The sequence below is a fragment of the Quercus robur genome, chromosome 1 (genome assembly GCF_932294415.1).
Source record: "Quercus robur chromosome 1, dhQueRobu3.1, whole genome shotgun sequence".
Classification (NCBI taxonomy): domain Eukaryota; kingdom Viridiplantae; phylum Streptophyta; class Magnoliopsida; order Fagales; family Fagaceae; genus Quercus; species Quercus robur.
In genome coordinates, this window is record NC_065534.1 from 21369171 (window position 1) to 21425384 (window position 56214).

At 34.3% G+C, this 56214-nt stretch overlaps 4 protein-coding genes across 6 annotated transcripts; 3 read left to right on the forward strand and 1 right to left on the reverse strand.

The window, feature by feature from the left end:
• Nucleotides 1-639: 639 nt before the first annotated feature.
• Nucleotides 640-9351, forward strand: LOC126725276 (protein FAR1-RELATED SEQUENCE 3). Of its 3 annotated transcripts, none has more exons than XM_050429849.1 (6): nucleotides 640-839; nucleotides 1930-4281; nucleotides 4442-4531; nucleotides 4772-4921; nucleotides 7058-7174; nucleotides 9060-9351. In XM_050429849.1, the coding sequence occupies exons 2-6, from the start codon at nucleotides 2041-2043 to the stop codon at nucleotides 9102-9104; spliced, it is 2643 nt and encodes an 880-aa protein (XP_050285806.1). In that variant the 5' UTR covers nucleotides 640-839; nucleotides 1930-2040; the 3' UTR covers nucleotides 9105-9351. The 3 variants fall into 3 exon arrangements, with proteins under 3 accessions (XP_050285806.1, XP_050285812.1, XP_050285797.1); XM_050429855.1 differs by having other exon boundaries at nucleotides 2035-4281; XM_050429840.1 differs by having other exon boundaries at nucleotides 641-839; nucleotides 1941-4281.
• A 3183-nt stretch (nucleotides 9352-12534) lies between these two features.
• On the reverse strand, nucleotides 12535-23790 carry LOC126725294 (serrate RNA effector molecule). Its single transcript, XM_050429861.1, has 12 exons — nucleotides 23168-23790; nucleotides 22431-22558; nucleotides 21487-21544; nucleotides 19562-19636; nucleotides 19389-19463; nucleotides 19264-19311; nucleotides 19020-19088; nucleotides 18124-18924; nucleotides 17996-18044; nucleotides 16038-16318; nucleotides 15744-15926; nucleotides 12535-12977 (listed from the first exon to the last, which is right to left on the reverse strand). The coding sequence occupies exons 1-12, from the start codon at nucleotides 23530-23532 to the stop codon at nucleotides 12890-12892; spliced, it is 2220 nt and encodes a 739-aa protein (XP_050285818.1). The 5' UTR covers nucleotides 23533-23790; the 3' UTR covers nucleotides 12535-12889.
• Nucleotides 23791-39739: 15949 nt separating this feature from the next.
• LOC126725305 (60S ribosomal protein L30) lies at nucleotides 39740-42571 on the forward strand. Its single transcript, XM_050429885.1, has 5 exons — nucleotides 39740-39901; nucleotides 40010-40115; nucleotides 40725-40826; nucleotides 42150-42218; nucleotides 42300-42571. The coding sequence occupies exons 1-5, from the start codon at nucleotides 39881-39883 to the stop codon at nucleotides 42338-42340; spliced, it is 339 nt and encodes a 112-aa protein (XP_050285842.1). The 5' UTR covers nucleotides 39740-39880; the 3' UTR covers nucleotides 42341-42571.
• A 939-nt stretch (nucleotides 42572-43510) lies between these two features.
• On the forward strand, nucleotides 43511-49503 carry LOC126725304 (uncharacterized). Its single transcript, XM_050429869.1, has 3 exons — nucleotides 43511-44002; nucleotides 48352-48679; nucleotides 49117-49503. Exons 1-3 carry the CDS (start codon nucleotides 43849-43851, stop codon nucleotides 49340-49342), a joined length of 708 nt encoding a protein of 235 aa, XP_050285826.1. The 5' UTR covers nucleotides 43511-43848; the 3' UTR covers nucleotides 49343-49503.
• Nucleotides 49504-56214: the final 6711 nt, after the last annotated feature.

The following is a 56214-nucleotide window of genomic DNA, read 5'->3' on the forward strand; positions in this document are numbered from 1 at the left end:
ACAAAGTAACTCAAACTCACATTTATAATATTTGGATTGGGAATTTGTGAGAGGATAATAGACAGTAATGGGATTGAGGATTCTATTCTATATTATTTAGATTTTTTTGAAAGATAAGGGAAAAAATCCCTCCAATCCCCCTTTTTAGAACCAAACCCTATGAATTTTTATGAGCCCTTTAGTTCAATCTTCTAATTTCCTCTCATTTTTAGTTCAATGTGTGGTACCCTTAATATGTAATAGTTTGGAATAGAGGTTAGGAGAATAAAATGATTATCTATTTTCATAAAATTCCTACCTATCAAACAGGTCCTTAATATAAAAATGATTCCCTAAAAAAATTCTAAAAATGAGAACAAAGGAAAAAAAAAAAAAAAAAATTCCTGAGATTTATCTAACATAGAAATGAAGAGGAAGTTGCTTCAAAAAAAAATAATAATAATAATAAAAAGAAGAAGAAGAAAATGGAGGATGAAAAAAAGTTTCCCTAACAAAACAAAAACCAAGAATTCTTCTTTTTTTTTTTTTTTTTTTTTTATAATTTGGCCTTGTCATCAAAACACTTACAATTGTAAAAGGGGCCCACAGCTGAGACCGATTTCACAGTAGTGTGATAAAAGTGGAAAGTGTTTGTTCCGAAGGAACACAAGCCGTCTGATCAAAATCGAACGATGGATAACACGCGTGTGTAGTAATGTCCTCTGGAATCTATGCGACACGCACTCCCTTTCTCTCTCTCTTTCTCCGTCTCTCTCCGACTCTGCTATCGCCCGGTGCTGCTTCCCAAACCCTAATTAAAACCCTCTACAAAACGCTGTCGTTTTTCACTTCCTCTTCAGGTACCACTTCTTTATTCGCTATTATTTTTTAAAATTTTTTTAATTTTTTTTGCCTTAAGCTGAAAATTGAAAACCCTAGAAATTCATATTCTATAACGTGTCTGTGTAGTATATAAATTTTAGGGTTTTTTTTTACTCTCTTTCTGTTTCTTGTTGCTCTGTATGTAATATGCTAATATATGTGTGTGTATGGAATGTGTGATCACAGTTCATTTTTACATGCCAATATTGATTTTCAATGTTTCATTGGTACTGAGTGATGAAGTTTGTTTATATTGAACGTTATACGTGCAATTCAGAGTTTAATGGTATCTATCAGCTTTTTCAAATATGAGTGGTTGGCTTTTTGTGTTGAATTTATGGTGCTTGGAGGTGACAAAAGTGGTTTGGCAATATGTGTGTGTGCACGTGCACTAGGAAGCAAGGACACTTCATTTGGGGTGCCATACTGGTGTTGTAGCCGCCGTGTCATGTTATAATACCAGTAGCCGTGTCCGTGTAGTGTCATATATTTTGTTCACAACTGGTCCCAAGCTTGGAAAAAGGAGAGTCGTGGTGGTTTAATGGCTAGTGTAAAATTTAGTCACTGCATAGAACGGCCCTGGCTAGTCTGTTAAGGATTCATAGCCGACTCCAAAATATTGACACCAAGGCTTTGTTATTGTTGTATGTGTGTGTGTGTGTGTGTATTTATGCATATGTATACTTGTCTGAGTTCATATTTATGGATAGAGCTGCTTAGGAAAATTGAGAGTTATTCTATTTTGGTTTCTTAGTTCATAATATTTATATTTTTGAATAAGATTTCTTTGTTGGTTGAGAATGATGCAATGAATAAATATTGATATGGATTCTTTCAAGGAATTGATTATGGAAATTCTATAATAGGTTAAGGTTTGTGTGGCATAAAAATATTTGTGATTATCAGTTATTAATTGTGCCTTTTGTTTTGTTTTTTTTTTTTCCCCCTCCTTTTAAAGTACAATTTCTTGGCAATCAAATGGAGGCTGCTATTTTTTTTTTTTTTGCCGGGGGTGGGGGGGGGAATCCTTTCAATTATTATATAGTGAATCAATTTGTATGGTTGGAGACTTGGTGCAGATTGCGTCTCCTTTTGGCTTTAAAAGCATTTGTTGCATTGCTATGTAATCAGTCTGTAAATTGGACACTCAACAACTAAGCATTGTTACGGTAGATTAGCATGGATGTTCAAGTGATAGATGTGGAAGAAGGGATGGGTCATCGGGGTGTAGCAAATGATGGAGATGCTGAACTCAACGAAGGTGAATTAAATATTGCTGAAAATTCCGCAGCTCATGACGAGGATGGGTTTGCTGAGCCTTATGTGGGTATGGAATTTGATTCTGAAGATGTTGCTAAGACTTTGTACGATGAGTATGCCAGACGTTTGGGTTTTAGTTCCAAAGTTGGTCAGTGTAGTCGTTCTAAATCTGATGGGACAATCATATCTCGGGAATTTGTTTGTGGTAGAGAGGGTCTGAAAAGAAGGCATGCTGATAGCTGTGACGCAGTGCTTAGGATAGAGTTAAAGGGTCAAGAAAAATGGGTTGTAACAAAATTTGTAAAGGAGCATAGCCATTCCTTGGTGAGTCCAAGCAAGGTGCATTACCTTCGGCCTCGTAGACATTTTGCTGGTTCTGCAAAGACCATGGCTGAAACTTACCAAGGGGTGGGAATTGTTCCGAGTGGTGTTATGTATGTCTCCATGGATGGAAACCATGTCCCTGTGGAGGCAAATCGGGGAGTTAGGAAAACCCCTCCTGCAGAATCAAATCGCCCTGTTAAAAACACAGCAGTAATGAATTATGTTGTTAGGCCTTGTAATCGAAAGAGGACACTTGGGAGGGATGCTCAGAATTTACTGGAATATTTCAAGAAAATGCAAGCTGAGAACCCTGGATTCTTTTATGCAATACAACTTGATGAAGACAACCGCATGGCTAATGTATTCTGGGCAGATGCAAGGTCAAGGACAGCTTACAGTCATTTTGGTGATGCAGTCACACTGGACACAATGTACAGAGTAAATCAGTATAGAGTGCCGTTTGCTCCCTTTACTGGGGTGAATCATCATGGTCAGATAATTTTGTTTGGTTGTGCATTACTCCTAGATGATTCGGAGGCTTCTTTTATTTGGTTGTTTAAAACATTTCTTACGGCAATGAATGATCACCCTCCTGTCTCTATAATCACCGATCAAGACAGAGCGATACAGACTGCTGTCTCTCAGGTGTTTCCAGAAGCCCGCCACTGTATTAGTAAGTGGCACGTTTTAAGAGAAGGCCAGGAAAAGTTGGCTCATGTATGTCATGTGCATCCTACTTTTCAGGGGGAATTGTATAATTGTATTAACTTGACTGAAACTATTGAGGAGTTTGAGTCATCTTGGAGTACAGTCCTTGATAAATATGATCTCAGGAGAAATGATTGGCTTCAATCATTATATAATGCTCGTGCTCAATGGGTCCCTGTATATTTTCGGGATTCCTTTTTTGCTGTTCTATCTCCAAATCAAGGATTTGAGGGTTCATTTTTTGATGGTTATGTGAATCAACAAACCACATTACCTATGTTCTTTAGGCAGTATGAAAGAGCTTTAGATAGCTGGTTTGAAAAAGAAATAGACTCAGATTTTGATACAATTTGTACCATGCCAGTACTAAGGACACCATCGCCAATGGAAAAACAGGCAGCAAATCTCTATACAAGGAAAATTTTTGCGAAATTTCAGGAGGAGCTAGTTGAAACATTTGTGTATACTGCAAATAGAATTGAAGGTGATGGAGCTATTAGCACATTCAGGGTTGCAAAGTTTGAGGATGATCAAAAAGCATACATTGTGACATTAAACTATCCAGATATGAGAGCTAACTGCAGTTGTCAAATGTTTGAGTATTCTGGCATTCTTTGTAGACATGTTTTGACTGTCTTCACTGTGACAAATGTGCTTACGTTGCCACCCCATTACATCTTGAAACGATGGACTAGAAACGCAAAAAGTGGAGCTGGATCAGATGAACGTGGTGGTGAATTACATGGCCAAGAGTCTCTGACATTACGTTACAACAATCTATGTCGGGAAGCCATCAAATATGCTGAAGATGGAGCTATAGCTGTAGAAACCTATAATGCAGCAATGGTTGCTCTCAAAGAAGGTGGGAAGAAGGTTGCTGTTTTGAAGAAAAATGTTGCCAAAGTAGCACCTCCTAGCTCTCAGGTTAGTGGGATTGGCTATGATGACAAGAAGAACTCTACATCAGCTTCAGATATGACCCCACTGTTGTGGCCACGCCAAGATGAGATGACACGGAGATTTAATCTAAATGATACTGGTCCTCCTGCTCAATCAGTTGCTGATTTGAATTTGCCTCGCATGGCCCCTGTGTCTCTTCACCGAGATGATGGTCCTACTGAAAACACGGTATGAAGGAAAATTAATTTTTGCTATGTTTTCGTAGTTTCATATATATTTTATTTATTATTTATTTTGGCTCACTTACAAATTCTATTGCTTCACATCCTTTTGCTTCAAGTATGAGAGCATGAGACTGATCTGGCCCTTCTTTGGACCTTTTTCATAGGTTGTTCTTCCTTGTTTGAAGTCAATGACTTGGGTCATGGAGAATAAGAATTCACCACCGGGGAATAGAGTAGCTGTAATTAATCTGAAGGTATGTATTATATGAAGTGGAAGCACACAAAAAAACCAGGAACTTTTATGTCATTAAAATGCTCAAGTTGGGAAGTGTTCTATCAAATATTTGATCTCTTAAGGATCACTGCTTATTGAAATAACTGATTTTGACCAGAAGCGTTGAGTTAGTTGAACAGTTTCTCTTATTCTTCCTAAACTTAATTTAATACTGTTCTGGAGGTTTATATTACATATATGTTATTCTTAACCACTGCAGTTGCAAGATTATAGCAGAAACCCTTCCGCAGAATCGGAGGTTAAGTTTCAGCTGTCAAGGGTATCACTTGAACCAATGTTGAGGTCTATGGCCTACATCAGTGAACAGCTATCAACACCGGCTAATAAGGTTGCTGTCATAAATTTGAAGGTATGTGAATTCAAATTCTTGACCTTTGTCTAAAATCTGTTGATGAATCACTTCGCTGTATCATAATGTTGGAAGTTAATTCTTAAAGGTTTATTTCAGATAAGGTTTACACATGGAGACACCAACCCATGTGCCTATGCAAATATTAGTAATACATGCAAGTTTGAGTGCTATGCTAGACCACCAATATGAAAGATTGGGTTGTGTTTAACTTATCTCTTTCTCTGGCTAGCTCAATATATGTACACATTTCTGCAGTGCAAGCACCTGACCCTAAAAGGTTATTGTGGATTTTAAACTTCGAAGATAAGAGTGGGTTTTAACCTTAAAACTGGGTTTCACCTCTCTCTCTCTCTCTCTCTCCTTATGACAAAATACAGACATAGGCTGGTGTTTGGGGAGGAAATGAAGGAGCCACCTTTCAGGTTGTGACGTGCAAGTATGAAGTTCCTAAGGGGTCTGCAATGTCTATTGTCAATTACATATAGATCATGTTTAGGAAAATCCTTGACAACAAATCTATGGATGGCATTACTTCTGAAATTGGAGGTGCCTAGTATTTGTTGAGGCTCAGGCATAAGCACTCCATCTGGCATCCATCTCCATCTTTGCTAATTTCAGGCATTAAGTACTTTGCATCTACACGTGCTATGCTAACAAATTATGGTTCCTGTATTCATTTTTTATTGGTTAAACTGGAGGATCTCATGATTATCCTCCAACCTTGTTGTTTAGGTTGAATAGGTATCTGAGCTTCTTTTTTCTGTCTGTGGAACAAAGGAGATAGTTTATTTCCTTAAACGAAAACTCCTTGGGCTGTGGTGCTCTCTAGAGTTTCCTTCCTAAAAAAGCAGTTTCAAATTAGATTTTGAGTTTGGAAAACATTTTGGAGAGGCCCCAAGCAGGGGGCATGCTTTGTAAAGTGGATTCCGTAAATCATGTGTGCACTGCCCCTTTTTGTCTTAGATTTGAGATTGTTATTAGAAATACTTTTAAAGCTTTGAGTAGTGCCTGCCTGGTAAGTGGTTTGGTTGTGGACTGTCACTGAGATGAGTGAGTTATTTGGCAGACATGCTTGTTGTATTGAGTTCCATTTGGAAAGAAGGGGTGTATTTCTAATTGAGAAAGGTGGTTCAAGATGTGGAGTTTAACAATGTTACACAAGTTGTTTTTATCTTGTATTACTTATAGGAACTAGGATGCTCTTTGTGTGAATGATGATTAGTTCTAGTGAAGTTCTCATATTACTTATAGGGGTAGTATATTTCTTTTTCCTTTTCCCTCCAAGAGATTATAATGATATTTTCACTAGGATGATTACTGATCCAAAAAAAAAAAAAAAAATCACTAGGATGATCAAAATTATGCAATGCATATGATTATTAAAACTTTCCCTGGCCTTCTCTTTTAGGGTAGGTGGGGTTTGTTCTGGCTCTTTGCATTTTTTCCATGTGATTCAATTTCATACTGTAGTTTGGTTTGATCTTTTATAATATTTATGATCTCCTTTCTCTTTCATTGTGAAGAGTATAACCTTATCCTTTATATTTTCTCATCTTTCTTTATCATGATTTAAGAGAATTTATATTGGGGGGGTGGGGGGGAATCGTGTGAAAAAAAGTTGGGCAATCCTCTAATTCATTGATTTCTGATTTTATTTTATATTCTGTAATTTTAGAAGACCATTTTAAGACCAGTGATACTCTACGATACGGAATGTTGGGATGTTAAGAAGTAATGTTGTGTAAATTAAGCATAGTTGAAATGAGAATATTAAGATGGGTGAATAAGAATACTAGAAAAGATACTCTCTCTCTCTCTCTCTCTCTCTCTCTCTCTCTCTAGCATGAGCGCACGCACTAAATTAAGTGATACACAACTGTTTCTATGTCCTTCCTCTTCCTCTCTCCCTAGAGTCCCTACACCAGCCCACCTTCCTACCCCCAAAAGCTCACAGAAATATAAAATGAAATAATAATGTAAAGAACTTTTTGTGTATCATCCATATTTGTTCAGTTATGATTGGAGTGGCAATCCATTAGCCTACAATAGTTTTGTTGCTTGATTTTGTTACATAACTGTACTTGTTAAGTCATTCGAAATGATGTATATGTTTTCTTCTTCCTGTCATTCCAGCTTCAAGATACTGAGACAACTTCAGGAGAGTCGGAGGTTAAATTTCAGGTGTCCAGGGATACATTAGGTGCCATGCTGAGATCAATGGCTTATATACGTGAGCAGCTTTCAATTGCGGTAAGCATTCTCTATGTACCCTTGTAATGAAATATATTCCTTTTGGTGCATGGGTTACAAAGTTTTTGTTTTAATGGAAAGCATGAGATACCTTCTATTTCAAGTTTATACTTTTCTTTGGGGCCTTTAACAAATCATTGAAATTTACGATCATCACATTAGTGAATGAAACCATTTGAAATGTAGAAAGACTAATAGTGTTTGAATTGATAGCAAAGCACTAAAATTAATATATCAATAAAGTTTAACTTATGGTAACGATTCAGACATGTTACAAGGACTTGATTTCAATTACATATACTTGCAGCATATTCAACAAAATCTTAACACAATCAAAGATTTAAAATAAATATGTGAAGTAAATGAAGCAAAGGAGATTTAATTTCAAATGCAAAGTGAAACTTGGAATTATTTTTTGATGAGTATGGAAGACTTGGAATTATTTATGCATTCTTATAACTACAAGAATATAATGTACTTAGACCAGGATCTATTCTGTTTCAAACATTTTTTATTCAGCTTAAATGAACCCCCCTTGAATATATAAAAACATTTTGGTTATTGTTGATAAATTACCACTTGTCTTTGGTAGAAATAATATATATCACAGTTCAATGGATTTTCAGTTACTAATTTGATAGGAAATACCGATGCGGAATTACTGATATGGGATATGTATACAAGATGGTATGGACATGACGATATGTCAACACCTAAAAATATAGGATAATGCAGGATGGATACTTTTATTGATTAATATGTGAAAAAAGAATATTTAAGTATGGACTGCCTATCAACCACCTTTCCCCAACCTACACAAGTTGAAGGTGTATCATGCAGTCTCCGAGAGTATGTGTATTGATACATGTCTGATTCAAATATGATTGCTAGTTCAAAGATTCTATACTTTCTAACTAGTTTGTCTTTTATTAGTATAACAATAAAACACTTATTGGTGGATTGTTAGTTTGACGGACCTGCCCAAAAAATAATTATTCTTAATAAATAAATAAAAATTTATTTATTTGCTCTCTCCATCATCGTCATTCATCACATTTTCCACTTTGATCTTTGAATTTAAGATTTGTTGTCATTTTTTTTTTTAAATCCCTGTTTAGCTTCTATAGATTATAAAAATTTCCTTTCAATCTCTCAGACCAGCACAGGCTATATGCAGACAATAACAAATAGGCAGTTTCCTGATTTGTGCCTCCATAGTACATCCCCAATGTACTCAATTTGGCAATCTTTCTATTATTAATAATATTCTTACGTTATTTATCAAAAAATAATAATAATAACAAATAGGCAGTTGTATTAATAGGACAGACGTTTGCTGAGGATTTGTCCTTCATCTCCCTTTATGGAAATATAGTACACTAGGGATTCCCTTAAAGTGGAGTAAATGTTACGGGAGGCATGATATGTTGAGTCTACTAAGTACCAACACCTGGTGCATTCCCACTTATTAAAAAAAAAAAAAAAATCCTTTTCTTTTTTATTTTCTGTAATAAGATGTTGCAGCTGCGTAGAGTGGCTGTAACTTAGATGAACCAACGTATGTAGCCACTGTTTTGGAAGTCAGGCAGTGTTCTGAGCAACTGACACTAAATGGCCAAATCAGCTTCAATTGGTTGATTCATCTGTGGATCCTCTGTAATTCCGTCATGTACATTTGTTCCTTTTGTCATTTGACTATTTTGATAGTAGTATCCTATACATCTGGGATTAGCCTGGCATCTATGTAAAAGGTTGTGTGCACTTGAATTTTTTTATCAATCAAACTAGACATTCGCATAATTTCTTTTTAATGCTTATATGTTATGTTGAATGACTACATTAGGATCTTATTTTGTCTATTTAATCACGAGTTTTAATTTGGCAGGCTGAGACCCAGTCGGAACCTTTACCAAAAAAGCCAAGGAAGTAAAGCATTGTAATTGTGTGCTTCCAGTTTCATACCCAGAGGGGGGTGAAGAGATCCCTATGGATGGAAAAGTGGGTCTCTGCTCAATGTGCTGGGATTTCTGTAGTTATTTGGTTTATGTTGGATAGCTTCTCTTTCCCTTTCTCTGTGAGCTTGTTGTCCAACATATTTGTACATGTAATGTACCAAATTCAAAAATTCAAGGCATCGAAAAGTTTTTCCTAGGTATGATATTGTCCATATTGTCTCACCCTTTTCATTGATAGATTACACCATTTTAATAAGCTTGTTCAAGTTTTTCTTCCATGAAAATTGGTAAGGATCAATTTTCAATTTTGGTTGCTGTGAATTGTTGTGATTTAATTTCTAGCTGCACCATGGAATGACCCAAGGGAATTTGGATTTTGCTTAAAAATTGAAAATAAGATTGATTTGTTTCCATTGCACTCACAGTGGTAATTGTGTAATCGTTAGGTGTGTTGCAATATTGTGTTGTAATATCTGCTTGATGTGCGAAGCATGAAGAAAATTTTATTTTAATTCAATTTTGTTTAATTTTAGAAATCAAGTGTATTTTTATTGATGGATTGGATTTAATTATAGGTATTTTTAGTTAATTAGGTTACTAATATAAATTAATCGAAATTTATAATCCAAAATTACCAAGAAGTGGTTAATATGATGAGAATTATAAATCTTAACACATAGCGAGGAATTGCAAAAGCCATGAGGCAAATCTGTCACTCCTTGCAAGAACTGTGAACTAAAGAGTATCTCAAGAGCATCTTCATTTTCTCACCCAAATTTGAGGGAGAAAAATCATCTTTACTATTTTACTTAATCATCTTTACTTCATTTAAATAATATTTTCTTTATTATTATTATTATCATCTCGGCCCAATTCTCAAACCCATGAACACACTTTAGCTTTTGCTTAAAAAAAAAAAAAATTTAAAGGGTAAGATATGGTTAACATTCCTGAGATTTGGGCTAATGTCAGTTAGATCAAAGACTTTTCAAAACTGACCAACTTAGTACCTAAATTCAACTTGAACCCTAAATCTTTACTCATTTCATTCCTCTCTCTCATGGTAATTAAGGATTAAGTTGACTAGTTTTGAAAAGTTTTGTATTAGATTGGCATTAGACCAAATCTTAGGGGTGCTAATTATATTTTACCCAAAAAAATATATATATATTTCCCACTAGAGAAAGAATACCCAGGTTCCAAAATTTGCTCTTGAGCTCAAATGGTTAAGATCTGATCCAATCATCCAAACCATAGCTTGAAGCCAGGCCTATCTTTGAACTTTTAAAAAATTTAAAGCACTTGAAATTCGGAGTTTTGTGATTTGAGTTTAATATTAGAATTATTGTTTTTATTTGTTAGTGGTGTTGTTGGTGCAATTTAATTATATTGAGCGGGGAGAGGAGAGAGAGAGAGAATATTAAAATTGATTTATTCAATATTTTTGAAAGATGCAATAGAATTTCAATGTATAGTGTCCACTCTATGGTAATTACTTTTATCATCAAGCTAAGACACCAATTAGTTTTTAATATAAACTGAGTTCAAACCCCATATTTCTTATTTGATTACAAAAGATTCTACCGATTGAGACACTGTAACTCTTTAAAAAAAAAATTTACAAATATAGAAAATCGGTTGGAAATTAGCTTTATAGATTCACTCTCCAAAAGTGAAAACACCATCTATAATCCATTCTTGGATTCGTTGTGATAATATGGTGGCTTCTTGGATCTTGAATGCAGTTTCTCCACAGATTGTATCAGGCATAATCTACAAGAATACAGCCGTGAAGATTTAGAATGATCTTAGAGAAATGTTTTCTCAAAGAAACAATCCTAAAGTCTTTCAACTGCAAAAGGACATTGCTGCGATCTCATAAGGTGAATCCTCAATCCAGTCTATTTCACTCAATTGAAAGCATATTGGGATCAATTGCAGAATTATTGTCCTTTTCCAACTTGTTCTTGCGAGAAATGTACCTGCAATTTGACTCAGAAGCTCACTAATCTTCAACTCCAAGATTCAATGATGCAATTTCTCATGGGGCTTAATGAGTCTTTTGCTCAAATCAAGGGGAAAATCTTGTTGATGGAGTCAATTCCATAGATCAATAAGGTTTATTCACTATTGATTCAAGAAGAAGCACAGAGAGAGTAGGTCATCATTCACCAATTCATGTTGAATCAACAGCTTTGGCTACCAAAGTTTTCACCAAGGGAAAAGAGAAATCAATTTGTAGCCATAAAGTAGTAAAATGGGCCATACAGTGGAGACATGCTACAAGATTCATGGCTTCCCTCCTGGTTTCAAGTTCAATGGAAAGAATTCTCTGCTGTGAACCAAGTGAGTGTTTAAGATGAGTCTACTAAATACATATTTAGAACAATAACCAAAAAAAAAAAAAAAAAAGACCCGATTTTGAAAGCTGAAAAAGATAATAGATTTAATCTCAAACCTGGAACCTCATTGTTCCTAAAACTTTTCAATATCATATATAATACAGGCACAAGGTAAAGAGGTGTCATCTTGTGAATTGTAAGGTCAAATCCCTCTACCAAGTTGATATCTTCCCTCTTAATCCCATTTGACACTTCCCAATCAAAACAGTACAAAAGGTTTGCAATGTAACCATGACCGTAGTGGCTCTCATTATCATGCCAAGACACATTCTAGATCCTACCGGACCCAAATGGTATGAGTTCAAAATTGTGACCCTTAAAATCAATGGCATTGTCCTCAAACCTCTCATGATAAAACTCATTCAGATTCTTCCAAGTGTTTAGGTTTATCCCAATAGCTCAAGCATTAATCAAGATTCTTAATTTTGCGTTAATATCATAACCACCTATCTTACAATGCAACATTGTCTCATGAAGACGTAAAAGGGTAAAGGGTAGTTAGAGGGTGGAACCTTTTAGAATCTCCTTCACCACCATTTCTAAGTATTGAAGCTTTTCTAACTTGTTTTCATACACATTCGGTTTCCTTCCAACACAACTTCTAATTTATGCTCAGACTTGCGGCTGAATGGTTGTATTTCCCATGAGAATTGCAATGGTTTGATCACCTAACGGTGATACTACCGATGATTGAAAAGATATTGTCAAGATGCTATTTAACTAGCATACAGCTATATTTTTGTATTTCTAACGAGAATTGCAATGCTTGGATTGCCAATTGGTTATATTTCGGATGGCTGTGATTGGAAATGCAAATGGATCGGAAGTTCTATGTGGAGGGGTGATAGATAGACAAAAGTTCCAAGCGATGGAATTTAGAGAGAAAATCGAGGCCAATGTTTCTTTTAAAAACAAAAAAACAAAACAAAACCCTACAACAGTAAAAATTGCTGGTCCTAGGTGTAATTTTACTTTTCAATGAAATCAATCTTCGAAATGGGACTTTAAAAAAGTGCAATTTTCTCACATTTTATTTCAACAAACTGATGGTACGCTACTATATTAAAATTACAATTTCCATCCAAACCCTTCCAAAAGTCTGTAATGTTAGGGAAGTCCATGTACAAGGATTTTCCAGTGCACAATCTGCACAAGAATGGTTCATTTTCAGAAAATCAATTTTCATAACTGGATCCAAACCACAAACTTCAGAAAAATTAAGGGAAACAAACGGAAACCATTTCCAAATCTAATATTGAGTCAAATTTACAATACATTTTGTTAACTTTTGAATATTCCCACCCCAAATTTAAAGAGACGTCTCCTTCCAAAATAAAGCTAGTGGGAGAAAGAATACATCAAAAGTTCAGGTCGTCAACACTTCTTGTGGAGCTTCTATAGTCTATCACAGTGACCTCATCCTCTGGTGCATCTAGGTCTTGATAACTGCACAAAATTAAATGCAATCAGCATATCCTCTTTATATCATCAGGAAGGCAGAAGGACACACACAGGGAAATTTCTTAAGCTCTAAAAGAAAGCACCAGAAACAGCAATGTCAAATATCAGCCAGAGAAATTGTATCACCATTCATATCCCAAAATTTTAAATACACAAACAAGAACTTGTTTCACAATGGCAATTTGATGGCATTGGCAAAACAATTTTCAGCATCATCAAAAGATCAATAGAGATGAGTTGATGTTCGTGTGTATGTGTGTATAAACATATATAATAAATGCATGTATGTTCATGAGATATATGTATGTGTACACACACACACACAAAACTCTTTGTAAATGTCACATCACTTAATAACTTCTTCATATATATATATATCACTCAATAAATTTTCTTTGAATCAACGTGTGTGAGTGTGTGTGTGTGTGAGTGAATATCCACACACACATCATATATGTATAAGTATATTCAAGAGATATATGTGTTTACACACATTTTCACCTATATTGGTTTAATCTTCTAATAATTCAAAATATTCAATAAACGCTTTGATTTATTTTGAAATGTAATCATCAATGGCTCTTATAAAAGAAATAAGAAAATGAATCATGTGACTAATATGTTTTTTTATTGGAAAACATAGATGCTTTTTTTTACTAATATATGCATTATTATCTACTACTCAAAACTCTAGTAAAAATATATATATAATTTGACTTCACTAGTTCAAACTTCAAACCAAGTCAGAGGAAAAAAATAAAAGTCTACCTTTATCGTTTTTAAATTTATATGAATGGGCTTGATCAGTAAGTGATCTAACCTATTTATGTAAAGTCATCAATATCAACAGATTCAACAGGCCAAAACCTCATATCATAGTTTATCCATTTATATACATAAGCACACGTTTAAAAAAGAAAAATGGCAGAATAGGATGTCTGGCCTATAGTTTGAATAAAATTACATGATTGACTTTGAAGAATACCATTATTATCTCCTCTTTGATTTAATAAAACAAATAACCATTCTTGTCCTTTAGCTTCTTTAAATGAATACCACTCACCACTGTTCCTTCTCACATTTTGGTCTTCATTTAAAATGACAAGACAATTATAGTTAGGGGTGTACAGGCCACTGATTTCACTGACCTGTACCAACATTGCCAAGCCATACCAACCGCTTCAAGCCGCAGCCAATGTGCTTGGCAGTGGTGCAAAGTGACCTGTGCCCACAAACTGATGTTAACCAATCTCAATAAGGTGTTTTAAAAACTACCCTAAACCAAATTGTCCTTCCCCCCCCCCCCCCCCCCCTCTCCCCTCCCCTCTCCTCTTCCAAAAACCAATTTTCCCCCTTCTTCCTATCACCCACAAAAGGCTAAACACCTCACATTCTCACTACCCATATCATAACCTTCAATTCTCCACCAATTGTTGATTTACAAAGTGTATTATTTTCACAAATCTAAATGACTTCTACTCCCTCCAACAACGATGAAGAAACATTTGCCATCACAAATGACCTCAATAGCCCTCTCAGTTCTCCCCTTCTCCACCCCTCCGATTGGGCTCCTTCGCTGACAAACTTCCCATCTCACAGCGACTTCTTTGTTGCTTGTGTTCAATCGATTTGCTGGGGTGCCTCTTGTGGTTGATGTGTTAATGAATGGGACCAACAAAACCAACCATGTCAAAACAAAAAACCACCCCAATAAAGCTTAGCTTCCCCTTTCCACCGGTGTGGCTCGAATCCCATTTTTGAAAAGCCAATAAGGACAGAGCGGTGCAAATATCCCTGCAAAATCCAAAAGCCAACCACACCATCCAATGAACAGCCCTAATTAGCGCACCATCTCAAGTTCAATCCTCTCATATCTCCCACTCTCTTGTCTTCGCTCTTGTTACACACATTTTACAGAATATTGCCTCACAAAACATGGTTGCATGGTAGACCTACAACCATGTTTCAACAATGCACCCTTGCTCTTTTATATAAATTATAGCCTTAAGGGGAGCGGGAAGAGAAGATTTCAATTAGTGACCTCCACTCCAAGAGCTGTGCCTTTAACCGATTATGCCACCCCTTGAGGTTTACAACAATGTGCTCTCATATTAACAGTTATCTCCATTTTCAAAGTATCTACCAATAATCAAGGTTCTCTATCCCTTAAATCCCATCCCATTTACACTCGACTAGTATCCTAAAGATTTTGCAATAATTCTTCCCATTATAAAACCTATAAAAAAAATAATAATAAATAAATCTTAACCTCAGTATTTGAAACCAGCATCGGCTTCAACAACCTAAATTTGGACAAAAATATAAATAATAGCACACAATCCCAAACAAGCCTAGCAAGTTACATTGATTGCATACCTCAGCATTTAGTAAACATGCTTATGCTCAGCTTATGTGATTGACATTACAAGTACTTGTTTCATCCATAACATTTTCCAAATTATGCCTTACTTTCAGGTCATGGATTTTGTATTCCTACCAAAACCAGTGAATTTTCCCCCTTTGATTTGTAATAAAGGAAATTATATGCACCTTCATAGTTGTAGCTCTCCAAAGTCACTCTTGTATTGTATTTTTTCACCCTAATGGAATGACAACCCACACAAAGCATGCATGCACATGTACAAAAAAGGTCTTGAAGTTTATGAATCGACTAAATACAAAACAACACTAAAAGAGGAGAAAGAACACCATGAAGTTGGAGGTTAGGCAAAATCTTTTATTGCAAATTACCTGCGTAGACGTCGAGGATCCTGTCTAAAACCTGGAGAAAAAGCAAGAATTGGGGCTGGCCCAGTTAACTGCGGCCCTGGCCGCCCAACTCTACCGCCTCCTTCAAAAGGGGGAGGACCACCCTGCTCTCGCAACATCCGCATTGCAACTTCAGGCGGAGCAGGAACAAAAGGCCCTAATGGACTGCAGTCACAACAATATACAAGCTCTCATTGAAATGAAAAATAATAATAATAATAAATACCAATTTCCATCTTGATTTACACAATATTGCCACAAGCACTATTAACATACCCAGCACCAGGAACAGGCATCAATACCGGCGGAGGAGCTATATCTGAGGGGAATGGAGGAGCACCGTGCATTCCTTGTCCACCAAAAGTGTTGAACATTGGTTCATCAAGATTTCCTCCATCTGGACCATCTTTGTTGGAGAGGTAATCACTTGGATGCAGGTTTTCAGACCTATCATATTTTTCACCACCATTAGCTCGAATATCACGTTCTCTACGGCTGCCACGCTCATCTTTCAATCGATTATCAGATCCTAGCCTACGCCTAATTGGCTTGTCCTTCTGCAAAGAAAATTCTTTCTTTTTAACAATGAGACATGAGACAATGATACTACTACTCTGTCCTGCTTTGAAATCGCAGATGTTTAGAAGAGAACAAATACAATGACCTTATCAAAATGTCCAAAGGTAAGCATCACTTTAACAAGTGCCTTAGTTGCTTTTTTCTTTATAGGTAAGAGAAATACAGGAACATGTCGACAAAAAAGTTGACTATTTTAAAGTAGACATTTATTCTGAGGCATCCCAAACAAGAAAACAAGATGCTCATTAGGGAAAAGTTGGTAATAATAACCAAAAACATCATCAACAACGTTAATGGTGACACTGGAACAAACAGTGGGATTACCAGTAACAAGAGGGGGGATGCGGTTACATATCTTTTCATGTAAGCTTCTCTACATAATCAAAGATTCAAAATTAGAGAGCAACTAACAATTACTTCCAAACCAGATTGTAGTAAGTTGGAGCAGATGAAAACATAAATCTAAAATTCAAAATACACATATTTTGGTATCAAAATTAGAGGGCAACCAACAATTACTTCCAAACCAGATTGTAGTACGTTGGAACAGATGAAAACAGAGATCTAAAAATCAAAAGACATAATTTTTGGTATTGATTACCTAAATTTGACATTTAAAATAAGTAGGCTTTACATGTTGCAAAACTTAATGAGCTCAGACCCAGGGTGTAAAGTTTATCCTATCTGAAATACAACTAAATTTTAAATTCATAAAATTTAGTCACAAATCAGAGACTGACCATGGGGAGGCAACATGAAATTGAATCATAGTGGTTAAAAGAATGGGTCTAGTAACAAGTAATAACAAACTGATATCAAGTTATATGTTTACCACTAGCGCTGCCCATGGATTGGGCAGGCTCAGGCTTACCCTCAACCTGCCACTCGACCCGATCACATCAGGTTGGGAAGGAAACGAACCACTACCAAACAATCATCCCAGGTTATCAACCAAGCAAATCAACAGGTTTGGAGGTTGTATCCATTGGATTCTCAGTTGGCAAGTTGGAAGGCGAGGGAGACGAAGTCGAAGAAATGTGAGGGAGATCTCGATCTCCAGGGTTGCCACTGCCAGATCTCAACCTCAACGGTCAGATCTCAGACATAATTAATACGATTTTTTTTATCCATAAGAAAAGATATTTATTGATGTACCAAAAAAACAGGCGCCAAAGCCCAAGTACATAGGAAGTATACCATGGACACTCTAAGCAAGAAAATTTTAACCAAGATATAAACTGTCCATTATCACTAACAGGTCTGAATCTAGACCAGGAGATGATGACCCCATAATTCTCTAGCTACATCAAAATGCAAAAAAAGTGGTCTATAGCCTCCCCATCGGACTTAAACATACCCCACCAATCTGGAATTATAATTTCCCTTTTCCTTAGATTGTCAGTAGTTAAAATCTTCCCTTCCACAGTGGAGACCAAATAAAAAAACCAATATGAGTGACTAACCCGCCAAACTACCCACTAGGGGAATTATAAATCCCAGCCAGTCAAAAGTTTGTAATAGGAATTTTATTTACTCATCAGGGAAAAAAAATAAGATTTCTAAGAGATATACCATAATTAATGGGAGTTTTATAAATAGACATGTTAAGGTACTATGTAAGCCAAGACAATCCACAGAACACTGATAAGCCATACCTGTACAGGTTGCTGCATAATTGGTGTTCCACCAGGTGAATCAGCATCACTGTGAATGATGTAAAGTATTTGTCACTGCATCTTGAAATCAACACATAAAGAAAAAGCAAGATGCTAAAAGTACATACTTCATGTAATTTTGGAAATACAGCTCTTCACGCACTTTGGAGGTCAACTCCGTTAAAAGTTCAGGGTGTTTCAGTTTAAGATGCTTGTGCACAAACTCAGAAGCATGAAACAGCTTTGTGCAACCCTTGGCTCCACAACCATACTTCCAGCCATACTTCTCGTCCCTAATCTTACGGACATAAGGATCTAAAAATTCAACAGCAGCAGTGTCTATCTTTTCCTTAGCTGTCATCACTTCCAAAGGGTCTTGACCCCTCAGCCTCTCCTGCCAACGTGAGTCAAGTTTATTTTCCCACTCAGCCCCATCAGTATTTGTAACAGAGGTCTTCCCCTCCACTCTCACATGCCGGAGACCCTTAGCTTCACTTGTCTCAATCATTCCATAATAATCTAATCCATGGATTCGCCATAAATAAGTAATGAGTGTATCTAGTAGCTCAACGCCCTCCAGGCCCTTGACAGAGGTTAAGCCCCGTATAATAATTACTGGACCAGTGGAGCCACCATGAGACTTCTCTCTATTTGTTATGTCATTATCAGAGCAACATAAAATATTTTCCTCGATCCCTTTTTCAGAATCAAGTTTACGTACAAGTGCCTGTGCTTGTTCAATGTCAACATGGATTCGTCTGGGATCAGAACTGATGAGGTGAGCCTTAGGAGCTGCTGAAAGATCAGTTTCTTTAGCTGGCCCCCGACCATGCCGTCTTCTTTTGCCACCTACGTCTACTTCATCCTCAGAATTTGGATCACTATTCTGTCCTGATTTATTTGATGATGAAGCATTGACACCAGGGCCTCTGCATGATAGAATGTAAATTACTTGTCTGCTATCATAGATAATAATATTTGATGGCAAGATTAAAATATGCCAAAAAGATGCGGCAAATCTTACAAGTCCAATGTTCCACTTTGTAAATCAAGTAAAAAATCCTTCGCAACCTTTCTTGCAAGTTCATTCCTCCTAAAAGGAAACACCAATAAAAATAAATCAGTACCTTCGGGGAGAAAAAAAAAGCAAGAGAATGTGCAGTTAACATTAGTTAACCAAACTAGAAACAAATATTGTAAATTTTCAGGCCCACAAAATTTCTTCAGCTAGATTACAACTGTATGAATCACATTCTTTCATCATATACCTTTCTATGACAGCAATTAGATTTGTTGGGTGATATTTGTCCTTCAACCTACATAGGAAAGAAAGTTCAATTAGAATGATGTAAGTAAAAAGAAAGCAATTAAGAACACGGCAGATAAGAAATACCATTCCTCGTCTTTATGAGCATCAAAAAAAGCTCGTTTCTGAGTTGAAATATACTCAGACTTGTATTCTTGATATCTGCATGAAACGCCAAGATCACTCACTTATTTTAGAATGATAACAAGATGGGCTCAAGATTGAACTCTAAAGTAATTAGGATACTCCCCAATATGTACCTGCGCTCAGCTTCAGCTGGTAGTACATCATCCTCTAGCTCCTGAATGAATTGCTTATATGACATCAAACCCTCTCTGAAAACATTTATTTATTATGTCACGTTGCTGGGTAAAGAGAATTATAGCTCCAATATGAAGATGTTATTGATTTTCAAAAGCTTCACCATATATATATATATATTGGATAGGTAAGAAAATTTGTATTAATAGAATACTACTCCATTAAAGAAATGAAGTAGGTAAAGAGTATATGTAGAAGCAACAAAAAGAAAACAGAAAATTATGTACAAATTATAGTTAAAACTTTGATAGTCAACCTAGCAATCATAAATATCCTTAGAAAATTAAACTAATCTAAGCATTAATGTGTCAACAACTCTTAATTGCTGTTTTATGAGCCCATAACCAGAGTGAACAAACTTTGGCAAAGGTATTAGATTTCAGTGTCCATATTAAACCCGGATTTTAATTTCATGAAATTGCTGCAATGGACATTTTGAATTAAAGGAAATAGAAAAACCCTGGATTTTGGATAAATCAATTAATGAGCACTTGCAACTGGAAGAACTCAACTCAAGGAAGTGTTTAATTAATTGATTTGGTTGGTTACACCATTCTTGACACCACACTAATTTCATGGCTATATAAATATATATATATATATATTCCATGACTTCTTTTCCTACATCAGTCATATCTCTTCTAGCCTTTTGCTTGTCAAGTAGAACTTTACAACTCCACCTTATATAAGTTCAAACCAAATTTCTCTAATTTTCCCATTGATACCACTATGTTATACCCTCAACTTGAACTCTATCCACTCTTGTGTAACAAGCATTTATACCCATTCCAACTACACTTAAATCACAATGATTTTCAAAACTCTAACACAATGTACGACATGTAAAGCTGGTTTCGTATCCATCTAATCGCTTTTTCCTCTGGAAAAATTTGGGCTACATTGCCACATGTCCATTAACATAATTATAAAAAGTAATAAGGAAAATAGAGTAAGTATACAAAAATAATAGCTTAGATGGTTTAAACCTTCAGCTATACATGATTCCCTACTACCACACTGTTTTGAGTGTTCCAGTACAACTCAAACTCAAAACCTAAAAAGAAATTGAAGTCCATTCTAGAGGTTAAGAAAAAAATTTAGAGAGAGAGCAACAATAATAATGAAACTAATATTGTTATCCACATGATACAGATCCATGTCAACGGTGATGATTTCAAGCATGGAGTCATGGAGAATGCTCTGGTCTTTACACTTTCACTCCATTATAATCTACATGCATCAAAGATATTAAATGAAAACCTCATTGGAAAATCTTCTCTTCTATTAACTTCTAGAAACAGTAGACGAACTAAAACAATAAAATACCCAATAATTATTCCTAGACAAAGCCCTATGCAATAGTAGCAGTAAAAATTACAATTCCACCATTCTCTGCCTGATTATCATTAATCTTAAACTAATGACTCAAATTACAAAATTACTTAATCCTATATTTCTACTTACATAACCTTTGTAACCTATCAACTCCTGTGACCTGTCCCAACACATGTTGCAGATAGGCCCCAAATGTGAAAAGCTCTAGGTCACCAAACTGAAAATTATTATAAAAACAGCATCAGTATTAGAAAAAGATGCTGCTCAATCAAATGCAGATGACCAAGTGGATTATCTTTGGAACTAATTACTTTTTCTGTCTCTCCAATCATTGTTATTGTTACTTTCCATATGGACTCGCCTAAAATAACCAGATAGATATTTAGACTCTTTTTCTGACAATAAAGTAATAAAGACATTAGCATTAAGGCATAGATCATGCAAACAAAACAGGAATGACATCATGAAGATAAATGAAACCTCAACCAAAAGTGAAGTAGTGAAGTACACAACATGATCAAATGCAAACCTTTGAGTAGTCCCTATATTGGAAGCATCACTATATCCACCACGGCCTGAATCCCAATCTGCAAAAAGAATAGAAGACAATAGGCTCTAAGTAAGCAAAAAACATGACAGTAAGAAGAAACTGTAGCCATGCAATAACAAGTGTCACCTAAATAAGACTACTGGAACTGGATACATGCTACACTGTCTGCATAAAACTATGCCTACACCACCAAAGACTTGGATACATCAGTGTAACTATGCTTTATGTGGCCAATATGACTAGAAACAAACAATAGTGTTTCTACTCCAAGTTCCAGTCTTTAGAGTCCTGGCTTCAGCTACTCCAACTTCTTTACTGTAGCTTACTACTGATCTTTTAGAAAATATTCTGTATCTTTTTGTTACGCTATTATCATAATTTTTCCATTATGGAGATTCCTTCTATATAAGGTGCCTAGAAAACATACAAGTTCATGCTTCTTTGACACCATGTTTTTTTGAATGGTTAAATTTTCTATGAAATATATAAGAAGCCTTCAAAATCAAACAATCTACAAAAGTATCATTAAAGGGTTTTTGGAACTAAATCTCCTATCTAGCATGCAGCAACTTAATGCTTACTTCATATTGGAGTCTCTTATGCAAGTTGTTCCTTTCAATCTATGGCTGACAATTTTGCAATTTACTGGTTGAATTTGACCCTAAACATTCATGGTATTCAAAAACTACATATATATACAAGTGCACACAAATATAAAATCTCCCATCTACTAGTGCTACACCCTTTTATCATTTTTTTAAGGTTTTTTTTTTTTTAGAGATAAAAATAACTTAATTAAAAAAGCACAAAAGCAGTGCAATACACAAGGAGTATACAAAGTAACATCCAACTTCTATCATGTTTTTAAAAGAACATAACTTATGAAAAAAATGTATAATTAAGAAAAAAAGTTGAGCAGTTACCACTGGAAGGACCACTCTGAAAGCCACCAGATGAACGACCCATGTACCGGCCATGAGGCCTTTCATCAGCATACCCATGCCTACCTCCCATCTCACGTTCATATCCACCAGCATAATCATAACCCAACCTGTGCCAAAGGTCAATGAAATGATAGTAGTTAAGCAAATTGAGCCCAAAAAAAAAATTATGAATCATATTTATAACCAAAAAAAATTGATACTAAAAGTACATACATACATACATATATAGGAAATCCAATCCATAAACATAAGCATATAGTAATTAAATAACAATCACTTTCGAGGCATAACAGGTGGAATAGAAGGAAATTGAGTAGAGCACTTGAGCCAAAAATGCAAGTAGCAATACTGATGGTGCTCTTTTTTCATCTATGTTTCCATTCAATCTACAATTTCGATAGTTTCAATGGGAGAGGGGAGATTTGAACCTAAGCGTCTCTGTTGGAAACTTCAAAAGGTGTCAATTGAGATACAAGGCTCTCGCCGCAAACTTCCTAGTCCATATTCTCTCCAATAAAGAAGTTTATGAAGACTCTGTCCAAAGTTTATTTCCTATAAATACTCTTCCATTGAGCATGGTATATATGTATATATGCATTTGCATACAAATTTTCACCATTTTCAGTAACAAACTCATAAGATGGTAATAAATCTATGAAATTGGCATCGAATTGAATTATTGAATTTGAGAGAGAGAGAGAGAGAGAGAGAGTGACCTTCTATCGCCGGGTCCTCCTCCTCTAGGGCTTCCTCTCCGGCCATCATCGTCCCTCCTCGACCGCTTATAGGGAGGCGGCGGCGAGCGTCGAGGGGGAGAGTGCCTTCGATCCCTATACGGCAGTGGAGGTGGCGGGCTCATGCTGCTCCGCCTCTTGTAGTCCCTCGGTGGGGGCGGAGGGGACCTGTTCCGCTCGTAGAAATCGGCTCGGCGCTCTCGCTCTCGCTCGCGTCGTCTCGGAGGAGCTGCTGCTGCTGGTGGCGGCGGCGAGGATTGCTGGAGGGGTGGTTTTTCGGCGGATTTCTCCTTGCGGTCACGGCGGCGGTCGAGGGACTCGACCGGCATGTTCATGACCTCGGCCATGGGAGCTGAGCTGAGCTGGTGGGCGAAACCCTAGGAAGGAAGGAAGGACGCAGAAAGTTGAAAGAGCGTGGAGATGAAAAGAAACGAGTGAGGATCAGAGAGTTGTGAATCGTAGCGTAGCGTGTGCGTAGCTGTGGCTCTCTGACTCTGACTCGGACTCGGACTCGGACTTTAGAGACTCACTTCGACGCTGAGGAGGCTACTATTGCATTTCCTGCCAGCTGGACCTGGTCACTGCTGGTGGTATTCGGGACTCGGGAGACGTGTGCGTAAAATTAATACGCAAATTTCGTATGGTTTTTTTTATTTTATTTATTTTTCCCTGAATCCTGTATAACGACTTTCTTGTTTCCCACACTATTTTCCTTTTCGTATATAATTTTTGAGTACTCGTTCTATCACAATTTTTTTGTTATAACTCTGACATGGCAGATGATGAGTAGTGGTTACTAAAAACTTAAATTATATAAAATTTAATTTAAAAAAATAGCTTGAATATATCTGTGGCGGGCAAAAATAAGTCAAACTTACTTTTTTTTTCTCACACAATTAATTTGTAGAGCTGGGATGCCAATCAACCTTTGAAATCCTTGTTCAAATGGAATGAACTAACAAGAAATGAATAGATTAACGTTAATTTTGAGTATGAGACATGAGGGTTGATTAAAGATAACCTCGGAAGGCATATATTATGTTCCTCGAGTTTGGTTTGAGATTCCCATTACACTTGTTTTAGGATTACAATCACAATTTTCTATCTCTCCCTGTTCACAGATGATCTTCTCCGTCTCATAGAGGTTTCTTTGTCTTATATAGTCTCCTAGGTTGTATCTTAGCCTTCCACTTGGAGGGTTAAAGTTCATTTCCCTTAATACTTATCCCATCAGGACTTTAGTAGAAGGTTTTTGCCTTAGGCTATGAGCTATGATGACACTATTCAGGGGTTATTTCCTCATTAATGCGGTCAGTTAAGTGGGTTCAGAGTATTGAATGCGGAGGTGATGGATGCTTTATCTACATTCCTCCCATTCTTGCTTGACGACAAATCTTCCTTCTCTTTCACGGTTTGTGCCTTTTAGTCTTCAGAACTAGTTCTCGGCCCTTCCAATGACACGTTAGTAGCCTCGAGGTCCTCGGGCATTGTAGTCTCCTTATGCTTGTGATGAGTTGTTTATATTTTCCGAAGGACTTGCTGTTGGTGCTTCCTGAGGTCTGCTCTTTTGATTTTGGACTTCTCCCACTTGCCCCTGCTCTCGGATTCTCGTCCTCCCACAAAATCCATATTGCAAAAAAAAAATAATAATAATAATAAAATACATAAGTGTTACCATTTTTTTCTACTAAAAAGGAGAAGAAAAAAAAGGATTGATTAGACATAAAGTGGGAATTGAGAATGATGAGATGAAAATAATAAAGTAAGAAAATTGAAATGATAATAAAGAATAGAAAGAAAAATGAATGATGATGTCTGTTACAAATGTGAGCTGGGTTGCTAAGGAAAGCAAAATTATTGTCATTGCAAAACCAAAAAGAGTATAACTGATGACACTATCAAGGAGAACTCATGACTACAATATTTTTTCTTGAGGGGGCCATAATTATTTCTGGAGTAATGCACATCAACAACATTTTAAAACAAATCTTATACAGCAATTGGTTATTAGTGTTTTAAAAAGCGACGTCAATGTTGTCCCAAATTAGAATTAGTAACTGATTTCCGCTTATCACATAAGAGTTGTTATAGAATTATTGTAAAAATGTTGTGAATATAGCATTATTTTTACTTTTATTGAATCAAAATTCTTATAATTCTAAAATCAAAGTGGTCAATATATTTATTAAGATGATCAAAATAAGTTAGTTTAGTGTGTGTGTGTGTGTGTATTTGCAAGTATATATATACATTTTTTGGGAAGATACACGTAGAGCCACCCTTGTCACTTACACACGAACTCACTTTTTTTTCTTCACCAATCATATTCTATCATGTAACGCAGTTGTGGCAAGAAGTTGTAAAAAAATGTAGTCCTAGATTTTTTCATAATTTTTTGCAAAGTATATATGGTGAAATACTAAAATTGTCAAAATAGTCATATAAATTACTCTCTTTCTCTCTCCCTTATCCCTATAATTGTTTTTATTTTTTACCATAACCCCTTGAATTAAGAGTACATAATCATTCCATCAACTTACTTAAAAAAAAAATAGTAATTGTCTCACATTGCTTAAGAAAATGTGTTGTTAACTTACCCCACACTTTCTTAAAAGTTATCATGGTTTTTTAGTAGAGTTTGTGGTGTGCTTTTATGTTAGAACTTATTTCTCTCTCCCTTGTGTGTATGTGTTTGTTTCTAAAAACAAAATATAAAAAAACTAAAAAATGGTAAATCTTAAAGCTTTAACAATTTAATGATTTTTTTTTAGAGTTTCAATTTATAACGTCCACTTCTAATAATTGTGCTTTTTATTATCAAATAAAAACACAAATTGATTTTTGGTATAAGCGAGAATTGAATTCTAGATCTTTTATTCAACCATCATAAATTTTACTAGTTGAACTAACTGGAACTCACAACAATTTATAAACTTGTTGTAGTGAATCCTTCTTTTAATCCTAAAATAAAAATACTTATTTTTATTAGTTCTTTTCCATGGACTTACTACTTAAAATATATATATATATATATTTATATATAATGATTTCACTCCTCCAATTATTGCCAAAAAGACTAAGAGATAGATTCATCATTCTATTACAATCAATTCCATAACTAGAAAAAAGAGCTAATGCCATTGGAAGGTACAATACCTTATGTAAGGACTCATTTTGTAGCCTAAGCCCAAGGTTTATGATCTTGGCCCAGAGAGCTCAGTACAATGAATTTGTAGAGAATGGGTTAAAGAACTAGGCCTTAATGAGTTGAATGATGGCTAGTACTGAATTAAATGACAATCAAACACAAATAAGAGATTCTGATATCAATGGACTTACAGTCCGAGAAGGTCTCACTTTTATAAATTGATCACAATTGGGTACAAGTACAATTTAGATTGCTACAGTGCTCTCTCTATTTTTCTGATCCCTTCTCATGGGGGGCCTCTCACATTATATAGCTTCCTTTGAATCATCTTAGTCCTACACTTATTGTTCATTTGAGTCCTTACTTGAGTGTCTGTCCCATCAGACACCCTCTTTGGCTTTCTGTGAGTTGTGGTAGCCAAGACAGTACTGTTCAGGGGTCTTTTCCACATAAATGTGGTTAGAAAAGTAGCTGCAATGCATTTAATGCGGTGGTAGCAGCTTTTCCTTAGATATTTTTGGGTTTCCTTCCTTCTTGTATATTCATGAGGCACGTCCCTATCACTAGAGCTTCTTTGAGGGTCACTCTAATTGCTGTAATACATACTTGAGCTGCATTCATCATATCCGAGGAGGAGTTCCTCCTCGGACCACCTTCCATTTATTCCTTACTCATGAGACTTTAAATTGGAACCCCTAATAACTACTTGTCTCTCCTCAGACCATTCAACGTCCTCAAACAAACTCCAGGGCCCAATATATGATTTTGGGCCTTTAGCCCTACACCTTATATGAAGTACATTAAGTCATTCAATTAAATTAAAAACTCGAGTGGATTTAACTTAATTATCCTTTAATAATACATCATTGTTTGTGTTTTATTGGTTAATGCAACCAAACATTCAAATTTGATTGGAAAACCTAATATACTGCACCTAAGATACTATATATCTAAGTTTTAGCCCAACTTCAAACCAATCATGTGTTACTGTTATGGGTGTTCACCAATCTACACGACCATGCCTAAATCAACCAAAATAGCACACAAAATGGAGTAACCACACCACATTGCACCCATATATATATGAGAAATGTTAACCAATGCCCTAAGCACATTGAGTTATGAACTATTTTTAGAAATGTTCTATTGAGAGGATTATAAAATAATAAATGTTGTTGATGACTTTTTATATTTCTCATAAAAGTGCTATCAAAACTTTCCTATTATGGTTTAATAAAAAATTATTAATTATTAATAAATATATATTAATAATTTAATATTATATGAAGTAAATGGTTAGCCTAGTGTTAGTGTGTTACAATCTATATATATATATATATATATATATATATATATATATATATATTACTAAAAGCTAAAGCGTAGCATTTAATGTTGCTACGCTCATATTAAGCCACGTTAGCCGCCATGTCATTCCTATCCTATTTTCTGAATTTTAAATTCAATTTTAAAATAGTTTTTACCAATTAATAAAATACTAATAAAACTAAAATTATATCCAGCCCTATCTCTACTTTAAAGTCCACTTCTTATACATTTAAATCCACTATAAAACCCAAGCCCACAACCAAAGCCTTTTCAAGTAACTCCCCTTGCCAAACCTAATTGCTTTTCACAGTTACAACTTATGCTATTCCCTTGCCTTCCGTTACAACTTATACAACTTATGATTTTCACGGTTACAACTTATTCATCGTTTCAGGTTTAGAATCTTCCCCTTCCCCACCTTTTGATTCTCATAGTTTTAGCTTCTGTTTTGGATTCTAACAGCAGCCTCTCTGTCTTCCTTCCTTTCCTCACATCTATATAAATACGTACTAATGTAAGTTGGGTGGTTCAGTTGAGGTATCCCTACATCCCAATTTCTTGCTTTATTATTTTGCTTGATCGTTTCTTTTTTCCTTTCTACGTTTGTTTTTGCCTATTTCATCTGTGGTGTGGATGGTTTCAATTTTGTTAGGCTGTTGAATTTGTTACTACTGGGTTACTGCTAAACATGGTTCTTATAGATGAACAGGTTAGATTTGAATTGAGAATCTATTTTTTCATATATTCTTTACTCGACTCACACCTTAAAACTAAAATTGTGACTAACAAATTACTTATTTAACTAGCAGTATGATACTATACACGCTACAATTCAAAAAAACAATGTTAAGAAGTTTCAGGCACAACTATGAGAAGGACAATTATATTCACTGTCCAATTTTCGAGTAGATACTTACAAGGAAAAAAATAGCTATCGGCCTATAAGTAGAGAGAAGAAAATAAACTTTCTACGTACAACAGTTATTGAGATGCTAAAAGAGGCTGAAGTTACAATCTCTCAACATAAATTTGAATTTGTTGATTACCAAACAATTGTGGATCGCTTTGACAATAACAAACAATTGACAGGTAGCCTAAAAAGTATTTATTTTAAAATAATTATGTTTCAAATTACTTAATCAACTTTATTTGTTGCAAACATCATTGGAAAGATAGTTGGTGTTGGACCACTAGAAATTGTTCATGTTCAAGGATCTACTGTCCCAATGAGAAATATAGATATCATGAATCCAGAGTAAGCTTTAGAATGTACATATGGATTCATTGCATAATTCTACTTCAAGCTCTTTATCACTTACATATTTGTTTGCCACAGAGAAATCAAAATAAGAATTACTCTCTGGGGACCAACATCAAATGAAATTGAGGACAATTTTTACACCAACAATCGAGGACCCTTTGTCATAATAGTGACATCTACTATTGTGAAAACATTTAGAGGTAATAACTTCTTTTAAACATATCTTTTCTTTTACATAATTAACATATTTTTATTAAATACAGGGGAACACTATTTGTCATCTACAAGTGCAACAAAAGTGTACATCAATTTAGAAATACCTGAAACTGCAACATTGATTGATAGGTATTTAGATTTTCCATACCATACTTTTATTCTAATTTATTATTTTAAAAATAATCTTGATACTTTTATATAGTACAATAACAATCTTCATATCAAATAATTATTCACTATGTTTTGATTTAAATCTTCTACCATCAAACAAATGTGGAAAAGACTGAAATTGAAGGAATTCCTCTACAATTCAAGCAAGAAATATCAGTTGAAAAAAGAATCACACAAAATAGAAGAACAATCAAGCAAATAACATCTTTGGAATGGACATAAGATGATTAGGCACTCTAACATTTTTTCCCAATAACGTTATACCAATAATATATATAGTTTTCAATAAGCTTAACACTAAATACGTTTCTTTTTTTCTTTTATATTGTAGGAAAATGTCTTCACGTGCCTTGCAACAATTGAAAATATTGAAAAAAACTTTGGATGGTACTATATCGGATGTGCAAAGAGCAACAAAAAAGTTAAATCTGAAAATGATTTTTGGTGCAGCCATTGCAAAAGTAACTCTAATTTTCCAATTCCAAGGTAAAATATAAATTACCAATTTTAGAATCGTTCAATATATGTAAACATAAAACAAAAAAGAAAAAAATTATCAAACAAAAATGAAACAAATTATATATTTAAACATGCATGTATAGAATTCAACTCAACGTTGATGATGAAACAGAGTGTGCCATATTTATTTTGTTTGACAAGGAAGTTGAAAAATTACTTCACACAACAACAAGAGAACTATTAAACAAATATGCAACTGAAGACCATACAATTAGCATGTATAATCTTTCATTTAATTTGAAAAGAATATACAAAATTATATTTAATATTTTATCAGATGAATGCAAATTCCACCATACCAAATGAAATAGAGAAGCTCATTGGAAAAACATTTGTGTTCCAACTAAAGCTTAATGACTATAATTGGAAGGAAGGATGGGAATTATATACAATTGAAAAGGTGTTTGACAACATTTCAAATGACGAAACGACAATGAAACTTGATCATATTACAACAGTAAGCTGTCAACTTTTACAAACTTAGATTATTTGCAAATCCAAATATTATGTTTTAATCCACATACCGTGTTTTAGGAACCACTGCAAAATGATGAAATCAAGGAAAGTCCAGATCAGACTTCTGACAAAAACACATTTGAAGTTTTTGATACAAAACCATCCACAAGCACAAATAATTATCCAAGTGACCCACCCAAAAAAAAAAAAAAAACAAATGGTGATATCATAACAGTAAGCTTCCTACTTCTACATTTATTTGCAAATTCATTCAAAAATAAATAAAAATCTACTATGTACTTTAATAAACATTCTTTGGTGTAGGAAGCATTGGAGAATTATGAAGTCAAGAAAAACGCAGACCAAACTTCTGAGAAAACAAATTTGAAGTTCTGGATACAAAACCATTAACAAGCACAAATAATGATGAAAGTAGATCAAAACAAGAACACAATAATGGTGCCATCCCATCAATGAGTTCTGCTTCTAATGTTGAAGATGCGGAACCCAGTGACGATAACATGTTCCTTCAAGATCTAATCAATCGTCGAAAAGCTACAAAACACAAGTCATCAAAGAAGAAGAAGCTTCAAAGACGCAAATGATATTGGACTTCTATATTTTCTTCCCTTTATGAACTTATTTCAAGTTTCTATTATATCTTCATATTGTCTCAAAAAAGTCAAATAAAAGACTTTGCTTCATTAATAATAAAAGTTTTTTGGAAAATCAAATTGGTGTCCAATTAAGCACTAGCACTAATAAAATCAATACCAGCCACCAACTATAGCTACTCCTATTACATGAAATTAACTCATTTAAGTTTAGGCTGTGTTTGGTTCGCGTAAAATCATTTCCGGAAAATATTCTATTTTCCGGAAATGCTATTTTCCGGAAAGGAAAACGTTTTCATGTGTTTGGCTGTCACAAAATTCATTTTACGGAAAATTAATTTTGGTGTTTGGTACATTTAATCATTTTACCAGAAAATGCATCAAATTCGGCGAAAGGCTCGTCCGACGAGCGTCCGACGAGCGGCGCTCGTCGATCGCTCGGACGAACGCGCTCGTCGATCGCGATCGTCGATCGACGAGAGACGAGCGCGCTCGTCGATCGCGCCGCTCGATCGACGATCGCGATCGTGCACCGCGCCGCTCGTCCGCGCGGTGCGATCGTCCCTCTCTCTCTCTGATCTGGGCTCTCTCTTCTCTCTCTCTCTCTCTCTCTCTCTCTCTCTCTCTCTCTCTCTCTCTCTCTCTCTCTCTCTCTCTCTCTTTTTCCGGAAGTGAATTGAAGTGAAAATGAAGGCAGAAATGGATTTCCGTGGTCAAAGGGAAAATTCGTGGTCAACCGGAAATCATTTTCCGGAAAATAATGTTTTCTGTGACAGCCAAACGCATGCATTTTCCGGAAAATCATTTCCGGAATCACTTTGAAGTCGATTCAAACGCAGCCTTAATTACAAAGTGACCCACTTTTGCACATGGGAACCTTACACTAACAAAGAAGATGCAATCAACTTTATCAATACCAAAGTTATTCCACACCCATAGTTCAGGGCAATTTGCCTTAATAGTCAGCCCATTGGTGCCATTTCAAGGACCAAAAATTTTGACAATGATAAGTGTAGAGGTAAACTTGGCTATGTTTTGGGCTCCAAGTACTGACGCAGAGGAATTGCAACTAAAGCAGTTAACCAAGTGGCTAATACTATATTTGCTGAAAAACCACACTCGGAAAGGTTTGAAGCTATAGTTGATGCAGAAAATGTGAGCTCCCAAAGCTCAGTAACTGAAAGTTTAGTAGTTTGATGGTTATGCTGGTATGATATTTTGAGTGTTGTGTGGAACTTCGTGGAGCTTAGAAACCCTATATTTACGTAAGATTTTAGGTGCAAAAGTTTTATGCTCTGTTTATATTAATTTGTTTGTTTGTGTTTGTGTTTATATTAGACGAGCATCCTTGGTATGCCATTGATGTGTTTGTGAGATTGCTTGAATGTCGTTTCAAAAATAAAAGGAGTTGTTTATGTTGCTTAATAGTGCTATAACTTAACAGCCAAAAACACTATTTTATTTTACCTTAGTTTATTTGGAAATATCTCAGGTCTCATTTTTTTAATGTGTTGTGGCTTATTGGAAGAATGTTTTGAAGTAGTGAAGTATAAAGTGTTGGTGGCACGTCTAAAATCACCTTCCAACGTATTTCAACATGTAAGACTCCATTTCTTGAATTGATCAGATTGTACTTCTCATTAATGCGTCCATTGTATACTACATCATTTAGATTGGTATCCACGTATCCTAAAATTTTTATTAATTTTATTATAATATTGACAATGATAAGGTTATGCATTATGCCCGTAATTAATAAAAGTAACAGACAAAAGCGTTATAATATGTATTTTCAGATGAAAGCTAACTTTTAACTCTTTTATCAGTTACGGAGTAAATTGGCTCCTATTTTAAATGATGCCAAAGCCCCACTTCAGGTAATTTACTTCGCTGCGCTCTCTAAGGGTTTAATATTGTGCGTTCCTGCAATGAAGAGGTTTCTCATGCAATTATATTTGCATTAATGGATCAAAGTGCGTCAGAGTTGGGGGAGCCCCTAATTCAGCTTCTACCTTTACACTTTCATCTTCTATACGCACACACAATATATATATATATATATATATATATATGCCAAAAAAAAAAAAAAACCAAATGAACACTGAACAGTCAAACATAATTTACAATTTATATATTTATATTCAAAACTATAAGATTTAAGATTAATAGAGAAGGGTATATGAAAGGCTTCTATTCAAAAAAAAAAAAAACAATTAAAAATAATTGCAAATAAATTCAACAATCATTCATCCATACAACAATCAAAACACTATAAATTAAAAAACAAAACAACAAAAAATATCATAAAAATACCCTCTCCACTTCACAAAAATGAGCATGCAACATGAATTACCAACATAATTATTGCTCGAAATATTTTCCAATGTTGGAAGAAAATCGCCAAAATTTTTAGGCAACATCAAAATCAAGTACACAAATTTAAATTCAAATCTCATGTTTGTTACTTTCACATGAACTCCCCACTTTTTCTCTACTAATCACAATTTACCACGTCCAAAATTGTGGCACAAAATATTGAAATCCTATATTTTCTCTTTTTATTGATTTTTTCCACGTAGTAGTGTGCAATTCTAGAGTCATTGTTATATTTCTAAAAGAAAAAAAAAATAGCTTCATTAATCCAATATTGCAATTGTGATGATAATAATGTTCATGTGTAATTCTTAGTATATGATTATTGTCATGTTTTGTCACCAGTTGATTTTTTTTAACACATTAGTTTCTTAATATGTGTTTTTGTTTTTCAAAAACAGTTGCAAGCGATTCAATCGGCTAACCAAAAGGAAAAAAGTTCTTCACCACATCAATCTAACTGGACTGCTCCAAAATAATTTATTCCTTTGAAACGATGAAGAAAAACTCATTCATCAATGCTTTAGGGCTGGAAACAAACAAGCACTATTTTGGGTTGGAGCTCACAAATATTTTGTACAAGATCAAACTAAAGCGGGAAAAGAAATCCTTCTTCAAGCAAACATAGAAGGAGACAAAAATGCAAAGTATGGATTGGCAATTGCATTGTTATGCGAATCAATTGATGAAGGAATACAATTACTATTATCAATTCTAAACCAATCAGATGGAAAACAATTGCTGCAAAACTATTGACAAATCCTTTGACATACAATTTTTTGGAACAAACACATTTCGCATCCCAAAAAACCACGCATGCAAGAAAAAAGGAGTGGGTCATTGGGATCGTGAATGCCCTTACCCATATGAAACGAAGAATTATATGTAACATGCAAAATGTGCTCAATTGACTTGGAAATATACCAATTAGCCAACCGAGTTTGGTAGAAATTATGTTTCCAAAAAACATAATACAATAAAATTTCTTCATCCTATTTATAATACTAATCTCTATCTTCAAAGGAATAGATCTTTTTAAATTATTAATATTTATTTAAAAAGACTTGCAAGGACTTAATTATAGTCCTCTAAAGTTTTCACCTAGCATAACTCTAACTTGAAATTTATAAAATCCCTTCTATCTAATTTTAAGTTAATTAAATTTTACCAACTTGGGAAGACGGTTGATCAGCTCTGGAGTGACTACAAGGCCAAGTATGGCAACTAAGTAAGGGCTATGGTTAAGAGCCTGCCGAATTGAAATGAATAAATTATAGTTGTATCCTTTCCACATCTAATTCCAAGACCAATACCTCCTATCATCATGAATCCTACAATATATTGGTCATACATGTATAATGCAGCTTAAGTAGTAATACATTCAAAAATATTCAAAATAATAACACGATCATAAAAAAAATCAATCACACGCAACGCGCAGGTCCGCAACTAGTTTCACATTAAAAATTGTTTCGTTTTGGTTAAATAAAAAATCAAAAGCTCAAAACTTTATCCACTCTTCCATCTCACTATCACAAAATCAAAGTTAAAAATTTTAATATACATACATACATACATACATATATACATATATATCCACAATAAATTAACAGTAAACTAAAATAAATGAAAAGTATATATAAAACTGTAAGAACTGGATTTGGAAGCCCAAACCCACTTAGATTAATGGTGCCTTGCACTTCAACCCAAGCCCAAATAATAGAATTGTTTTAATGTTAAGATGGGAAGGTAATCACAATACAGTTGTACATTAAGTTTCAGACTAATGATGCAGATCATAGTTAAGGAAAAACAAGAGTCAAATAAGTAAAAAAAGCTATCCTTGATCCTTCTCGAGGATGTGTTCTTATATAAGTCTTTCTTAGGTTTTCTTAGTTTGTACACTGTTCTTTCTCTTTTTTTCTTCTTTCATTCAAAAAGTCCCCTCATTTCAGGACTTCTTTCTTCTTATATATCCTACTTCTTTGCATCATGGCCTTCCACATGTATGTCCCAAAACTCTCCCTCTAATACTTGTCCCATTAAGGTACTGCTGAAAGTGGTAAAAGGGGTTGCTAGTTGTGAAAACATTGTTCAAATGTCACTTCTTTATTAATGCAACAAATAAGTTTGCTACAGAGCATTCAATGTGGGGGTGGTAGGTATACCCTTTCAGGTAACTTCCTACAACTCCACTGTTCCTCCCTTAGAGTGTTACCTCTCCTCCCTGGGCGCTCATAAGACTTCATGCCTCTTTCCTAGGGGTGTCCATGGAAACCGGTAACCCGCCCAACCCCTCCGACCCACCACCACCTGATCCGACGATTCCGGCAATCAGACGCAGGTTCCGACCTCACTAACCCGACCCTAGCAAGTCGGTTAACAGTTTTTAATTTCAAAACCCGTGAAACTTAACCCGAACCGAAGTCCATTCAAACTTCGGCCATTTTTTCCAGATTCCGGCCATTTTTTTTACCCAAATTTAAACCATTTTTTTCACTTAAATTCATTGATTTCTGGCACAATAAACATCGAATCTAGCCGAATCAATGATTTATCATCACGATTTGGTAGAAATCTTGCCAGATCCGACAGGATCTCACTTGATATTGGATGGATAGATCTCACCGCGTTTTGAAGGACTCTGGTGATAATCTGGTTCACCTGAAACCGACCACCACCCGCCGGCAACCCAAACCGACAAATCTGTTACTGTTACAGGCCGATTATGGGTTGAAAAACCACCCACCCGATCTTGTACGGGTCAATTGCAGGTTGGGTAAAAACCTGACCTGCTCGACCCATGGACAACCCCTACTCTTTCCCATCCTCTACTCGAGTAGACCACCTTCTCGGATCTGAAGCACTTTACAAATGGTTTGGTGAGGAACGTCATGCTTCTTGTCATTCTCAGTACTCGAACACCCCACAAAAACAATATATATATATATATATATATATTTTTTTTTTTTCTTATATTTTTGTATATATTTGTGTTACTTTTTTTGTTATACATGTTATATTTTTGTTGAAACTCACTCTCATATTGTCATGGTTATTAATAGTAAACTAGTATATAACCCATGCAAACGCATGGAAGTATTTAAAATTAAATACAATTTTTATCATAAAAATATAAATAATTAGTCAAATTATTAATAATAATAAAAAGCATGTAACACATGCATTAATGCATATAGATAAATTTAAAATTAAAGACAATTTTTATCATAAAAATATAAACTGTAAGGGTGAAATTTGGTCCCTAGGCCCAAAAGGTAACAGGATCTAAGCCCAAAGAGCCCAATACAATGAATTTGTAGAGAGTGGGTTAAAAAACTAGGCTCTAATGAGTTTGATAACAATTATAGTGGGTTCAGATGATAAGAAAGCAAAGATAAACAAGTTTTATCCAAAGAAAATCGTCCTCGGCACAATCCGAGGAGATCAGTTCTTATATATATATATATATATCTTAAATTTGATTACAAGTCTAGTTCCTTTGGTTATAGTGTTTTTCTCTTAATTTCTCCATCCTTATCCCTCAGGGTCTCCTTTTTATTTTATACTATCTTCTTTCTTTCATCTCCACCCTCCATGTGTAGATTAGGTCACTGGTGTTGATCTTTATCCCATCAGCACCTTCTTGAAATCTTTAGAAGTAGCTATAAAGTTGAAAATTACTATTCAGGTATCACTTCCACATTAATGCGACCAGAAAGTTAGTTGCAGAGCATTTAATGCAATGGTGGCAGCTTTCTCTTAAATATTTCATAGCTTCCTTTTGTCCTGTGCTTTCATGATGTGTCCTCTTATCAATAGGATATCCCGAAACATTACTTTGGATGGCAGACTATACCTTCTGACCTCTGCTTTACTTAGCCGAGGAGGCATTCCTTCTCGGCCCACCTTCCCCAACCTTCTCAATCATATCTTACTCATGGAGTTCTGATTCTTACGTCTTCACCATCGTTTATCTGTCCTCGGACTACTAAACGTCCTCAGACAAGGCCCACGGCCCAATATATACTCTTGGGCCCTTTATCCCTATATAAATAATTAGTCAAACTATTTTTAAAAAAAGTAAACATAATTAGTCACATATTAAAATTCTTAGCTAAATTTAATACTATTTATGATATATATATTTTTTAATTTTTAATAAAATCGAATGTGTGATAATTTTATTGAGTATATGTAATTGGTTTTTATTTATTTATTTTATAGTTTGTTAATATTAGATTTTTAATACTTTGCACTCATTAACTCACTTGGCATAAAGATTAAAAAATTTAAGTGGACACATGGCACAAACTTAAATGGATAATTATGGTGTGGTCCCCATATAAATTTAGATACATGGTGCAAAATTGAATTCTAATTTCAAATTTTAATTGAATTTTCTCTAAGTTTTGCCTTTTAATATATATATATATATATATATAGAGAGAGAGAGAGAGAGAGAGAGAGAGAGAGAGAGAGAGAGAGAGTAGTAATTGGCCATGACATCTTGGAAAATATATTTGCCAAAAATCGACCAAACCGCACATTGTATACCGCATCAAACTGCACCACACATGTGACCACAAAACTAAGGTGTGGTGCGGTGTTGGTTTTGGTCAAATTGCACCGCAAAGTGTGGTACTAAAAATGGCCCAAAATCACACCGAATTGCACCGTGAATACCCCTAGCTACCGTTATATATAACATCCCTCTTGCATAGAGATAAATCCACACTTGTGAGATGCACCTTCAAGTGAAAATGATTGTTACATGTGTCCGGTTAACTGGTGCCCTTAGGATATTTGTTAATGGATCATTTTATGAAAGTTATGATACCACTTTAAAGAAAGATGTATGAAATTGTAAAAAAATCAATTACTTCTTTTTTTTGCCATAAAATGTTTATAGAAATATTTTATAAAACAATACTCTTAGGACAACCATTAACTTTTCCCTAGTTACATATTATGATTAGAGAAAATAAAGATTTCAACCAACATAGTTTTTTTTTTTTGTTTGCATATATATATATATATATATATATTTATTTATTTTTTTTTTTTATAACAAATGAGGGTATACAAACCTTTTTGAGTATTTGATTATTCCACTGGGTGTATATAGTCTTCTCGTCTACACACACCACGTTATTATAGGGAGGAATCCCTTGAGGTGGCCCCAAGATACTTACAAAAGGTTTCGAACCCAATATCTCATAGATATCATGAGAACTAATGAACCACTTAGCCAACCCCCTAGGGTTCAACCAACACAATTAAGAATAGATAAAAACTGCCATTTTAAAATCATCGCTCGAGAGATAGCAAGTGTCCCCACTCCATATTAATACCATGTTTAAAGATTAGGAAACGGTCGTAATAATCATATATATATATATATATATATATATAAATATATATAAAGCAAAAGTTGAGGGAAAATTAATTTTATATGTATCAAATCAAATTCTTATGTGTTGTGCAAGTATTTATCACTCATTGCAACAATAAAGGGTGTTGGTTGATTGACCCAAATTTTGCATGAACTACTACAATTATAGAAGTGCTTTTATATACTTTGTCTCGTATGATACAACAATACCAGACACACACAAAATGAACTGTCATTTATACAAATTTTAAAATAATAATGAATTGTCAAACACAATGTTTAATCTTTTGGTGCCTCCACATTTATATTAGATTTATGTTAAAGGTAATAAAATTGTTGGTTCCATTCAACTATTTAAGTTTATTATTCAATAATTTACTTCAACTTACACAAATAGGCTCAACACTCCAATTTCGACAAAATTAAGTCTTTAAATTAAAAAATAAATCAAAAGAATTTAAACTACATTACAAAATTAAAAATAAATTAACTAACAAACGTAAAATATATATTTCTACAACTTTTAATAACAGAGGTAACCCTACAACACAATCCAACACAACCTAAGAATGTTAGATTGGGTTGGATTTTAGAGCTTAGATTGGAGATTTCTCAATGTAATCGTACTAGACTAAATAATACCCCTCAACTCAACCCAGCCTAACATGACTCATGTACACCTCCATTCAAAACAAAAATTTTCTTACCATCATTATCCTAATGGTAATTTATTTCCACCATGATTGTATTTTATTAAACCTAAAACTTAGTTACAATTTTGTAGATGTTGGTAATTAGGTTTCTCAATTGAATTCAATAACATTGTTATTATATATAAACCAATACAACAAAAAAAGAGTTATTTTTTTCCAAGAAAAATTATTATTTTTTTTTTTTTTGAGAAAGTAAATTCATTGGTCATCGGACGATGCAACCAAATAGAACAAGGCCCAAAGATTTGAATAGAAAGAGTGTAGTAAAAGTAGGATAGAATTATCAGGAGTTAGGTTATCCAGACCCGTGGCGGAGTGTAACATAAACCTGAATCCAAACAGATCCCATATGATGCCCCTTGAAACCCTAGTTGAGCTCTCCGTATAAACGAGGTCCTTCACTCTATCTCAGAGTTCCCTCGCCGTATTGGAAGCAAAGCTCTCTCTCTGCGCTCTGCAGCAGCAACTCTCTCATCCTCAAACCAACCCAAACCCCAACCATGGTGGCCGCCAAGAAGACTGTAAATATCTCTCTCTCTTTCATTTTCCCTTTCGTATTCTAATGGTGTGTAGGGATTAGATTTGACATTTGTTATTCATGTAATACTTTCTTCTTCTTCTTCTTGCAGAAGAAGACCCATGAGAGTATTAACAACAGGCTTGCCCTCGTGATGAAGAGTGGCAAGTACACCTTGGGTTACAAGACCGTCCTCAAATCCCTCAGGAATTCCAAAGGTATTTTTTTTTTCTTTCTATTTTTCCTTCCAGATCTCTATTTCCTTGAGTTTTTTTTTTTTTTTTTTAATCATCAAACTCACAGTTTATAACAACAATTACATTGAATTAAATAGTAATGATTTATACCATGTTGTCGTTTTTGAGCTGAGTCGTTTCATTTCTGGGCTCAAACGATTATGGATCAGTTCATTACTAGTCGCAAAATAGGACTGAATGATTCAATTTTTATGTATAATAACTTAAATCTAGTGGTTCTGATATTGTGTGGACCTTTGTTTATGTTGTTGATTGTAGTTTAAAAGTTTCACCATGGTTGTACTATTATTATGAATATTAGGAAAAATATACAAAAACCCACTGTTTTCCTGTAATGGGGTTTTTTGTATTACTTGTCATCCCATGAACAACTCGCCGAGTATTTTCATGGATCAGGGGGTCCAGTGTTGCATTCAAAACTTCAGGGTTTCTGTGTTTTATGGCGTACTTTTCGCGTAAAGTTATTTTTATCTGCTAGCTTTTAGTTTAGCTCTATTGTAGTTTATAAACTGCTTGAATTTTGATTTGGGTTTGTGTTTGTAAAATAATTTATATGTTTGTTTATTGCAGGGAAGCTGATCATCATTGCCAACAACTGCCCTCCTCTGCGTAAGTCTGAGATTGAGTACTATGCTATGTTGGCGAAGGTTGGAGTTCACCACTACAACGGAAGTGAGCATCTAAATTCTAACCTTAAAATATCATGTTTACCTTCAATCTTAAAGCGCACATCTCGATTTTAGTGTCCTTGTTTTTACCTGTATGTTGGACTGAATGTTTCAGAAAGCTTATGTTTTTTCTTCTGGTATGTAATGTTTCTTGTTTACTTTCTATTTGTTCTATTGAGAATGGACTGTCGCTTCCATTTATGTTAATTACAGTGTTTGCACTGTTTTTATTTGTTGCCCAATTGAGAATTACCTGGTTTAATGGTGAATATGTGGCCAAGTTGTTTCACTAAGCTGTCAAATAACATGTGCCATTCCTAAAAGGAACGTTTAAACTTTGGCATATTTGTTGTTGCCTTTTTTATGATTACTATGATTTTGATTTTCGGTTCACCTTTTTGATATTTTTTACCGTATTCCATAAACATGATTAACCAAACTAATACTCCTTAAAATCCTTCTAAGTCTCATTTTGTCTTATTCTGATACTTTATGTTGAGCTGGAGTTCTCAGGATTCCTCAAGAGGTATTAAGGAAAAAGCAAAGTCATAAGAGAAATTTTTCTGAGTGAAATAAGTAAATATTATGAATGGACTCTTTATACCTTTTTTCTGCAAAACTAATGTCCACATGTGTGCAACTAGGCATGTATGTATACACACAACATATTGCTGTTGATATATGTAGGTGGAAAGGATCAAGATTAATGAACAACACATGGGGGCAAACCCTAAACCTTCATTCTTGCAGACCTATTGTAATTTTTTTTTAATAGATTTGGTTATTTTATCCTTGGTCCCATTACTTTTCTTTATTTAATTTCTATCCCTAAGAAAAATGGGGAAAAGTGTACAGTTGGTAGGTATCCCATTGCTATTTGCAGGGGTGGTTTATATCTGATAGGAAATTGAAATGGATTTTAGGGTAGACTTGGTTTGATTTCCAAGCAAATGATATTGCAGTTAATTATTAACACAAAATTTATCATATGTTTAAGGTTTTGTGTTTTATATGGAGATATAGTGTTTACCTAGTGGTTTATTATCTATTCTTTCTGCAATTTAAATCTCGACGATGTTTCTATAATGTTTGCAAGTGTGCTGATTGTGCTATAATATTAGCACGGGTGTTTTCTTTTATGTTTGCAGTTTTTTTTTATATGAAACAGTTTTGTTTGTCTTGTATTGTGTTCTTGCGGTCTTTTTCTCTTGAAATGCTTTAATTGGAATAACATACTATTGAAGTAAAAAGTTGTAAGTGAATATGATCTGTTCCTTGAGCTCCTTTATAGTAAAGTTGCCCTAAAACGGTTATCTTCATTTTTCAGACAATGTTGATTTGGGGACTGCCTGTGGAAAATATTACAGAGTGTGCTGCCTCAGTATAATTGATCCTGGTATGTGTTGAGCCACTGATCTTTTCTTAGTTTTAAACTATATATTTTGTACTGATTTTTTGTTATATTTTATGCTTTCAGGTGATTCTGATATCATCAAGAGCATGCCCGGCGACCATTAAGCAATGCATTTTAGAAGTTTTAGATTTTGGTGGCATTTATCTTGTTCTTTGGATTGAGAGGCTGAATGTTTTGCTTCAAGGCAAGCTTTTATGTTGTTTAACTGGAATGATTTCGTTAGAACTAAGCTGCTTTGATGGTATTTTTGGTAGTATTGTGTTGAGACCTAATATTTTATATTCTAGGCTGTATTGGAACCAAATTATATCACAAAGACGTGGGTCTTTAATTTATTTCCTGGCGTATATTTTTCTCATGCATTTCTCATTAAAGCTTCCAAATAAAGGTTAACAACTTGTTGCAAGTCCTCAATTTGTTGCGACGATGTGGTTGTTTGGATTACCTCTGTCTGTAGATTCAATAGATATGAGCAACTTTGACGTTGCACAAAAAAAATTGAATGGTATTGGTCTAGATCCGCCAAGTAGATTTATATTCAGTCTGCATCTTGAGCTCTAATTTCATATGCCAGGAAAAGATCCTTAAAGGGAACATAATTTTACTGTTCTCCATGCTGGGGGCATCAACTATCAGTAGAATTATGGAATGCAGTTACTGGACGATATGCAATTTCTAACGAAATGGATCGGCAAACTGAAAAAGGATGCACCTCAAAAACGTGTTTACAAAACAAAAACACTAAAACATGTTCGATAATGAACAACTAAAAACAGTATTTAAATCAAGAAAACTCTCACAAGTTTTTGAAAGAGTGCCTTTCGTTTTCAAAACGTTTCTCTTACTTCATTTACCTTCTTGGCCACTTTCATATTCTTTTGGAAGAAAACTGTCCCTCAAAAAAAAAAAAAAAAAAAAAAAACGAAAACGTTCGTGTTTATTTTCAGATAATCTGAAATTTGTAGAGTAGTTAGCTTAAAGGACAAAATTTAGCTCCAAGGTCCAAGCCGTATGGAGCTAAACTTTTTCATTGTTTATAACATGCATTGACATGGTACTCATCTTGCATCATTTGGTGTATAATAAAAAATAGACAGTTTATGAGGAATCATTTCATGTGTGTATTGCGGTTGCTTTCAGATTTAACAAAGAAAAAAAGATATATATGTCAATGATTACTTGAGGCTATTAAATTTCTTTTTAAGAATTATTAGATTTCTAATAAATAAAAAAAAAGATGAAACTTGATAACCGAACCGAACCGAAGCCCACCCAAGTCTAGCCAAAAGGCCCAAAACCAAAAACTGGTAAACGTGATAACCGATATAATAAATCATCCAATCATCCAATTTCTTCTCAGCTCTAATAAAAATAGAAGAAGCAGTAAAAGTAAAACAAGTACAAATTACCAACACCGAATCAATTCTCAGATCTCAAAATATAAAAAGATACATTTATTTTTAGAACCATATGTTGTTGTTGATGCAGATGGTTCAGTTGTGAGGAGGTGTTGCTAAAAACAGAAATTAGAGAAGTCGAAAATCATTGATAGAAAGAATTGAAAGAAGAAGAAAAGAAAAGAGTGAAAGAAAGAAAGAAAGAAAGAAGGGTAATGGCAATGGGAAGTATAAGCGCGGAAGATCTGTCAACAATCGGAGGAATCGCGACGGTATCGCTTCTTCATTCCTTCATTCCCACCCACTGGCTCCCTTTCTCCATCGTCGGCCGCGCCCAGAAATGGACCCTTTCCCGCACTCTCCTCGTCAGTACGTTCCCCTCTCTCTATATTTTTTTTTCTTCCCCAAATCAAAAAGCTAGCTTCCTATGCATTTTTTATGTTATATGCATTTCATTGATTGCATGCTTGTAAGAGATCTAGTTTGAACATGACAAGTGGAAGCATTGCAAAGGAATTTACTATCAAGTCCATTTTTCTCTTTACTTTAGTCATGTCATGTATGAGCTCGCCAAATTAATTCAAGATGAAATTACTTGGTGTGTTCTTCTTTTCCCAATGATGTAGTTTTAGTTGGGTGAAACTTGATGTGGAGTTGAATGTCAAGTTAGGAATTTTTGGGAGATGCTTTAGAATTTAAAGGCTTTTGGCTAAGTAGAACTAAAATAAACTGGATGGAATACAAGGGGGCTGTAAGACTTGGTGGTTTAGAGATACCAAAGAGCTAGAGTTTTCAGTTTTCAAATATCTTGGATCAATAATTCATAAAGATGGAGAGTTTGAGGATGATGTGAAGAAGCTCGTCATGAGTATTGTGCTGTTTTGCTTGATCATTGTAACTCGGTTTCTTGATGTTTTTGCCCCTTTAGTACATGTCCTATGTACTGGGCTGTGTTATTTTTTTTAATAAAATCTTTATGTTAAAAAGAGAGTATTTTGTGACCATAGAATACCTATTAAGTTAAAGAGAAAATTTTATAAAATTGCTAGAAGATTACCTATGCTCTATGGTGTTGAATGTTTTATCTATGGGAGGGAGAAGGGGGATTCGAACACTAGTTCTCCTCATGCAAGAGGCCAACAATGCCTTTGTGTTTCAAGGCTTTTGTAAAATAAACTGATAAAATGTTTTTTTTTTTTTTTTTTTTGGGTAAGTTACACATGCACTTAATGGGTCTTGAATTCATGACCATACTCTCCACCTAGCATTTGCAAGGGGAGGAGGTGCCAATAGAGCTGGAGCTCATTGAGCTCTATGGTATTGAATGTTGGTATATAATGAAGCAACATGTTCATAAAATGAGTCTATATATTTCCATAAAACAAGTGTAGATAGATAGGTGGAAATATAGGATTTGAAATGAGGAAATGAAAAAAGGGTAGAAGACCTAAAATAACATTAGTAGAAGTTGTAGAAAAGGAAGTGCAAATTAAGGAGTTAACAAAGGGCATGACTTTAAATATAATAGAATGGTGGAAAATAATACATGAAGCCAATCTCGACTTAGTTTGTTGAAGATCCATGACTATCTCCAAACTTTGGGGCTAAGGCTTGATTTTTGTTGATTGATGGTAGTGGTATGAGAGAACTTATTTCTTTATATTTGATTGCCTTCCACACCCCCTGGAGAGTACTGCATATAATCCTACTATTTTTTGATTTTGAAGGATATATCACACTTAGGTACTGTGGTTTTTCCACCAACATGATCGATATTTGGTGTAAAATCTGTTGTCTTTCCTTTGTTGGTTGTTATATGCCTTATTCAATTTGAAGAGCATGTAACTCAGTAACTGGCAAAATTTAAATGTAGTTGCATGACCCAACCCCCCAATGAAGGAAAACATTGAAGTGTTTTGGAAGAGAAGATGGAAGTTTAGATGATGGTTTGATAGAGGGGCGTATATTCTTTATTCAGGTAGTTTCTCGTGGCTTATTTTGATGCTGTCTAGATGATTTGTGGTCAGAGTTCATAGTCTTCACGATTGGGAGATGTTGTCCTTCAAAGTTACTGGCCAAGTTTTCAATTTTTAAGAGTGGCCATATTTTACCAATGAGCTCTATCTTGATGGCACCTCGTCCCTCCCCTTGTAAGAGCAAGGTGGAAGGCGAGGTCATGGGTTCAAGACCCACCAATTGAACCCACCGAGTGCATGTGTAATTACCAATAGAAAATAACATAAGATGTCCCTCCATTATGTGGTTCTGATGTCCCTGTTGTAAGAGTTGAGCTACTTCACTAGGAGAATTATAACTAAATATGTATCTTCTGTCTCTCAGTTATAAGAATATTATACAAGCTTACCAATTTAAAAAATAAGAAAAAAGAGAGAGAATATTATTCAAGCTTGGCCTATCAAGGGTGGGTTGGATAGGGGATTCCCTGCCCTGGAGAGGGGGGTGGGGTTATAGTTTATCAAAAGTGAAGAAAAGAAGTGGAGTGAATCTTTGGCAAGCTTGCCCATCCATCAAATTGTGTGTTCAATACACGAATCCTTTTTATACTTGGATATTTAAGCCTTCTATACATTTTTTGTGCTGCTTTGATACCTTGTCCTATTGGCCAACACATATGAGTATATAACTTACACTGTTTAGGTTGGCTACCCTAATGATAATCATAGTTTTTCCTGTACTGCATTACTTATATAAAAAAAGTATATGCTTTGTCGTAGAAAGTTCGTGTGGTGGGATGGTCTGAATCAATTTTGTTCGCATGGTGTGAAGAAACTCTTTACTCTTGAATCTTAATAGGAACCAATTGCCTTGGCTTGGATAGATTTGCATTTCTGACATTGATCAAATAAATATATATCGGTCAAAGTTACTTAAAGTGTGTGTGTATATATACATATATTGGTTAGTGTTGGATTAATGAAGGCATATCCTACAATTTATTGCCTTTAGCTAGTATTGTACCTATTAATTTGTATAGACCAGATATCTATCTGATCTTTTAAGATAAAAAGAAAAAATTATCTGGGGGGTAATTGTTGAGATTGATTTATTTATTTGTTGGGTGTCAGGCAATTGTCTGCTGAGGATGACATGTCAATTTCAAGTGAGAAAATATCTTTAGAGAAGAAAAAAAAGGGGGGGGGGGGGGACCATGATGGGTTAAATTGATGAATTTTATTTTTATTTTTAACTTCTTTTAATGGCTCAAATTGATAATAATGTAAATTAATACTCAACATCAGATCTTTGTCAGATAGATCTTGATACTGTAGGGTTGAGCTCTTATTCTAATTGTGTTATTTTTGCCTTTGGGTTATGCTCATTTTACTTTCTAAGGACAGGAGTCTTTGCTAAGTTCTTAAGAAATGTGGGTCTGTAGACATATGCAATCAATAAGCTTTGTATTGTTCTCAACCACCTTAGCCATTTCATCCTTCTTTGGCTCGTAGGTTGAGCTTCTTATTCTAATTGTGTCATAATTGCCTTTTTGGGTTATGCTATTTGCTGAAGGACATGAGTCTTTTGCCAAGTTTTTAAGAAATGGGGGGTCTGTAGATTTATGCAATTTATAAGCTTTTTATTGTTCTCAACCACCCTTAGTCTTTTCATCCTTCTTTGGCTAAGCTTTGTATTGTTCTCAACCACCTTAGCTTTTTCATCCTTCTTTGACTTGTAGATAAATTTGGGGAAGCCATGGCTCATGGCTTGGCTTAAATTGATCGGGTGGAGGTAGCAAAAGATGACCCAGATGCTTGGATCTATCCAACATTTTTTTTTTGATAAGTAAAAGAATTTGGTAAGATAAAAGCCCACTTAGCTGATGGGCTTGTATATACACACACACATAAATATCCAACATAGACCAGCCCAGTTCTACCATGTGTTTGGTTCTACCAGTTGCCAGGTAATTAAGGTCTAGTAAATATCAATCCAGCCTTAGAGTACATGGATTTGACTTGGGCTAGGCCTTCCAAACTCCACCTTTTGCACCTTTATCTGGGGAATGATTTCACAATTTGGATGGGTTTGGCTCCCACAGTTCCAACTCTTGATCTGGATAATCCTTGCACAAAGTATAAGGAAGAATGGAAAAAACTTTCTGAATTTGGGTCATAATCAAACTAGTGTCATGTTCTTTAATTTGAGGGAAGTTAGTTTCAAGAAGTGCTCAAATTGATCCTTCTGTCTAATATCTGTCTTATTTTTAATAAAAGATTCATTTTAGAGTAAATTTAATAAAAATTTCATCTTAAAAAATTCATTTATGTTTTTCACTCATTGTGGGTTACTGGGTTAATGCTAGCATTGTATGGTGGTCTTGGTAAGAAGAAGAAGAAAACAGAAAATAAAAATTATTTTTAATTAAAAATTCACTAAAAAAATGAATTTTCAACTAAAAATAAGACAATTTAGAATGATCAATTTGGCATTCTCGAATATCAAAGAATTCTAATTTTAAATTAGAAGAATTGGGTCACTTTGATTTTGACCCAAAGTTTGTGGGTGTTTTTGCATTTTTTTCCCAAAATTATAACCAAGCCTGATCAATGTAGAAGGTTTTTTTTTTTTTTTTGGTATTTTCTTTATTAACAGATTGAAATTACTGGTACAAGTAGAAATGGCAATCTTTTACATGTATTGATAAATCATTGTATCAATGGTTTTGATAAATCATCTTTGCTTTTATTCTCTTCATGCAGCTGCATTTGGAGCAGTTTTGCATGTGGTATCCACGTCACTTCTTGGTATAACAGCAATCACCATGGCAAATACTATTGCTGGTGAAGAAACAGTGCATAAGCTAGCTTCACTTTTGCTTGTAATTCTTGGTGGTAGTTATGTCTTGCTGTTTCTGTCTGGAAAGGGTGGTCACAGTCATTCTCATAACCAACCCATGGAGAAAATGGCTGTTGCTGGTCTTGTACTTGTTCCTGCATTGTCACCCTGTGCAACCACACTTCCTGTATTTCTTGCTGTTGGAAATTCATCTTCAATGATGGTGCTTGCTATCATTGTGCTGCTATTCAGGTATCACTTAAAGTTATATTATGGGTTTTTGTTACTTTGTTTTGATCTATTTGATTATCTCATGACTTGGTTGTTGAAATTTTTTTAAAGCAATTCAAGAAAGTAATAAGTTAGTCAGATTATACCATCATTGTTTTGAAGCAAAGAAGCTTTGCAAACCCCTAAAAGGGTTCATTCTGGCAGGGGTACATATACAATCTATATTGAAATGCCCTCTTTTTTTTTTTTTTTTTTTTTTTTTTTCTACTATTATTATTACAGTTACTACTATTACAACAGATACTCTCAATCAATATTTAATCCTCTAATATGCAACATGTTTCTAATTGACCTGGATGTCAGCCATCATTTCCTGGTGCTGAATTGTGTGAAATTAAAATTATGGGAAACTTTGCTGCCATTACCAAGCCTGACACAGTTTGATATTGGATTTGCAGCACCATAACTGTGATGACCTCGCTTGTGGCTCTATCATTTTATGGTGCCAGTCAGCTCAAATTTCACTGGGTGGAGCGGTATGACAAACTTCTTGTGGGTTCTGTGCTATGTTTGGTAGGAATTTTGACACTTATATTTCATGATCATGATCATGGACATGGACATGGACATGGAGTTGAAGGTATTACTGGAGAGAAGCTGCATAGGAAACTCATTGTTCTATGAAGATTTTGATTCCTCCTGTGTACTCTGGGAAAAGTTCACGGAATGTCTTCATCTGGATCAAGTAGAAATGGATGTAAACTATGTTCCATACTGACATATATAAGTATTGTAATTGTTTTGCTCAATTTGATTGTTCTAATCATATGATAATCCTTGTGTAAGTACGTGCATGTGCGTGTTACATTCTTCGAAATCCTGTGACGCCTGAAATTCACGTGCGTTCGTGTCTATGGTTGCTGCTTGCTATGGTTAACTTCTACATAATTTGCATACAACACACAATACTTAAATCACTTTCTTTCTTCTTCTTTTGGTTATATTTTTTAAATTTATAGATAATACTAGAATTTTATTCATCCATAACCTTAAAAGCATTGTAAATTGACTACTATAAGAGCATTACCATCAAGTGTGCCAAACACCAAAAATAGACTATCATGAGGTGTGTTAAATGCCAAAAAATTATAAAACATGCTACAATACACTCTCATCTTTGGCACGGTACGGATCAAAATGGCATATGGTGTTTATTATTTTTTATTCATCTTTCTCTCTCATTTCAATTAAAATATCTCTTCATCTTTACTTTCAGTTACACATTCACTGCTTCTCCATCTCCACTCTCCCAGACTTTTTGCTCTCCCCTCTTCCCTTTTGCTCTATTCTCTTCCCATTCATGAATCATGAACCACCACCAATTTCCTCTCTATCATTTCACAAATTCCATCATCACTAATCTATAAAATCTCTTTCAGTGGAGTTTTTATTTTTTTATTTTTATTTTTCGCTCTCTCCTCTTTGTTCTATCTCATACACCAAATCGGTTTAGTTCATCTCAAAGCAAAGCATTATTGTTTCTTCTAGCATCTCAGCTTATTGGGTTTGTATTTCGGAGTCGCTGATTCGTTGAAGGTGTCGTCGATTCAATCTCAGTTTCACAAATTCTCTGAAGGTTTTATCGATTCGTTCTACATCTACTGCGTACAGGTAAGTTCTCTGTCTTCTCTGTGATTCTCTCAGTATTTCGGTGTCTACTTTTATTCTCTCTATCTTCTTAGTTCATATGTGTTGTGCTATGTTTTTTTGTTTGTTTTTTTTTTTTTTTTTTTTTTTTTTTTTTTTTTTTTTTTTCAATTCTTTTGCATTACCGAATAATTACTTGGATGCAAACTATGAGACACTACGGATTCTAAATTCTAATTCCAACATTTAGAGTGATAATCTATTTGTTTCATTAATTCCAACATTTAGGCTAAAATCATATTTCTCACAAATGGTTTTACATTTAGGAATTTAATCCTGAGAATAAAACCATATGTACTAAAGATCTAATTCTAGCATTTAGAATTTAGAATGATAAAGAGTGAGGTGTGGATTCACAAGCGTCTCTCTTTGTGTGTGTGTTAAAGGTGAACCTATCAATCACAATTTCACAAAGCCATATATATATATATATATATATATTAATAGATCTTTTGCAATCATTCATGTATTTGTGCATTCAGATATGCATTTGATTTTTTATTTTTGGGGGCTCTCTTTGGACTACCTAAATTATTTTTATCTACATATTTATTTAGAGCATGGACTCAATAAATTATTCATTGTACATTGATGTCTTATGGGGGAATATTAATCTTGAAGAGCAACTTTTCGGTGTATCTGAAAATAGTCCCATGTTAGTCCAAAATTCTCCACTGAATGATGAAGTTGCCACTTCTATGAAAAAAACAACACGTGGTATCAACTTCAGTCCTGAGGAAGACAAGCTACTTGTAGCAGCATGGCTCAATACCAATGTCGATCCTGTGTATGGTAATGAGCAACATAGAACAACATTTTATGGCAAAGTTACAAAATACTTCAAGGACCACAACACTGATTCTACATGTAGTATTTCATCCCTAACAAGCTGATGGGGAGTGATTAATAGGGTTGTGGGTCCTTAGCTAAAATTGAAGCAAAGAATGAAAGTGGAACCATTGTTGAAATGAAGGCATAAATTTTGCAATGGTTTTTAATTTTTTTAGATTTACAACACAAATGAATTGTTTGAAGAAACTAATTATGTTATATTTATTTATTGTTTTTTTAGATTGAGAAAGCAAGGGAATTGTTTAAAGGAATTCACGGTTACTTTTTTCAATATGAACATTGTTGGCTATTGTTGAAGGATTTTCCCAAGTGGACACATACTATGCATAGGGAAGATTGAAGAAAAGAAATGCCTAAAACTCTAGATTCAATAGATCAAGAAGGGAGGGTTGATGACACTATGGATTTTGAGAGGCCAATAGGTAGAAAAGTTAAAAAGGCTAATCAAAAGAGAAAAGATGATGAGAAAGATTTTGCAACGGAATATTTGAAAAAAAAAAAGAAAATTCTTGAAGAATCTTGTGCACATGAAAAAGAGAAAGTACGTATCAAAGCGGAAAAGGTTTTCTTGCAAGAGTTGAAAGAGAATGGAAGAATTATGATGCTAGACACAAGTGTCATGAACGAAGACCAAAGAACTTTTTATGATGGACTCCAAATGGAAATCCTTGCAAAACAAAGATCAAGTCGTTTGTTGGGTTGAGATGATGTTGGTGATGTCTTGTTTCAACCTTATTTTGGTAGTAACTTATTTTAGGTCTTGATATGTATTTTTTGGAATTTTTTGGGTGTAGCTGATTTTAGGCCTTGATATGTATTTTGTGATCTTAGTAAAAGGTCTTGACTCTTTTATTATGTGATTTCATTGTAGATTCTATTAGGCCACTGCCATCTAAGTAATCCTAACATTTTAGCTTATATAAAATGTCGTGTATTTTCTATGTTTGTTTTTATATTACTATAGAATTTGTGTTGCCTATAATTGTGTATTTTCTAGTTATAAATATTAAATTATCATTAATAACTATTTTGAGTACTTGTAAAATGAGGAAATTTTGGCCTTATTTGGTTTAATAATAATGAATCATTATTAGTGGTGCATGCATATTGAAAAATGGAAGTGCTAGTCTGAGCAAGTTCAAGGGTTCCAATCTTGAAGCATATGCATGAGATTGTGATTGTGCAGAGAATGGATGCACTATATTAGTACTATGGAATATATCTATGTGAGCATTGGGTAAGAGATAATCTTAAAGATACTTTTATATCACTAAAGGCTGAGCCAGGTCTTGATAAGTCTTTTCTAGATCAATTATTAAGCAGCTGGAGCCAAGGCTTTGTGGATCTTAATGTATTGAGAACAACATAGTTATCTTTTTGGAAGCTATTGTTGTTTATCTATTATAGTTGCAGGTTTTTGTTCCATATATGCACGTTTGCAAAGTATACACCTACATAGATTATATACTATATACATTTTTTTTGGTTATATTTTCTTATAGTTTCTATGCTTGTCTTGACTATTGGGCTCTTCTAATTGTTTCTGAAATGTATCCATTGGTTTACAATTCTTAGTGCTAGAAGAAGATAGGAGAGGATCTCATCTTAGGCCACATTTTTATTTAAGGAAAATTTTATATTATGTACATAATGATCAAATCTTCTTTTAAAGTTATCAATTTCATTTCATATTATGTTTCTTGCATCTATATTGATAATTGATTTCCAATGTTTTCTTCTAATTTATCTCCATGGGTTGTTCTTTTTTTTTCATGAATTGCTTGATGATGGCTCAAATGAAAATGAGATAATTACACAACTTCTCACTGGTTCAACATCACAACGTAAGCGTCGTCGATATATCGACCGTAATCATATGGCAGGCCATAAATGGCTTTATGATGACTACTTTGTAGAAGTACCTATATATCCTCCCAAAGTATTTTGAAGGAGATTTCAAATGAGTTGTTCTCTTTTTCTCGAATCCTATCTAAGGTAGAAGTTTATGAACATTACTTTATCCAAAAAAGAAACAATGCCAAAAAGCTTGGTCTATCTCCCCTTCAAAAGATGACCGTTGCACTTAGGATGTTTGCTTATGGAGTAACAACTGATTTTATGGATGAATATGTGAGAATAGCAAAAAACACTGCAATGATGAGTCTGAAAAAATTTGTTGTAGCAGTGGTTGCTATTTTCTTAGAGGAATACTTGAGGTTACCAAACAATGAAGACATCGCTAGATTGTTAGCCCATAGCCAAAACCGTGGATTTCCAGGCATGTTGGGAAGTATTAATTGCATGCATTGGAAATGGAAAAATTGTTCAACTGCATAGAAAGGGATGTTTTGTGGTCATATTCGTGAGCCAACTATTATTTTGGAAGCAGTGGCTTCATATGATCTTTAGATATGACACTCATTTTTTGGGTTACCTTGGTTAAATAATGATATTAACGTGTTGGAGTGGTCTCATATATTTTCTGAGTTCGCACAAGGACACGCTCCTGCAGTTAATTACTCAATCAAAAGTGGTCAACATTTGTGGGATATTATCTTGTTGATGGCATATATCCAAAGTAGTCAACATTTGTAAAGACAATCCCATCTCCACTAGGAGAAAAAAGAAAATTATTTGCAAAAGCATAGGAGGCATATAGGAAGGATGTCAAGCGTGCATTTGGAGTGCTTTAAGCACGATTTGCAATTGTACATGGACTTGCACGATTTTTCTATCATGAAACACTACAAGACATTATGAAAGCATACATAATTCTCCATTACATGATTATTGAAGACAAGCGAGATGAAGCTGAAGCAGTGGACTTAGATTATGAACAAATTGATGAGATTTCGTGTACACCAATGTCACGTGAGCCGACAAATGAATTTATAGAGTTCATTCAAGTTCATCAATACATTAGGGACCAAGAAGTTCATTCTCAACTCCAAATGAATCTTGTTGAACATTTATGGCAATTACAAGGAGAGTCGTGAAAACTTTTGGTTTTGTTTATTTGTCTCCTCTTCTTTATAGAGTTGCCATTAAAACTTTTGATTTGGTTTTTTTGTTTCATTTTGTTTATGAAGCTGCCATTAAAACTCATTGGCTATGTTGTTTTGTTGTGTTAAGTTTAAGTACCAGCCAATTATTTTGTTGTGTTAAGTTTAAGTACCATTTGTCATCAAGGAAGTGGCAAGCTTAACTTTGTTGAATTCAATGGGTTTTCTGTGTGAGTTAATGTTATTTGATATGAGTTATGCGTGTAAGTTTTCTATGGACTACATTGGTAGTTTAGTTCAATTGAAACAACTTCAACTTGACAGGTTGGCTTTTAGATTGCATTTATAAATATGTTATCGGCTTTTGATATGAGTCTTGACAGGTTCAAAGTTTTTTTTTTTTTGGAAGGTGACAGGTTCATAGCTTAGTTTATATTTTATGTATATAGTTTTTGACAGATTGATAGTTTAGTTCAATTAAAGTGGATATGAGTTTCCATCGCATCTATCATTTTCTTCAAAAAATTCATGTGATCGTTAAGGAAAAAAAATCCAAAAACATGGTTGTCACAAAAAATGGATTTCCAGAAGTATGACCATTATAATATATATATATTTTTTTTTAAAATGCATGTTAAGAAAATATGGATTTTTAAAAATATGACAGTTAGAATAAGACGATTATTTGAAAATGTTACCGTTAGACTAAGACGAATATTTGAAAATATAACTATGAGGAACAAATAATAAAGAAAAAATAAAATAATAATTAAAAAGAATTAAGAAAGAATATTTAAATGAAGTGATAAAAATCTAGAACATCTGATATATAATGTATTATAAAGTGGTGTATTTAAAAAAAAAAGTAACTTTTTGATGTGTCAAAATAGCATTACGACGCCTGATAGTAATGCTCTAAGAGCAGCACAACAAGAACATATGTCATCTAATCAAATATTAACATCACAACAAGACATAGCATGTGAGGTTTTATCAAAATAGCAATCCTATTCTCATTTTCTATGCTCAAAAGCAAATTTCCAGCAATGCAGCAATGACGGTTTTTTCCTTTTTTGCTGAATCAGCAATGACAGATTTGTCAAAAGTAATTGGATCTCTTCAATCAAATCAAGCGACCGAACGGACTATTGGGTAGTAGTCACATTGCATGACTCATTCAGATAAGCTCACTATCGTTACACTAAAAGATAGAATATAAAAAAGATGCTTAATCACGTGAGAGTTATAGAGTTTTTATTATAATTCATGTAAGACGTAACATACATTAATAAATTCATTTTTAGAAAAATTTTATTGAGAATTAAAAAATCTATCAAAATCTTTTCAATTTTCGATAAATTTTTTTTTAAAAATGATATACTATATTGTATGTATTTAGGACACATATTAGTAAAATTTTTATTATAATGGAATAATAAGCTACCTAGTGATTAATAACAAATGAAAAACATTAAACAATGCCTAAAGATGTTTGTTTATGAACCATTTTAGAAAAAAATTTATAAGAAAAGAAAAAAAAAATTAATGTTTTGACAGTTTTTTCTATTTTCTATAAAAGTGAAATCAATTTTTTTTTTGAAATAATTTATTAATAATTGCCCTAAGAACACTCATTAACATGAACCATAACAAATTATCAACCCATTCCAGGAATGAATTTGAACATCTTTCCATCTTCCTTAAAAGGATATTAGATGAGTTATACTTACATGACAGATGGAGTTCAGAGGGCATGCAGCGACTAGATGGAGAGTTATACTTACATGACAAAAGCATAGTTCCAAACAATGTTTTATTTAATGTTAAGTAACTTGAATTTCTGACCCAGTTTCGCCCCAAGAGAGGAAAAAAGAGAGATAAATAATGACAATTATTAGTATGGCCATGATAGGAACACAAGAGATTGAATAATAATAAACACAATAAAAAAAGGTCCAACTTTTCTAGGCAAAATTTTAAACATCATTTTTTTTT

Bases quoted from the DNA above. Each gene is read 5' to 3' on its own strand.
- LOC126725304 (XM_050429869.1), top strand. From the start codon at position 43,849: ATGGCAATGGGAAGTATAAGCGCGGAAGATCTGTCAACAATCGGAGGA. The intron at 44,003-48,351 runs GTACGTTCCCCT...CTCTTCATGCAG, and splicing joins TTCCCGCACTCTCCTCGTCA to CTGCATTTGGAGCAGTTTTG. The intron at 48,680-49,116 runs GTATCACTTAAA...TTGGATTTGCAG, and splicing joins ATCATTGTGCTGCTATTCAG to CACCATAACTGTGATGACCT.
- LOC126725276 (XM_050429849.1), top strand. From the start codon at position 2,041: ATGGATGTTCAAGTGATAGATGTGGAAGAAGGGATGGGTCATCGGGGT. The intron at 4,282-4,441 runs GTATGAAGGAAA...CCTTTTTCATAG, and splicing joins ATGGTCCTACTGAAAACACG to GTTGTTCTTCCTTGTTTGAA. The intron at 7,175-9,059 runs GTAAGCATTCTC...TTAATTTGGCAG, and splicing joins GTGAGCAGCTTTCAATTGCG to GCTGAGACCCAGTCGGAACC.
- LOC126725305 (XM_050429885.1), top strand. From the start codon at position 39,881: ATGGTGGCCGCCAAGAAGACT. The intron at 39,902-40,009 runs GTAAATATCTCT...TTCTTCTTGCAG, and splicing joins TGGTGGCCGCCAAGAAGACT to AAGAAGACCCATGAGAGTAT. The intron at 40,827-42,149 runs GTGAGCATCTAA...TTCATTTTTCAG, and splicing joins AGTTCACCACTACAACGGAA to ACAATGTTGATTTGGGGACT.
- LOC126725294 (XM_050429861.1), bottom strand. From the start codon at position 23,532: ATGGCCGAGGTCATGAACATGCCGGTCGAGTCCCTCGACCGCCGCCGT. The intron at 22,559-23,167 runs GTCACTCTCTCT...CCTTTGGCACAG, and splicing joins GGAGGACCCGGCGATAGAAG to GTTGGGTTATGATTATGCTG. The intron at 16,319-17,995 runs GTATGGCTTATC...TTTTCTTTGCAG, and splicing joins TTATGCAGCAACCTGTACAG to AAGGACAAGCCAATTAGGCG.